Source organism: Chroicocephalus ridibundus, chromosome 11 (genome assembly GCF_963924245.1).
Source record: "Chroicocephalus ridibundus chromosome 11, bChrRid1.1, whole genome shotgun sequence".
Lineage (NCBI taxonomy): Eukaryota > Metazoa > Chordata > Aves > Charadriiformes > Laridae > Chroicocephalus > Chroicocephalus ridibundus.
This window is the reverse complement of record NC_086294.1, coordinates 13,715,910-13,775,812: the sequence shown is the minus strand read 5'-3', so window position 1 is coordinate 13,775,812 and position 59,903 is coordinate 13,715,910. Positions and strand designations below refer to the sequence as shown.

At 44.4% G+C, this 59,903-nt stretch overlaps 1 protein-coding gene across 5 annotated transcripts; it reads right to left on the bottom strand.

The window, feature by feature from the left end:
* Positions 1–14,833: 14,833 nt before the first annotated feature.
* Positions 14,834–45,754, bottom strand: P4HA2 (prolyl 4-hydroxylase subunit alpha 2). Of its 5 annotated transcripts, XM_063349182.1 has the most exons (17): positions 45,655–45,754; positions 44,288–44,376; positions 36,991–37,090; positions 35,308–35,404; positions 33,346–33,497; positions 31,646–31,783; positions 30,156–30,395; positions 27,981–28,192; positions 27,036–27,212; positions 23,024–23,094; positions 22,690–22,789; positions 21,475–21,528; positions 18,986–19,045; positions 18,852–18,917; positions 16,645–16,713; positions 16,102–16,198; positions 14,834–15,347 (listed from the first exon to the last, which is right to left on the bottom strand). In XM_063349182.1, the coding sequence occupies exons 3-17, from the start codon at positions 37,070–37,072 to the stop codon at positions 15,277–15,279; spliced, it is 1,686 nt and encodes a 561-aa protein (XP_063205252.1). In that variant the 5' UTR covers positions 37,073–37,090; positions 44,288–44,376; positions 45,655–45,754; the 3' UTR covers positions 14,834–15,276. The 5 variants fall into 5 exon arrangements, with proteins under 5 accessions (XP_063205252.1, XP_063205248.1, XP_063205249.1 ...); XM_063349178.1 differs by lacking the exon at positions 18,986–19,045; XM_063349180.1 differs by lacking the exon at positions 18,852–18,917 and having other exon boundaries at positions 14,835–15,347.
* Between the last annotated feature and the right edge of the window lie 14,149 nt (positions 45,755–59,903).

Here is a 59,903-nt window from a genome sequence, read left to right as displayed (position 1 = left end):
AGCTACAGTGACCAGAAAAGCTCCACCACATTGGACAGGAAAATGGTGACATCCCAGCTCATTACACAAGGCTTATGGAAAAAACACTCAATAATTTAACCTCAGCTTGCAAAAAAGATACTTGTCAGAAGTGCAAAGGAAAAATGCGATCTTGCTGCTTATTTGCAAACAGTTTGACATTCAGTTTCATCACCACCTTCTTCACAGAGGTTTCCAGATCATAGGCGAGAAGTTCCTGATATCCATGTGGAAGCCCCGCCGACATCCCCTCTTCTCCCTGGTTTGGCACACTGTGGATATACAGGTTTGGGGTCCTGGGGGAGCGGGACAAAATGTCACACAGGGAATGTCACTGTCACACAGGGCTGGCCCCAGCGCGCAGCAGGGCATTAGCCCGGCCTGTGCCTCCATGGCCACGAGCAAAGACCAGCCACCTCCTGCCTGGTGTTACCAACCCACACGACCACGAGCAACAGCAGCTCAAACACGGGTGGAATATCACAGTCAGAAAACATCGCAGGAGGTTTTAGCTGGAAACCAGCAACATCAGGAGTTTCTGTTCTGATTGATGAATCAGAATTTGGGTGCAAATTATACGCCAACCTTCAGTTCCCGCACTTCCAGCGCTTGCTGGATGAACATCCCAAAACACAGCAATTAGCAGGACAAATGGGCCTTCCTTTACTTTCAGCTTTCTCATGTCACCTCAAAAAATCAGGTAAATGATAACCACGTAAGACTTTCACTGAACCTGCCCGTAGCTTGCACCAGTTGAACTTCAGCATGGCTGTGGGGAGAGGGAAAGTCTGCACCACGTTCCCTACTCCCGCTGGTGGGTCTGAGATGGCCATGCCCTACACGGCGCAAGTCATCCACAGGCTCCTCAAGATCAAAACCGTACTCGGCTACTCCTCGTACTTCCACAGGGTGAAACAACCAAGCAAAACTTAGCAAACAAGCAAAAAATCAGTACCGCCCCAGCATCTTTTGAGATATCAGAGCATGTACCATGATAAAACAACAAAAGCTGGGCAACCGTTTCAAAATAAAGACTCTGATGCAGGTTATATTTAGTACCAATGCTTCTATGGAGAAAGGAAGAGGCATAATTTAGGATGATTACTGATACCACCCAGCAATGTGAAATTGCTTGTCGAAGGCCTCCTGCTCTCAGTTACATCAGAGAGAAGACTCACACAAGTCTAGCCCACGGGATTTGGCCCAAAGGAAACACAGTCAGATAACTTCAGCATGTACATTATCTCTTCCCATGACTTTATCAGAGCGGGGAAATACAACAGGCACTGCGGTTACAGTACCTGTTTATCATAGCTGAAATATTTTAAATTTTTTTTCTCTTTTGAAGATACACCGAGCTGTTAGCCACATCCTTGAGTCACAAACGCCGTGAGCTGTAGTGGGCAAAGAATATATTCTTATTAAAAGAAGCCACACCTTTCTCTAATAATTATAGAGCTGACTACGGGACAGAATGGAAAAATCATTTAAAAATACCTTATTAAAAAAAAAGTCAATAGAAGAAATGGCAAGTATTAAACCATTCATTTGAGCAAACGGCCCATCGGGAATCCACAGACCAGCAGTACGGTCACCATTGACAGTAGCCTTATGTAAAAAGTATAAAAGAATTTCTTTCCCAAAGACATAAGATCCACAGAAACCCAATCTAATTCTGCTCGGAAACAATCCTGAACCAACCCCAGGTCTCCATATCCAATTTCCTAAGTTATTTGAATCTTCATCCAGACTTTGAAGCTTTTTAAGTACAATGCTCTGAGTATTCTCAAAGGCAATGGAAAAAAAAAAAAAAAGAAATCTGGACCTAATATGCTTGGCAGCAGCACAATCTTCAGTCTAATAACTTCCATAAGTACTGGGCTCTCACGTCTTGAAGCATATTTTATCTGTGATACACTTCACATGCAAGTTTTTTACATTTTTATTACTTGCAATTAAATGTTCCTACTCCGTCCTCATGACAGGGTCTAAACTTTCAGTGGGGGACAGACCTCAGTGGGAACCTCCTCCACCAAGTGCAGCTTTAACCAGCCACCACGAGCAAACAAATACCACCAAAATAACGGGAAAGTCCCGTCCCTGCCTCCCTCCCCCTCTGCTATCTGTAAAAGCATCACCTGCGTTATCTCTGACCTAGGCTACCAGCAACACCCCTCCTAGGCAAGCGCGAGGCCCACCCCACCCAACTCCCTGCCAAGTCAGCAATAACCCATGGCGTCGGACGCATCCATTCTCCATAAATCCACACGCTTTATCCTTGAAAAGCCACAGTCCCCCCAGAACCTGCTTGCAATTTCCAACAGACCAAAACAACAGTTGCTCTTGCTCAGCTTAAAGATTACCTTCAAAAATGGCATATTTCCAATAAATTGTGAAAAAATTCAATGGCTAAATCACCAGCAGATCACTTTCCTGGTGGCCAGAAGGCTACTGGGTGTGTCTAGCAACCTCCAAATTACATCATGGAAATAAGCTTACCTTTTTGCTTCGTTTTTGTTGACAAGACGCTACACAGAAGGGAGTCACTTGTGATCATTTACCGAAAGACACAGCCTATGATGGGAGAGGTTTAAAAAGTATTTTAGCTTTTGAGAAGTTATAAAGGAAGGCTTATTTAGCTGGAAAATAAAAGAAGAAAGAGGTGCGATACGCTGAGAGAGCCCTCCCTCAGATGGAGGCGGGAGATAAGGCTGCGGTTGTAGAGCAGCAGGAGCTGAGAGCGCGGGTGGTGGTCACTGCTCTGCCTTGGCTTCCTGTGCCGGCCAGTCTGCAGTCCCAGAAAAGTGACATAAAATGAAATTAAAATGAACTTACTTCAGTTTTGGAGATGAATGTGGTGCTGCTGAAAGGCTGGGGGTTGATAACCCTGCGTGAGGAATTCTGCGTGATGGGATGGGACCTCCCTTCCCAAACTGCACCGCCGTGACCGGAGGGTCTTGCTACATTGCCCGACCTGGTCCTCGTCCTGATGCCAAGGAGGGGTCGGTCCTGTAGTATCAGGGCTGGGCTGCAGACTGGCAATCCAGCAGAACGTATAATGCCATTTCCAGAAGTTCAAATGACTTTCTAGTTCTGTGATCTCACCAGGATTCAAATCAATCATCAGAAACATCCTTTATCCAGTTGTTACTCAGTGAACTTCTCGGTTCTGCAGAACTCATCCTTGCTCGGCAGCTCTTCTGCGGCTTTCCGATTACAATAGCATCTCTTTATTTGAGTTAAAATGCATTAAAATGCAATGTTAGGTACTAACTATTTGCAATACAGCCAGTATTATTCATTTGCAAAGCTGTTTAAGTTGATCATTTCAATAATGCAGCAAACCAGATGATTACACATCTAGAAGCGATCCACCCCAGGTGAACAGCTTTGCTCATGACCGACACTTGCAGAAGCAAGGGCTGCTCTACCATAAAACATCACTACGATAAGACACAGTTTTAACAAGCCTTGTAGCTGCTCACAAAGATTTCTACGAGCCCTGTTTCACAGCTGGCACAGATCTCTGTTATCCTAACAAAACAATAGCTCTCCATAGTGAAATTCCATTTTAATTTCCACCCCATTTTAATGGAATTTTAGTACCAGTTTCTACAGGCTTAGAAATTCAGCATCAAGCCTGCAGCAAAACGCAGGATCGCAGCTGCTGGGACAGGACATGACTAAGCCCTTGGAGAAGAGCAGAAGTTTCCTCTGCCCCACTGCACCCTCTGCTTCCACTTCGCCTCTTAATGGTTTATTTTTGTCAGAAGAGCTAAACAGCATTTTGTTGGTAAGAAGCCAACGCAACTGCAAGGTCCTTGTTGCCCCCATATTCCAGGAACACTGAGACAAGGCAGGTGAGCAATGGTCTCAGGGGAAAACAGTGTTAAAAGTCAGGCTGTGGTCTCTCTCGCTTTGATGAGCTGAATGACACAGGTTTCAGGTGTGCTTCCTCCACAGGACGACTCAGATCACGCCCCACAAGCTTTTCAGCTCAGAGCAACCCTACTGTGAGTTATAAAAGCTGCTAAAAGTGCAGAAAATGTTTTATACGTACTACAAGGAGGCAAGGTCACTTCTATTCCCTTCCCCCTCTCCAAAAGCACAGAATCATAGAATGATTAGAGTTGGAAGGAACCTTAAAGATCATCTTGTTCCTACCCCCCCACCATGGTATCACTTACGTGCAGACAATTATTGGATTGTCTGGAATCCTATGGAAAATATTATTTCTGTTGTGCAAATCACATCGGTGACCATGTCCTTTCACCTTGGCCGTGGCTCGGGGCCACCACGGCATGCTGACCTCCTGCTCCCACTCTCCAGTGCTGCACTGGCTCCTCAAAGGCAGCTAAGGCATGAGCATCAGTCACAGGTGAGAAGTCAGGATTTTATTAACTATGAGTTTGTGTTTAATAGCACTTGGCATATTTTAAAGATTTATTTTTTATTTTTTCAATAAAAGTACTTTAAATAAAAGAACGCTGGTTTCTAGGAAACAACTCAGCCCTGCAGTGGTCAGGCAGTTGGACTAGATGATCACTGCAGGTCCCTTCCAACTGAACTGTTCTGTTAATTCCTCCCTCCCAAGTTCTGGAAGCTCTTTCTCACACGATTGGAGCTGCAATCTGCAGCTGATGCTCTGGCCGACAGCTCGCCCAGCTGGATGCGATCAGCCTCGCCACTCCCCACAAGGTTTGTGTTCACGTGGCACCCCGAGGACGGGTTGGTGGCACTTGTGCTTACATAGGGCCCTGAGCAGGGACATCCCACAGGCAAGGGTCACTTTGAAGACAGCTGCGGGCAAGCCTGGGCGAGGGGAAGCATTTGACAGTGCTGGCTTTGAAGAATTTCCCAAATAAAAATTTCCCAAAGAATTAAACCCAAATTGCAAACTCATTGAGACTTTACATACAGAAAATAGGTCACAGAATGGTTTGGGTTGGAAGGGACCTTAAAGATCATCCAGTGCCAGCCCCTGCCCTGGGCAGGGACACCTCCCACCACACCAGGTTGCTCCAAGCCCCGTCCAACCTGGCCTTGAACCCCTCCAGGGATGGGGCAGCCACAGCTCCTCTGGGCAACCTGGGCCAGGGGCTCACCACCCTCACAGCAAACAATTTCTTCCTGAGATCTCATCTAAATCTCCCCTCTTCCAGTTTAAAACCGTTCCGCTTCATCCTATCACTACACTCCCTATGACACTAGCGTGGTTGAGTAAATCTTTATTTTGAGCAAAGAAATTTCTTGGCCATCTATTTGGCCTGAGACACATGAAGGATTTGATCTGGCAAATATCCAGAGGAAAAGTGGAATTAGCACAGCACTGCTGGGGTAACTCCGGGTGCATTTACAGGACTGAGCCTCTAACTTCTTCCAAAGCTGTGGTGAAGCTGCTCGGCCCCTCTGGGCCCAGTCACAGGAATTATCTAACTCCCGAATCGCTCCGTTTGCACACTTGGTCAACACATTCGGATCTTTATACTGAGAAACACTGAGTTTTCCGATCTTTAACTGATCCAGGTGTGAGATGTGGTTGCCTTTATCTGCCTATCTAACCCAAGAGCCATGCAGGGGCTTTTCTTAGAGAACATTTAGTACCTGTTGGTGGTTGCTTTGAACAACAACATCTCACATTGAGCTGCCTTTAGGCAACATTTCTTAAAGACAAAAAGCTTCCTCACCCGTTTTATCTATTTTCAGCTCAGATAATTTTGTGCTAGTTCAGTGAGAGCCAGAGAGCTGTGGCTGAATAGCCATGGAAACGGAGGGAATGATTTCTTCACAGGTTAGGTAGGATTGTCACGCACTTGCTCACTCCAGCCTGACGGTATCAATTCTGATCTAAAGAGAGGGAAGGGCATTTTACAAGTTATTTGCTGTTCCCTACAGGTTCTGTATCAAAAGAAAGGGTCAGATTCAGCCCATCCTGTGGTGCTGACTCCAGCAAGAGCTGAGAGTTCTCTCTTCTGCTGGAATCATAGAATCGTCTTGGTTGGAAGGGGCCTTTAAGATCATTGAGTCCAACCATCAACCTAACACTGACAAAACCCCCACTAACCCATGTCCCTCAGCACCACGTCTGCCCGGATTTTAAATACCTCCAGGGATGGTGATTCCACCACTCCCCTGGGCAGCCTGTTCCAATGTTTGACAACCCTTTCAGTGAAGAAATTTTTCCTAATATCCAATCTAAACTTCCCCTGGCGCAACTTGAGGCCGTTTCCTCTTGTCCCATTGCCTGCTCCTTGGAAGCAGAGACCGACGCCCCCCTGGCTACACCCTCCTTTCAGGGAGTTGTAGAGAGCGAAAAGGTCTCCCCTCAGCCTCCTTTTCTGCAGGCTGAACACCCCCAGCTCCCTCAGCTGCTCCTCAGAAGGAGCTGCTGTAGCTGGGTCACAAGTGAATGATGCCAGAGCTGATGACAGGGATGCCCCATCGTTCCCAGGAACATGGCGGGTGCAGGCCCTGCCATGCACGTCAGGAGCTCTGCCCCCACCTCAGCCTTGAATCTGTGCCTTGACTCTGCACTGGCTCCGGGACTCGTTGCCCAGACTCCTCTATAGCCAAGAGCGAGGCAGACACTGCCAGGAGGTGGGGAGACACGCACCCCCATGCCCACCCCTTCCTCCTCTGGCTGCAAGGAGGCACTGGGCAGTAGGTGATATGAGTCCCCCCAGCAGCATCCCACCAGGCTGGCAGGAGCTGGGCAGTGCTGGAAAGGGAAGCCATTCCTTGTACTAAACCCACCAGGAGAGCTGGGGGGAGAGGGGCACTCCCAGGAGCCCCAGCCCCGCTCCGGGCTCGGATTTGTAAAATCCAACCTCCCAGACGGGTACAGGACACACTTCTGACTTTCTGAACTTGGAGCTGCTGTTTCTGAAAGAAATGAAAGTGCAACCACAGACAGAGCAGAGCCTTGGCAGGAGCCAAATGCCAAGTGTTAAAAAAAAAAAGAGGCACTGATTGCAAGATGGTTAGTAAGCAGCTTCTGATCTATGTGAAGCTTCAACTTTGTGGTTTCCCAGGTATGAGCTAAAAATGGCTTTTAATTGTGAAGTCATTTCCTCCTAACTGCTCTCCAGTTCTTTTATTGACCAACATTTCAGAACAAAGGCAAAACTGCACCATGAAAACACCCTGCAAATCTGTGCATTGGTTTGGCAGGTTCACGAGGATTCGCAGGGGAAGGACTAAAGAGGACAAAAATGACAGGAGATTCCCAAGAAGAGAAATCCCACCGCTGGAGGCGCTGGTGTGGGCAATGACCCTTGGTGGTTCAGAGAGTGTCTGGTCAAGTTTGATTCCTGATGCTGAGGCACTCCAAAGGCCAGCATCGTTCCACTTGAATGGCCTGGCCATGTATTTCAGGTAAACTGGGCATGTAAATGCCCTGAACGCCCCCTCTGCTTGCCAGGGCTGTATCTCACAGCTCTCCCCTCCTACATTCCATCTGAGGAGGGAAACGCTGCTGTCAGGCCCTGGATTTCACACAGCCTTGGTCTTATTCACAGAATTGATGTTGTAATTTAAATGCTTTCTCTCCCCCTGCTTTTGCAAGAGGCTGACAAACTGCTGGAAACAAAATGGGCTGTAGCAGCTCAGAGCCCGAGAGGAGACAAGCGCTACCGGCACCGGCAGCAGCAGCCGAGGCCATCAGAAGCAATGGGAGGGTCAGGAGAGGAGGTGCCGAGTTATTCTCCTAAGTGAATTATGCAGAAACTTGCTTTTGGAAGGTATAACAGCTATTCAGCTATGAACATCTTTACTTATCTTACTTGTAAAAAAAATAGTAGATTTAACAGTAAGATAATGGCATGAGGCAGAAATCTACCTCACAGGAGCAGAGCATCCCGATATTGTCAGTTAATGCTGCGCTCGCATTCCTGGAGTATCCCAGCGATCAGTGGCACAGCAGTGGTTAATGATTAACCACAAGAGCACACAGCTGGTACCGCTCCTGCCATCACCCCATCACTGCTTACAGCCAGCTGGGGCCCAGCACAGCACCCTGCCCCAGCCTTTGCTGCCTGTAGCCACTGGGGTCAAATCCCAGCTAACAAGGATGAGAACATTAGTCTGAACACACATAAAAGAACCCACTGGCACCAGCGTGGTCCCTGGGCGCGTTGGCCAGGCATGACAGGTCAGTCCCCAGCAGCTCAGGGACCACACACGTCATGCGGCTGCTATCTCCCTCCGTGCTACAAGATTGGATGCGACACGGTTCTGCCTTGACCGCCAAGGAGGCAGGTGGAGCGGGCGCAGCCTGCGGCATTTGGCTGCTCTCCTCTACCTCTAAGTGTCCCAAAATTGTACAAATGTTTCGTGTGTACCACTTCAAAACCAGCTGCAGCTCACCGTTTCCTCTTTCCTGTGAGTAAAACCATGCTAGCTATCTAGAAAATCCAAGTTATCATTTATGCAGAGCAAAACGCCCTGATGAAAAACCACAGCAATGCAGCCTGTGCAAAACTTCTGACTGAAAGTGCTGGCGGGGGCGGCTGTATTTCTGCCACTGGCAATGCGATCACAACCAAGCTCTTCTGGGAAGGAATATTCAAATATGGGAGCAGGTAACAATTCATACGCTCAAGTTTTGCTCAAGTACAATTCTGAGTCACTGAGCAATCTTAATTTCTATGCAACATTCTAATACAAAATAGTTCATTTTTAATGATCTACAAAATGTACAACCTCTTTCTTGCTTGAACATGACATAGTAGGACGGTCCCACCTACCGACAGTGTCCAAAAGTGTATCAGACCAAGCTGCCAGACCTGGATGGACGCCCAGCGACAGGACAAGGGGCAACGGGCACAAAAACTGGAACACGAGAAATTCCATTTCAATACAAGGAAAAACTTCTTTACTTTGAGGGTGCCAGAGCCCTCGCACAGGCTGCTCAGAAAGATTGGGGAATCTCCTTCTCTGGAGATATTCAAATCCTGCCGGGACATGTTCTTGTGCACCCTGCTCTGGCAGAGGGTTGGAGTGGATGATCTCCAGAGGTCCCTGCCAACCCCGGCCATTCAGTGATTCTGTGATTCAGCAGCAACATTGCTCCTGCCAACTTGCTGTTCTGCTCAGCTGCACCCTGGGCTATAGGAGACCAGTTCCCTAAGCATCTGCATCCTCCACGCGGAGCACCAGCCCTCCCAGACCTACTAGTGCCCACCCCTGGCTCCTGCTATCCCAGTGCTGTCACCAAGGGGCTGCTCTGAACCAGGAGCGCCCAGCAGGCACTTGTCCCCCACCATGGGCACAAGCCAGGGTGCTCCCCACCACGAAGGCACGAGCAGGATCCAGCCACGTAGGAGAGTGCAGATTCTTGCAAGCAGAGCTCATGGGGGAGGTTGGTCAGTGAGCACAGCCTGGGCTGACGGGCTCACTAAGAGATTTCCATAATTTATTTTGGCAAGGGTAAAACTACATGAATAAGATCTCAATGACCTCAGCTGCTTTGTCTGCTAATTAGAAACAGCTCCCTCCCAACCCAGAGCAGCCCCCATGAGAGGCTGGGCTGAGGAGAAAGTGGGATCCAACTGCGACCAGCTCAGCCAGAGAAAGAACATGTGTCCCCAGCTGCTAGAGAAACTGGGGAAAGCCATGCTGGAGGCAGATGAAATTTTTGCATGAAGGAGCACACCTGCAAGAGTCAGACTTGGCTCTTTATTGACAGGGTCACACACACCCAGCCCCCGCAGATGAGCATGTTGCACATTTTGCAGTATTTTCCCCACCAAAATACATGTGCGGATGCAAAGCTAGACCAGAAGGTGTGAATAAATTAACACTTTTTACAAAGTGACAGCCTAAGGCCACATGTAGTATTAGGGCTTACAAATTCATATTCCTCACTGAGTCAGAAACGTTTCATTTGTTTACCCTCATTCAAAAAGATAAAAGTGGAGGAAATCAATGCAGAGCCAAGCAAAAACACTATATTGCAGAGGACCTGGGAGAATCATACTGCTGGCACATATGAGGTGTGGCAGCCGTGGCCACGCGCTCTGCAGAGGGCTCAGCAATGCCATGGGGGCTGTCATGCACCTGGACCACAGGTGGGTGATGCTCACCAGCTGAGTGCAGTGCCATGCTCAACCGAAATCACATACAAGTGCTCCACGGCCAAAGGAACAAGCAGTCCCAAGGGGCACAACTCATCTTCTTCAGAAGATGGGGTAAGTGCCAGGATCAGCCACTACTCCAGCTCCTCTTCCAGGCAATGAGTCACTTGGAGACTCTCCGTCCTGGTCTAGGACTGGAGGTGGATAGAGGATTGCAGAACCTCGGGAGACCACAGTGGGGTGAGTCACTCCACCCCGTCCCAGACAAGCAGAGAAGATTCAGAAAGTTCACCAGGTCCTGTCAGGTCTGTTCTCTGTTAGTCTTGATGTGCAACATGATACATCCAATATTCCACGATCTTTGCAGATACAGGCTACGGCCACCAACAGCAATATCCTCTGCAGCTATAAAGAATGATAAAGGGCCCTGAGGCTCTAAAAGATCAGCAAGCACACAAGGGGCTGTTGGTGTTTGCTCAGCTCGCTCCCATGTAATTTTACATCATCATCAGCCTTCAGATGTTGCAGGGCTCACACTTCCACACTGAGTACAGGGCTAAAAGGGCAGCTTTGAATCCAGGCCCTGTTTTGCAGGTGGGGGCCCGACACAGCTAGTGTTGAAGTAGAAACCACATCTGAGTCTGTGGTCAAAAAGGTGACACCCTCCTAGATTCAGCTATCCTATTTTTCAACAAAAGCGCACCCTGAGTTGCAGGGTACACGTGGGTTAACCATAGCTTGGCATGACTTTTATTTTATATGGACTTCATACTCTTGTCCAAAGACACCAGAACAACGTGCTTCCTTTCTGGGCAACATGTCCCATGACAGTCCCTAGAAAGATCCTGACCTGTGCTCTATGTATCACTGCAAAGTATCCGGAAGATTAGGTATCCACATTTAATCCTGGGCTGTTGGCAGTACAAGGCTGACAAAGCCACAACAATGGGTTAACTCAGAGTGCAGGTGATGCTGTAGACAAGAGGGAGATGGGAGGAGGCCAAGACAGGAGTCAGGGAAACTGGAATTGGATCAAACATATGGGGCTCCTGGGGCTGCACCCATCTGGAGGCACTTAACTGGAACTATCCTCCTTTTCTGGTTCACCTCCACCTCAGAGGGAGAGGAGGCAACCATCCCCTAAGGGCAGCACAGAGGCAGAAACCAACATGAGCATTTAGGCAGGGATTATCTCAGTCACTGCACAGGACAAGTGCTGACCTCTGGTTAAATAAACACTTCCTCAACACACAGAGGGTAGGTAGGGTTTTCCCTACAGGATGAGACAGATTCAGGACTAAACATGTGAAATTGGTCTCTTTAAATTCCCATCACCTAGAGCTCACATGTGTTGGGTTTTGGCCCTTTTCAGTGTCCCTGACAGGGATTCCTCTTATTTGGGCCAAAGGAGCACACACTATGCTCAACTGTACCCCAGCATCATCACTGCCTTCAGGAAGACCAGAAGGAAGAGGCTTCGGGGACAGCTATATCCTAGGCTACCTTTTATACACACACACACACACACACCCCCATCCTTACCTCAAATAAAACATGTCATCATTGAAAAAAAGACCCTTCTTCCTACATTAGGGGTTTCACAGCTTAGCTGAGGTACACAACTCTATTGTATACTACAAACACAGTCCCCTCCCAGCAGAACACCCCAATTGCTCTCTGCCACAGCTTGCACGCCTCCCCTTGCCTGTCACAGCCAAACCCTTTCTCCACTCACACTACACATTTTAGCCTGGATGCCAGTTTTCCCCTCCAAGGTGATTAGAGAGATGATTTTCACAGGCTTTTCCACTCTAACAGGAAAGAGATGTAACTTTAAGGCAGAAAAGAAGACAAGTTCTTCACTGAACCTACACAGCTGAACACCAATGCTTTAGGTGATTTCCTAACCCAGCTGGAGGGCAGCATAACTGCTCAGTGACACAGCGGGTGTCCACACAGTGGCATTCAGGCCACTGGTTAAGAAACCACATGCTTAAACTGGATGCGGATTACTGGCATGGGCTGGGGGTGGTTGTTGTTCTTATGACTACATAAGCCACAATAAGAGACCATCTTTCCATTAGAGTTCACCCAGCACCTGTTTTCATCAGTACCTGTTATGCAGAGCAGCGTCTTAAAGATGTGACCTGAATATCTCTCTGAAAGGTCCCAAAGCACTTCAAAGTGTCTGGCAGCCACTTGTCCATAGTAAGCCTTTGTAGTGCGTATAAATATCTGGACTAAGTACTTAAACCCTGTGAAATAAAGAAGAGTCAGCAGTCAGGACCAGTGATACGCTGGCAGAAGCTCCCTGTGCCTAGATGGAGGAAGGCTTATTTCCTCCAGCATATGCATCTTCTCTCATTTAGGTCTAGAAACTATCACTTAGGCTTAGTTTTAGGCTAATTGCCATATTCTGTTCATCTTCCAGAATGACAGGAGACAGAATAGGGAATATAATCTGCCAGGCTACACAAACATGCCTGTGAGGTTACTGAACGCCCAGGAGTCACATATGCTGTTTTCTCAAAAATAGGTATTATTCTTCAGAACAGATTAGCAGTAAGCAAATCCTGCACACATCACAAAAGGAAGCTTCGCATTCAAGCAGTTCTGCATCCACACTCATCACATCCTCCTTCAGGGACAGACTGAAGCACAGTGGAAGACAACTCAGAAAATAGGATAAGAGTTTTTCACAGAGAAAACAAGGAAGTAAAATTAGCTTGAAAAGTTCAGTACAACAGAGTTAACAACGCTATTTCCCAGACAACTACACTATTTCAGAAGTGGGACGTGCAGATTTTTGGCCAGAGTCCTGATATGAACTTTATCTGTCAACATACCACGTTGACAGAAAGTCTAAGTAGATTCCTCTTGCTCCCCCCAAACTGCAAAGTGTTCCAACCAGAGATTGCAGCTTTGGCTCATCATCAGTTCTTCTTCACATCTGTGAGGCTGTCATCTGTCAAATGCTTTGTTTTAAAGCAAAACTCCTTATTTCCTAAGTTTATGTTGTGCTGAGAGATTTTACTAAGAAAACTAGAGGTCAACAATGAAATATTCTGAACGGCCAGCCAACAACCACAACATTCATGGCAAGCAAAGGAGCACTGTGAGAGATTAGAGAGCAACTATCGAGCTATGCTGTGCTAGTGTAGCTTTTTGGAAAAAACCTTGCAATTCCTTTAGCTACCTGCTATAACTGTTCCCACAAAGCTTATTTACAAGACTAGATTCTCCTCGCATTTCAGTAACATGAGCAACTGGAACTCAACAAGTCTCTGCCTGGACAATCCAAAACCTCTCTCTTCAACCAGTTGTTTAACAGAAAAATTAAACTTAAGTGAACACATGTACTTACACACTGCATCTAAATAACTATGCAAAGCAGTAGCCATTAAGTTCACAAATTCCTCACATGTAAAATTCAGGAGAACATGATCATATATTGCTAAATCACATTGCTTTATTACCAATACGACAAATTGATGACATCTGTTATACCTAACATGTAAACCCCTTCTCTTCTGTAAACCTTTCCTAGGAGGACACAGGTGCAGCACTTCTCATCCTGCCTGACACTTTTTTTAAGCATTACCTCATTCAGGCCCATGCAGCCTTTGCACAACACAGGGCAATGGAGAAGTGCAAAGGAAACCAGTGTTTGTCATACAACAATCGTGTCTGCAAGTGGATGTTTCAGTGTAATTGAAGTTTTTTTTCCACTTTCTCAAGCCAGTTTCATATGTTGATATAGTAAAAATTGCCCAAGCTAGTTTTAAGCAATAACTTATGGTTGTAAAACCACTACCATTTTTCGCTTTAATTTCACTTGCAGTCATCCATATTCCCACAAAGTCACCAGACTTGGCCAGAAGTCAATGCCAGAAATGTTGAAGCCACCAGAAATGGCCCGAAGTCAATGCCCCTTCACAGTGGCACCGATACAACAGTCTGGTACCAACAGCATGGTTCTACACTTCTGAAACATTTGCCTATTTATCCATAGCTTTACTCTTTTTATTTTTTAGCAATTAACTGTTATTTCTTCTGAATTGTAACTCAGAAATGGGATTTCCTTTCTATTGTGGACAACACTGTCCTACATGTGATGGCTTGTGGCCATTACACACACGCTAACAAAGCACAAAGGCAAAGGAGAATCTGAATCCTTGTGTTCAAAGGGCATGATTATACCCAGCCTGTCTGAAGGGCACGACAAAACCCTGCTCCAGTCTACAAAAGAAGATTAAGACCTCTGCCACACCAGGTGTTCCTGTGGTATGAATGCCATGTTTCATCAGAGATGCCTACTTTTAGAATCAACAATTGTCAAGACTGTTGGAAGTCTTGAAAGGCTTCAGATTTTTTTAACTGCTTGCATCAAAAATAGGTAGTACCCCACAAAAGTTACCACCAGAGGGAAAGCTTCTCATAAGTGTAATAATACTGAGCTCACAGTTGCCATTGGCCCAAGACGTGCTGCCTGCCTGCTCACAGGATACAGTTTCACTACACAAATTAAACTTTCCAGCTTCAGTAGAAGGGGCAACAGTTCTGTGCCACATGATGGATCCCTAAATAAAGCCTTGCCCAAAGCCATGATGCTTTTTCTACAAAAAGAAGGTAACAAAGCAACAGGTGCTCGTTAAAGGAAAAAGTAAAGGCCCACTGCTCCCTAAACCCAAGCACTGATATACCTATTAAGGACACAAAATAGAGAATCACTTTACAGAAAGAACATTTATTTTTGTTTCAAAATTTGTGATCTGTAGAAATACAATAAAATCCACATGTACACAAAACTTAAAAAACCCAACCCTTTGGTTCAAAGAAATATTTAACATCTAAATCTTCTGAGGTACAAAAGGCACAAGACCAGGCACCCAAACATACCGAATCGCCCACAGCACTGTTTGGACCACTAGTACATAGAAAGTTGGGAGGGTGGAAGACAGGTCAAATGATGATGGCAGGGGGAACATGGAAATAACAGCAACCAAAACATAAGTATGTGTATAATGCCATTTACTTTCTTTCACAGGTGTTACATATTTTGTTGTCCTTTTTGGGTAAAGTGCCAGGACTCGGAGAAAAAGATGGATCATTTCTTAGAAATGAACTGGAAGAACAAACAGTAGAAAAGGACACAGAGAAGAAAAGGCTTGCAGCAGGTTGGGTTTCAGTCAACCTCTGTTCTCCCACAAGGTCTTAAGAATTCATTTCCTCTTTCGTGAAACCATTTGTTTGAAACTGTGGAACAAGGACATGAAATTAGTTACCACCACACACCCAGTGTATGTATCAGCGCAACACAGACTGTTACATCACCTAAAATCTCATCTCTCAGTCCGAGGATCCCTGCTTATCCTTCTCTACCCATCCGATGGGAAAGACACGGGAAGATTCAAAGGGCTGGGGAAGAAAGGATCTTTCCAATTGCACAATTCTGGGACCAATAGTAACTGAGCAGCGTACTCTGGGTCTGGTATCATTTATAGATCAGTATGCTCTGGCACTCCAGGGGAATACCTTGGAGGCTGGCGGAGGTGGGTATGGGAATGGATGACATGAAGCGCTGAGAAGCTTTCAGCAGTTAGCAGAAATTCCCAGTCTCCAGACACTCACATTTACCTTACAAGGAGCTCTCCTCCCTTTACAGTTAAAACTATGCACAAGTCTTTGTAGGAACAGACCTGATTCTAGTCAAATGATAATTCAAGTCATCCTGCTGCTGACACGGTACACAAGCCCAGTGACATTCTTACACACTTTATGCTATCATTGACACAAAACAAACTCAGTAGAAAAGCTAGAGCTGAACAATGCAGCTGCTTAATACTACATAATACTGATACTGGGAGTTTTCATTATGGCCAAATGACCCCAGTAGTTAAAAGGCCAACACCCAGGTTATTAAGTGCTGTTATAAGGGTTCGGTATATCGTCAGCTTTGCATAGACACCAGCCTGCCTTCAGGTTTTGTTCCTAAAGGAGTATTACTTACCCCATTTACACCCTACTAGTACCGGGCAAGCTGCGTGCCTTGTTCTATAATCACCCTCGCCACTTCTGAAAAGATTGTACCAGAACACTGCTGTTCCCTGAAAAGTGAAATCAGACCTGGATTAGTCAGAACCCAGTCAATATAATTATTCAGGCTACAGTAAGGGGGGGAAATGCCTATGAATTCAGCCACAGGTTTTTATGAAACACTTAACATAGGCCACCGACAGCACATAAAAACCCCTTAGTCCCAGTCTATTAATTCATCCATGTTCAGAGTAGAGAGGAGTTCTACCTGAACACAAATTTTTTGTTAATAACAGCTCTACACAGAAACTGTTTGCATTATACACTGTAAAACAAAGTAAGCAGCCCTGCAGTCCACAAGATCAGCTACAGCTGCCTTGATACACAGCAGCCTGTCCATCAAATTGCCACAAACAGCACTTTGTCACATTAGCTGACTTCTAAATGGATGCAGGACTGCATTGAGGAAGAGACAGTAACAAGGAGAAATCAAGCAAAACATGTAAACAGACTTTACCTTCTTGGGCCATATTGCTGCCCCAAAATCTGGGAAAACTGTAGCTCCTCCAGCTTCTACATCACTCATCTGAGAAAACAAAGTCCGCAAACTGTCATTTACAATGCTTTTTGTACATGCAGTCCCACAAACCAAAGTGCCCCAAGCCCTAACAGAGAGAGATTTCCACATGCACCTCTATGAGAGGCACTCACGAGGAACGGATGCACTTCAACCAGCATGAACTGCACAAGTAACAGTACCTGCTATCGAAGGCTTTTATTTCAGCTGAGGGCTTTTGTTCAGCACTTCATTTAGATACATATATAATCTATTGCACAAACAGATAGCCGTAAGAAGTTGTGTACCTGCAGCGTTAATAAGCTAGTACTCTAGAACAAGGGAGAGGACTTCAGAGTAAGTCAGTTTCAAGAATTTCATTCCAGTTTATGATCCAATTAGGAAAACAAGCGTCTGTTAAACCACATGTTTCCTCATAAATTGAGACCACATCTTTGGAACTGATTTCCATAATTTAGTTTATGCATCTTGGTCAACCACTTCAAAAACTATACAGACTATTAGAAAACCTCACTTTCTGCACTGCTTCTATGCTGTTCACCAGTGATGTCATGCCACTTTGAGTGCTTTATGCATCTCAAGTTTTAATATAAACAGTTATGCGACTCTAAAGAAATGCATGTATCTTTATGCTTTGCCCTTTTACACTGGAATGAATTTAACCGTACTGAATTCACCAGTAATGATGGATTCATTGTGAATTCTAGGCTTGATCCAAAACCCACCGAAGTTCCTGGAAACACTCCCGTTAAAAACAGAAAGCCTTTCCACTCATTTCAGTGAGTTTTTGATCAGATTCTAATTAAAAGAAACAAATGGGTCAGATCCAGCTCCCACCAAATTTAAACAGCAGAACTACTATAAATACACTCCCCAAGTCCCCACATTCTTTATCGTAACTTGGATTTCTGTTTAAAGCAGATGTTATTACCACTCTGGTGTCCTCCTGCTTGGTACCTACAATAAAAGGGCATAAGATGCCATAGGTGCACAGGTTTTTGCCCCTTCCAACTAGAAAGCACGTGCATGCAACTTCGCAAGTTAATACCTACGTCTCAGCAACACAACCACACTTTTTAGTAAGGGTGTTGGTACACGTATTGTATATTCTAGATGGGACATACAAGGGTAAATCACCTTTGACCATGTACAACTGGCAGTGAATAAGGTGCATATCATAAACTCTAAATCAAGACTTGTCCAAAAGTCTGAGGCAAACAAAATACAGATAGAATTTAAAATTCAAGCCTCTTAGCAGCAGACTATTTCACAGCTACTCATTTTATTTCAATTCTTGTTTCGGAGATTATTTCCTCCCCTGCCATATCAAGTTGAAAGTATTTCTGGTTCTGCTTTGAGATGCATTTCACACTCAAAATATCAGCTCAGCCATAAAGGTTTTATCACACAATTTTAATTTTGAAGTTGTACCACTCAAAAGTTAAACGCAGTGGATTAGGCAATCTAATTACTGATATAGTAAGCATAGGCTGATAGACAAAATATTGTCATAAGGTACTGTGAAAGCATTAGGCCACTAGTATGAGTGGCAGTTACATTTATGATTCCAGTGTACATGGTCTGTAGGCTGTATAATGCATGCAACTAACGAATCTTTTCAATTCTGCATTTGTAACCCAGTTGCACCGAGTTTATTAGCTATGTCTCCTCCATCTGCTGAAGCGACAGCTATGCCAGAGTTAACTCTAGCCTTGACAATCAGCTAAGATGGAGGCTGACAGACCACAACATCAAGTGCTGTCAAAGAGTGGTGGAAGAACATGACTGTCTCACAGTAAATGGCTCATAGTCAGGTTCTCCAACAGCGAACCACACGGAGAGTCCCCAGGCACTCCTCTTTGAGAAATAAGTCAAATTCTCCTCTCCCACCAACAGGAATCCAATGAAGTCCAAGATTTCATAGTAGAGTAGGCAAAAGGGGAAGCCAGACCCAACATTCAAATTTGCTGCTCTGAGGTTAAATACCACCAGAATTCTATCAACTCAGATGGGACAGCACCTGATGCTGCAAGAATAATGAAATCCCTACTTCCGGATGCCAGGGAATCTCTACAAATAACCAACTGCACAAGCTGTAAACAAGATGCTGCTAAAGTTACACTCAATGCAAGGATCATCATACTTACATAGTTTAAAAAAGTGGCCACACGATTTCCAGTCCCTAACCGCTTGAAAGCATCTGGCTCATCTTTCTATAAAATTAAATGAGAATAACTGCAAACTTCAAGCTCAGAGACAGCAGACAAACAGAGGTACTTACATAGTTAAGAAACGTCGCTAGCCTATTTCCTTCCGATTTGAGTGTGCTGTCAAAGGGTCGCTGTAACAGACAACAACTTTAACCCAAGTTCCAAATGGGCTCACACCAGAGATACATACGTGTAGCCCTGCAGAGAGATCCTTAAGCCCAGTTTAAAGAGTTGGAATAGAAAGGGGACAATTGATACAGAGCAATATTAAAGTCATGACAAATTGCAGCCAGGGTGCATAACTGCATGCACATAGCACTTGGATGCTGTAAGGAGAAGTAGCACTGAAGCAATTCTTATGGCAGAGTAGAAGCGATGTTATCAGGGCCTGTGGCACAGATATAATCCAAGCAAAGCTAACAGGCCATTACTGTACTCAACACTGATCCAAAGCCAACAACTGAGATTAACATGAAAAACTCATCTTCAGTGGGCTTTAGGTAACACACTAAATTCTCATAAATGTAGTAGTGACTCAAAGAAATTCTGTCACAAGAAGGGAAAATGCATTTTTTGCCAGGAGGCAAAATTGCAGAATAACAATAACGAACTTTCAGGCAGTTGCCTGTTTAGGACTAAGGACCACATCAAAAAGATCAAGTTGTCTTTACTGTGTAAGAAACATTTTGAGTTTTGTTTGCTGAAGTAGGAGATCACGTTGGTGCCGGTTTAGAAGCAGAAAGAACATCTAGAATACCAATGTGTCTCTCCTCCCTTCAAAAAAATGCCATTAAAAGTTTATTTACATTACTAATAGTCAGGAAGTAATTTCAGCCAGGAGACATTAAGATGCACTCTTCTACACAAAACCAATAATCTTTAATATTTAAAGAAAAGAAGAAATCAGTATTAGAGAAGACAAACAGCAAAGAAAACCACAGACACCATCTCTAAGATGTTACAGTACAATCTACTTGAAGTATATTTCAAGAAATAAAATGGTCTTTCCTGAAATGGGTTCATGAAAAAAAAAAAAAAAAAACAAACCACAAGACACTTACATCTGCATATGCAAATGCAATCCAAAAGAGCCAACATAAGAGCACTGAGATACAGGGGATTCCCTGTTTTCTGACACTGCTGTCAAACACAGGTCCAGCCATGCATTTCTGAACTTCAATAGCAAAAGACTTCTCTAACTTTTGAACAACCAATAAAATCTCAAAGTTGTAATATGCAACTATTGAAGCCTCCCTATTTAAGAGCTGCAAGGGAATAATAAGCTGCAAGGCTGATCGGGAGCTGGGGAGAGAAAGCAGTACCTCTATTTCAATACTGAAATCTGTGATGCACAGAGAGCCTGGAGGACCAGTCCAGAACTATGGCAAATTCTGCAATTGCCTTGCCTCAACTGATGACTGCAGCCAAGGTTATGTTCCAAGTGGAGCTCTGCCCCTGCTGCCTAATCCAAAAGTAAAGTCCACACTGGCCAATTTGATGGCTGAGGTCCTTGAGTTCAAAGGCTTTGAAGAGAATTTAAGAGCATCTGCTTGACTCAGGAAACGAAGCAGCCTTAAAGTTAACAGGAAAATTCTCTCTACAGGCCAAAGCTAATGAATATGAGGTTCCACTGTGCTGAAGTTGAGGATTTTTTTATTTTTATTTTTTTAAACAGTACTAAGTACAGTGGCTTCAATTCTGCACGTAATTATTGGGTTGTGCTCTGGCTGCAGCAATCCCTTCTACCAGGTAAAACCACTGTGACAGCCTGGATTAGGTGAGACTCCATTGAAATGTCATGGTTCTACTGAAAACCAAGGCATCACATGGATTTTATAGTTGAAATTACTGGTTGCTATAGTTCTTCAGTATGCTCAGCATGTTCATAAACTGTTCTAGGGTAACAATTAAGAACCTGTTCCTCCTTTCTTCCCATTTGCAGCAAACCAGAGCTGTCATCTGCCAGGTAGAGCCCTCTAGTGCCTAGTGCAGACTCAGCATCCACCAGCTGCAAGTTCTGCTCACTGTAGCACTGCCCTCCTGAGCATCATTTCAGACCCTATAGCTGCAGCCACACTAAGGGCTTTGCGGGCTGTATGATCCGTGATATTTTCCATAATGGCTACTTTTGTGGAGGGAGGCAAAGGGACATTGCTTAGCCAGCTCCTGCAAAGTTCATTTAAAATACCCAGCAAAGGAGGACTCAATCTTGCTGAATTCAGAAGCCTAATGGAACAATGCAGGCTCACAACGCAGGGCTTGCAGACTTGAGTTTCCTAATAAAGTAATGTAAAGAGCGTACTCAAGTGCTGCATGACTACCTTTTACTGTCTCTATACTGTGCAAGGAACCAAGGTGACAAAGATAAGCAGTCAGTCAGATTTGTTCATTGTTCTCTTGAACTTTTAGCATCAGAGAAGGCAGTGCAAAAGCTTTTCACAAGTCATAATCCATCCATGCAACAGGGCTATACATTAAGTGTTTTAACAGAAAACAGTTTTCTCTCAAAACAAACCATTCCCCTCTCCCTACCAAGAAACAACTGAAAGTGTGTTCTTACCCTGGAAAAATCGAAGTGTGGCTCATACTGTCCCCCCATTCCATAGTTGGCAACCTACAGCATGGAAGAAGGAAGCATAAACATCCACTGAGCTGCACGTGACTGATGCAGAAGATAGCATTTGCTCTCAGAGACCTAAAACATGCTTTGCGAAATAGCACTTTGTGGCAAGATTGTTATCTATAGCACACTAAACTTCTCTTTAGATTGCCAGAAATGAGATATGTGGATGAGAAACAACTTAAGTGCTCTTTCCCTTTCCTAGTTTAAAGGTTTCACTGAGAGTATTTCTTGGTACCAAACACTTCTCAATGGCAGCACTCTACTTATCACTAGAAGAGCCTGTTTAACATGAATTAACAGCAATAGTTTTAGTACACTCTTGCTCCATCCTCCGAAAAGGAGGGAGCTGAGCACGTGTATTTCTCTAGTATGCATGTCCAAACTAGGAGATACACAGCCTAGAATTAGATTGTGTCACACATGTATGACCTGTTACATACATACGCCCATCCAGGAACACAGACAGCTCAAAGTAGCTTAAAAGCACCACTTTGCTTACTTCATCTGAAGATCACATAACTTTATGATTTAATTATTCTGGGGCTGAGTCTCCAAGACCACTACACAGTTACCTGGTTTCTGTGGATAGCCAGTAATCAACAGCACTTCAATCAGGCTGTAAAACATGAATTCAAGGAGTATGGGAGGAAGAGAAGCAGTAAACACGCTAAGGTACAGCTATTCTGGCAGTGCTGTACCACTCCTACTCTCCTTCCTCCCCCCAGCAGACAAAGATTAAACTTCATACAAGAATATAGCAGGACTATAAAAATATTTCTGTCTTTGAAAGGTTCAACTAGGAACAAGGTTCAACTTTTGCAGACTTGAATAAGTGGCAGGCATTGCCCTCAAAACAAATTGGTAAGTTACAGATTCCAAAGTTATCTTCTGTTCCTTGATATCTTCACCCTCCTCTGCCTGGCACACAAGGGAAAACATAGATCTGCCAGGTCCTTACAGCCAGCTGCAGCAGCTGGGAACACCCCGCACCCTTCATAAACACCTTACCTCCTCCACGTGCTTAGGCAGCAGACAAGAGAACCCCTAAGAGGGGTAAGAGCCAGCCTATGTTTGTATCTGCATAAGCACCAGCCCATCCTGACCAGCATCTAATTTTACCAGGACGCAATCTGTCAAGACAAGTGTACCAACCTGCAATAGTTCGGCTGTTTTCACTGTTAACCCTGTGATCTGCTGCATTCGTTGATTCACCTTGGCCACAACAGGATCATCATCTTCCTCCAACCATGAGCTGGGATAAGGGAAGGATTGAGACATGTTATTTTGGAATACCAACATAAACAGCCCATTTTGCAAGGCAGAAGGATTCTTCTGCCCTCAGTCAGATGGCTAAGAGAGACATTTACCATGCATTTGTTGTGCAAGCTTTTGCTACATGCAAAACAGTTTAAGTTTTCAGCTGCAGGTAGCAGATAGCAGCTGTTAAGCACAAAAACCTTAAAGCTAAACTCTTCTCTATGCTTACCTTTTTGATACCCTGTAGCTAGCCACTGTAAGGACACCGGTTTTGGGATCACGTACTGTGGCTCTTGCCAGCTGTGTCAAAAAAAATCCCAAGGGGAAAGAAACACATCAACTACAGGTTAGAAAAAAATTTCTCTCATCTTAACCAAAATCAACACCTGATTTGTCCAACTTCAATATATCATTGGATGAAAGTTATAGCACCAACCTAGAGTTTGTTCCGATTTCATGCTGAACAGTACATGCAGAAACCCAAGTGCAATCCATCACCTGCATTTGATCCTGGAAAAATAATTTGACTGACTGCACAAGCTATGATATTCATCAAATCCACAAGTACTGCTTGCTGAACAGGTTTTGAAGGTACTTTTTAAACAGCTGGAGTCAACATTAGCAAGAGGGAACAGGAACAAAAGTTAACAACATCTGAAGCCCAAGTTCTTGGCAAAGACAAAAATCATTGGACACTCCATAAATTCCATCAGCCTGTTCCTCGTGTGGACTGAAAAAACCCAACCTCATTCTTAGATGAAAAATAGCAAGTGAAAACTTTCACAGAATGAGTTACAAATTATGGAGCAGGCAAATCCACAACGGTAGAAAACTCCTGAAGGCAACTCTCAACATCACTGTGTTCAGATTTTCCAGTTGGAAAATGCCTGGAACATCTAATTCACAGAGACAGTTCGAGATAATGTTACTACATTGTGAAGGTTAATTCTGCAAAAGTACAGTTCGCCTATACATTTTAAACAGTGAGTAATGTATTATCACCATTAGGCCACATCCCTATATTTGTAGGGAAAATTTGGAACTTGGCAAAACTGGTCAGATTCGCTGTGTGTCAAAGTGATAGGCTCCTGCTAACATAACACAGTGGGTCACTTTGGTTTTATACTTGCAGCTGGGAACAAGAACTGGGACACTCCTTTCTTTGACTGTGAACTCAGACCACATTTAAATTTAACTCCTGCAAACCACAAACACTTTAAATCATGCCTCCTTCCTTCCACTTAATTATAGGTCACAGAAGCCTTTTTTATTTGCATTTTCTTCAGAGCATGCAGTGATGATTTCCTTCATTTTTCCTCAAATAAGTCTCCAGCCAGTTTTACAATCCATGTCAGCTGTCTTGTCCCTATACAAGAGTTCTTGGCATAGCTGTTCCTGTAATTCTGACTCACTGTTATTTTGTTCCAGATTTCTCCTGCATAAATCACAAGAGAAGAGCCAGGCTGACTGAATTTTGTTCTTCACTTGTACAATGAAGCATAGCTTTTGGGATATAATTTAGCTTCCCAAAGGTTTTATTCTTCTGCCATCTTCAAGCTTATATATGCTTGCTTGATTTCGGCACCTAGCATTTAATCTAAATAAATCAGAACTAAAATAAGCTTGACTACATTCATGTTATTCCACATCTCCTCTTCTCTTTCCAATAGGCAGGCTTCTTCATTCACGACATATAATCTGTACTTCACTTGGTACAACCAACTGATAAACATGAGGCTTCCTCCTTCAGAGTGGAGAAAGCAGCCTTATAACAGGCATTTTCTAGGCTTTGAAGAATCATTATAGCATACTGGATCAATCAGAAGCTTCATCCAGTCTTCCTCTTAGAATATGTGTTTAGTTTAAAATATGCGTTTAGTTAGCATGCGCTCCATTGGCTTTTCCTCTGAAATTCTGTCTTGCTGAATTCCTACAGCACTGAGTTCAAAGATACTCAGGTGTCCCCCTCCGTGCCCTATTTTCGTGTGTTCAGGCATGCCTGGATTGCAGGTAACATCCAGAATTTTAGGAATAAGGTTCTTATGCTTTCATGGCAGACCATTTCCAACACTATCCACACTAATAAAGTTAAGAATTTTCTTGACCCTCCCCAGTCAGCTCTGATATATTGCCTGAAAAGTTGGAACTACTTTTTGGAACTGGAGTAATAGCAATTGCATTTTGCAAAACAAGCACGAAAACCAACTTGAATACAGCTACGCTCAAACACGTACAGATGTTGTTTCTCTACAAAACAAAAAATATTGGCAAGTGTAATCTGCAGATAATGTTAAAGTGCTTGGACCCAAAAGCAGAAATTTCTTGCAAATGCATTTTAGAACAAAGGAAGTGCTCATCTTTCTGAGCCCAAAACTAACATACTACTTCAGAGTCCTGTCTGAAAGCTTCCATGATTACGAACTAAAATTTCCTGGCTGAAATTAAGCAATATTTCTTCCGGACCATTTCATCACAGGACTTGCATTTTCCATTCTTTCTGCAGTACTGCAGAATTTAAAGCTAGTCCTACAGCTGAGTTATAGACAGATTTAGAAAAAATAAGTTATAAGAAAATGGTTGATTGTTTATTTTTTTAATTGAAAACTTTCATCTGAATCTTAAGACTACAATATTTACCTACTCTTACAGGGATTGATCCCAGTTCTACACTACATAGATTATATGAAGAATTCCTCTGACGTTAGTAATATAAACAAAATTCAGCAAGCAAGACTTCAGACTTTCCATAAAACTTTGAACAAAAAGGGGAAACCAAACAAAAAAAATTAACAGGAGCCTTATTTAGAATGTACTTAATTTGATAAAATAGGTTAGAGTGATATGCTCTATTTGAGCATTTCCATTTTATCTGAAGCTCTTGAAGTTTTATAGTATGATGTAATAGGAAAAGTCTCCATTTATGGAGAGTCCTCACTGAGACAGGAGTGTTCTGCCAACACTCCATAGCTGACTGGTAGTCATAGAAGTCCAGCTCCACAAACATCCCGTTATTCATGTTCTTAGGAAGCATCAGTTTCTTAATCTGTTTCTAACTGTTTACATTTAGAAACACATACAAGAAGGGTAATTCTTGACTAGAATTTTAGTACCACATTTCATAGCAGTAGCTAGAAGAGTGCTAAAATGAACCATTCATCTATAAAAATAGAAGTGTTTAGTTTTACATGCTTGTCAGACCTGACAGAAAAATAAGGAGTAGCATCTACTACTGACCTCACGCTGCCATACGTTTTCTTTTTTTGCCAGAAAGGAAACAGTTAGACAGGAAATTCCACCTCCAGAAAATCAGACAAGATAATAACTAGCTTTGCATTAGGTAGCTGCTTTTCTACTGTGTGCAGAGTCACCAGAATTCACACCATGGGTAATGGGTATTGCATCAAATCTAGGGTTCTCACTCAAAGCTGCTGCCTTTGAGTTGGATCTACACCTAGCATACTGAAGCTGTCACAACTGTATCTCTGTTGCCCAACGGACAGCTATCTAGGTGGAAAAGTCAGACCTAAAGTGCTCTGGGAGAATAACTGTATTGTGCATTCTACCTTACAAGTACTCTGTCCTTCCCAAGTCCTAAATGGGGAATTACTTAAGAGCACAAATGATTTCTCCAGTCTGTGTTAACTGTATCACATTATTCCCAATGAATTGTGCATGGCTTCAGAAGAACACCATGGTTCCACTTGTGGATGCACCATGACATCTAAAGTGCCTGCCTCTGTGCAGGTCTTGACTATGGTTTCAAACAGAAGCAGTGGATTCCAGGTTACCAGAGGCAAAACCCCCAAATATCTAGATATTCTTCTAGCACAACTTAAAACCCCATTGTTCCTTCCTACTTCTGTTGGGATTTGGGCTTTAATTTTGTTTTGAAGTTCGTTTCCGTTTCAAAAGGAGACTTAAGGTATACTGGACACCTTCAGTGTAAGCCAGACAGTCATCTAACTTTTCAGGTCTAGTCCCTAGTTTCCTAAAAGATTGCTAAGCCATTTACTGAGAACTTTGCATAACTAAGTGCAACGATGCATAAATACCTTCAGCAGCCTGGGCTTTATGGTCCTACATCACCAGGCAGTTTTGAAATCATTCCCCTTAGGCTCACAGCTGCAGCGCATCATCTGTAGCATGAAACCAGATCTTTCAAATTCTTTGCCTAGTCTTTGCTAATGGAGCTTAAATCACGGAATTAGCAGTCATCAGTGAAATGAAGAGGGGAAACTTACCCTTGGCTTAGCTAGTTGTTTAATTTTCTCAATTTCTTCATCAGACATAACATCATAGTATCGTACAATATGAGGGCTATCCCATTCATCTTCTTCCTTAAAGGGAGCTATGAGCAGGTGAGGGTTTCTGTTTCCATCATGGTACCTACAAAACAGCCTCTTCTGTCTTCGAGGTGTCTGCAACAAAACGCCAAACAAAACATTGTTTGCTCAACCGCTTTTCACGAACTTAAAACAGGCAAGACAAAAACCAAAATGGGCTTCATTCCACAAACACTGGAAAAGTCATCAGCTGGCCAGCAAATTTAAGAGGTAAGCATGAGTGATTCTACAGTTTACTGCAAATAAAAAAACCTCAACATATGCCACTCAAGATGCCACTGAGCAACGTCTGAAACACTAACCTTTAGCAGAGTTAAACCGTAATAGGTTACAGATTAAACAAATAACTACACAAACAGCCAGCTGTAAAAAAAAGTCTGGTTCTTATAATTAAGACTATGCAGATGGAATAAATTCCTTTCCCTGCACTAAGAATTAAAGCCATGTTTGTTGAGAGGTACTGGAGACTGGCTGGTCAAAATAGTCACCCCAGAAGGGCACATCTTTAAGATGCAAAAGGGGAAGAAAAGCAGAACCAGCTCTCAGTGGAAGAAGCCTCCTAATATATCGGTACAGCCAGCAATTGAAATGACTGAGTAAAGTAAATTTTCAACAGCCTTTAAGAGGTACAGTTGAGAGTTTTTCTCTGTCCAGGATTAATAGCTAAAGATAGAAAGGCCAAGACATAAGCTACAAATCGCAGTCTGGTCAGAACTACACTTAATTTTTTCTTAAAAAAACCCAAACAGCTTCACAGAATGCAAAAAACTTAACACCTCCCAGCAAACCTGATCACCCTTATGCAAAGGCAGCATAGTCAGGGAAGTCTTGCCTTTCTCTTACCATTTTTACCCCTTCACCTCTGCAAAGGGCCTCATAGATGTCACGCTCTGGCAAGTAGTCAAGAGGCCTCTCATAGGCACCACTTTGTACCACTGGTTCTGTCGTTGTCATGGTCTTGTTCACTGAGTTCTCTTTCTCCTTCTCCTCTCTCTCCTTCTCCAGCAATTTCTCAAAGTACCGCAGATTACTGCCTGCTCTCTCATGAGTACTGTCTTCATTGGGAGAAAAACAGACAGAATCATTCATGCAACCTTAGAAACTGTTAATACAAACAAGTCTTTGTATCAAGACACAGCAATAATTCTCCCCTTCCTAAAGCTTTATCAGGTAACCAAAGGCATTGGCTCCAGTCTGCACTGAAAACCACCACTGGGAAGCTTTTGTCTTTGCGGAGGGAAGACAGGCATAGTCTGTGAAAGAATCATTTCTGGAAGGACCTATCGCAAAACTTGTATTTCAGGAAAAAAAGAGTAGGAGTTTTTGCTCTTCACATCCCTCCTTTTCTTTCAACTTTTCTGCCCAGTTCTACCCAAGATGAGCATATCATAGAGCTCATCAGCAGAGACCAAGCTAGTCTACTTATTGCACTCCTCCTCTCCACCGTGCTTTTCATCTGCACTGCATAAGCATGCTTTAACCAAGGGCTGCGCTGGAGTCCCAGACACAGACTTTAGTCCCAAAGATCGTCTCCAAAGTCAGGAAGCTCATAGCTATGCGTTACCACTGAACAATCCACCTACAGCATCCATCTCTAGATGTTTGTAATGGGTTTATATAGGAGATATTCTGGATCACCAGCATCATTGGACCTACCATTAGGAGCCTTCAGATACGTGACATACATAGCTCTTCCCTTGTCTACTGATGTAGTCACTCCATCATAGAAGGCCACTAGGTTGGTCAGGCAGGACTTGCCCCTGGTAAAGCCACGCTGGCTGTCTCAAATCACTTCCCTGTCCTCCACATGCCTTAGCATAGGACAGAGGTGAAGCTGACAGGTCAGTAGTTCCCAGGGTCCTCCTTTCTACCCTTTTTGAAAATGGGTGCCATATCTAGTAACATCATCAATAGATCTTTACACAGCATAACTAAGAAGGAACAATTCCTTGTTCACCATGAAGTGTTTCTGGACAGTAGTACCTAGAACAGCTTCTTTCCCTTCTGACCCTCCCAAGCTTATTGTGTTTATCTTAGTTAACTAACCCAGAAGGCCATAGAAGTAAATGCTCATTAAAGCATGGGCTAATAGTGGCCAGATAAGGAAGTTCAGCCCAGGGCAGAGGAAGCTGCTGCTCCCAGAAGGGACTGCCAAGTCTGTTCCACTGTTTGGTGCTGATAAGGATTTGCATTCTGCTATCAGTGCTAAACTCTATTATTGCAGATGGAGCTAGATTCAATACATATTCATCTTCTTGTAAATTTTAATCTATGAATTCCTGTGTCTGCAGAAATTAGACTGATACATATTCTTCAATAGAGAGGCTTCACCCACTCCCAGGATGCAGCTAACATCTAAATTAAGAACAGCTGATTGAAAAACATACAAATACGTAACACAGTAGATGTTAATTTTAATTGGAGAGGACAAACCTTTCCAATGCAGGAAGTAGGCAAAGTTGTATAGGAAGCAATGCTTATTTGCTTACTCAAGTGAAAGATAGAAACAGACCAGAGATAAAAGGAGGTTTGAAGAAACTCAATCTGTTCTGAATATTCAGAAATAAATACTTTAAGATCTCAGGCAAAGTATTCTTCTGGCATCAAAGAGTACCTGTGTTGAAGAGTGAAGGGGAATATGTGTAGTCAGTAGAACCTTACAGAAGATACAGCACCCTGCCTAAGTCTGTGGTAGCCTTGATCTCCAGCTGAGACAACCCAGGCTTTAACCATTACCAAACACAACACCTCAGTACACTGAAGCAAATCACACAGATGCAGTGGGACACACATTTGGTCTTTGAGTAATAACAGCATGTTATAAGATAGCTTGTTAAAGATACTTTATGTATAAGTAGACTGGGGCAGGTTTTTTTTTCCAGGACCTACATTTATTACAAGTCATCTGGCAGGATTATCCTTCCAGTCAGCTCACCAATATGTATGGGCCACGGCTGTTCTTGGTTCTGTCACTGGCAACACTCCCCAGCACTAGAATAGCGGGTTTTTTGTTCTTACCAAGGGATATCAGACGTCTGGTAAGCTCCATGGCTCTGTGCAAATCCCCAAACTGGAAAACAGCATAGCTGAGATAATCTAGGATCTCTACTTTGCTGACTGTTGTATCCTCCCCCTCATCATGTTGTTTTAAGGCTTGTTCCATCCAAAGTACTGTGTGATAGTAGTCTCCGTCATTGTATGCAGTTTTCCCCATACCAAAGCAGTCACCTACTGTCAAAGAAGATGTGTATTTTGTTCCTTAAAAAAAAAAACACAAAAGCTTTAAGCAATCCACACAGAAGCATCTTTGCCTTCAAATACACAAGGCACACTGAGGAATGTGTGTAAATACATGATACATGCTTTTATCAACCAAAAAGGATTCTAAAAGACAACGCTTTGACAATATTTCAGGTTCGGTGCCAAACTGATCACCTTCAGAATTAAAGATTACATTCTAAAGATTACACCGTGTGGCATTAGTTCCTTTGGAAACCAATAGAAGCTTAAGATACAGTGTTAAGCTATTGTGCTTCCTGTTGTAGACAAAGGCAGAGCAGATTAACAGCTTAACACATTTTATTGAACCTAAACGTTGACACTGTTAGATGATCAGAGAAGCCCGACTATGTGCAGAATTAGCTTCTTTGCACTTTACTGGGGATGTATATTTGTGCATAAGTATGCTGATTGTTGTTTAGACACACTGGGTATCCATTTGACTGTAACCGTGCACTGATTTCCGGTTGCTCCAGCTCAGCAGATGCACAGATAAGACTTAAAATTAAGTTTACTGTTAATAACCTACATATAATAACTAAGCCTGTTTTGTCAACTCATCTACCCACACTCTAATGAAACCTATTCAGTTTGTAAATACTGTGTTGCTAGCAACCGTAACCTCTTTCAGTAAGCCTCTCATAAGCAGCAGCAACAAACATTTATCAGGACTCAGCTGCCAAAACACTGAAACATCTCAATATATCTATGTACTTTTCAAAACATCTCTCTGTGGCAAAAACTGTTCCCATCTCACAAGAAGAACAGGAGCAAAGTGATTCAACCAAAGCCTCACTGGAAGACCACAGCAAAGAAGAACAGAGCCAAGCTTTCTAAGAGCCACCAGAGCAATGAATTACGGAGCAGCTCCTTCCCTTGGTTTGTACGTTATTGGGGACAGGAAGTACCCACAGTATTTGCTCACCCACAGCACACGGAAGTATGTCATCCTTTGTTGTTTTGGTATAGCTATTATAAAACCCAGCATTTTCTTTTAAAGTAATTAGAATTAAAAAAATGCTACTGCAGACCATAGTGCCTTGGCTCAGGTGGGAATAATCTCAAGGCTGTTCTCAAAGTGCTGAAGTAGGTATGTCCTCAAGCATCTAACCCGTGTGGACTTTCAACACCATGGTTCTTCCTCACTACAGAAAAAGGACTTTCGGAGAGAGTTTAAGGATGTTACCACTTCCTTCCTTTTGAAGTAGAGGAGACCTTTGTGCACTTACCTGGTAAGTTTCCTCGGGAAAGAGTTTCAGGATCCAGCTTATATGTATCCTGCAGGCGCATCAGAGCCTTCGCAGCTCCAGTCTCATCTTCTTCAGTTGGAAAAAACTGACGCTGAATTGTGAGATTCGCAATAAAGCCTTCGCAGTAAAAGAGAAAGATGTTACTTCCAGAGTCTGAATAAATATCAGTACCAGACTAACACAGAAGAGGAAACATCTGCTTTGTTTTGGGAATTCAGGTTCAAATTATCCAGGTTTAAAGTCCCTTATTAGGCTCTTAAGTTACAAAAACATTGTTTTCTGTCTCATTTTAAGAAATACGGCTCATGAGTAAGAGATTAAAGGATAAATAACTAACACACACCCCGTTTTCTTGTGCCATGCAATTACTAAAGTACAATGTGAACCTAATGATCTTCATTCTCCCGCAACGTCTCCTTCTAGCACGAAAACTTAATAGCTTTCATCATTTCTCTTGCAATATCCAGAGAAAACTGCAGATCACAGTACCAGACAACGATTTCAGACTGCGTACTCCAACCTGTAAAGCCGTGAGAGCTTTTCAAATCTCAGGTCAAGGGACAGAGACCCTGAGACAGGATCCCCTAAGCAGCAGTAGTACTTTACTCAATAAGAGGCATTTAAACTTGACATGTAAAAACAGGTGACATTTAGAAATAAAATTAAATGCACTGCATAAATATATCAAGGCTGTATAGCAGGTTGGTTGGGCAGAAGTGAGGGCAATCAACTGAAGGAAAACCACCCAGCCATTTCCAATCATGCAACAAGCAGAACTGGAAAAGGAAGCCTGTATAGAAAGAATTAATGACAGAAGTACTCAATAGAATAGAGTATTTTATTTCCATCTAGGATGGCTATTCCAAAACAATAAAAATCTTGGCTGGAAAAAAACTTCCAAGTACCTAAAATTTAGCATATGCAGAGTAGAAATGGAAAACATGCAATGTTCTGCTTGAAAAACATAGCCTCGTTGCCCTTACTTTCAAGAAGTCCAGTAAAAATAAACCTGCATTTTGAAAAAAACAAGTTATGGAAGCAAATTCAGGCAGACACTCTGACAATATAATGCAAAAGCAAAGATTATTACTGGAAACATTTGACTTAGGATAGGTTTACAGATATCAATTGTATATTATCCTGTTATCAACAGACTGAGTACAACATCTGCCAACTGCTAATGCTGGGGCTCATATGAATTCCTTCACCAATTCAATATGGGTTTCATGTCTTGATTCTTAAATCTTACCTACTGATCAACACGGTCAAAAAACAATGATCGCCAAGAGAAGCAGCAGACTGGGAAAGCAGATGAGTAACTTTTTATATAAGAGGAACACAAAGCTCAATATTAGGTGTACAACAGTTGCCAACACAACTGACCACTTTAGTATATCCCATTCTCCCCTTTGCCCCAAACAGCACAAGCCAAACAAAATGCAACAGGCCTAAAACAGGTGACAGTTTCTTTGAGTCTTGATAGACGTGTTTCAGTAGCAAGTTTCACCCACTTGGGTAACCAGTAAACAAGAGCCCAGTTGTTAGTTTAAATTCCAAACAAACTTGGCAATAATATTAAAATCACAGCTGAGTTTGCAGCTTTCCAGAATACAAGGAGGACAAACAACTGTGTTGTAAGGCTACCTCCTACTGATATCTTCTCCCCTGGAACTCCTTACCATTTGTTGTATCCTGAAGAACCAGGTTTTCCAATTCCAGCCAGTCAGTATTTAAACGCTTCACCAGCTTATATGCATTCACAGGATGTGCCAGATACCCTTCTGGATCAGAGGTTGATTTGCTAGTCAGTACATCCATTTTTTCAGCCCAGCTGGAACAAGAAGCATACTCCTCAGTCTGAGAACAATTTATGAATGCACGTCTTCCTTCTTAAGTCATCCTAATTGCACAGTTTGAAGCAATTTATTGCTGCTTTTGCCATCATAACCAGCTTTCAAGCTTTCAACTTCACAAGGATAAAGTGAAGTACAACTGATTTTTTAATTAGAACAGTCTTTTTCTTTTAAAGAAAATTTGTTTCCCTGCTTACTATTTTAAATCTTACTACAGTGTGCATGCATTTCACTTGCAATGAGTCTTAGCCATCAATTTTCAGCATGCTGCCCTCCAGAAAATGAGATGGAGCACACAATCACTGTGAGTGTCACTTATCTATCTTAGTAAAAATACAAGTATAAATAAAAACCCAAGAGCTTTTTAGCTTTATGGAAACTAGACCATAAGCTTTGATTTTGAGACTGGAAACCCTAAGACAGTACAGTGGCAGTGCTGTCAAGTCACCTGGATTGCACTGTTGGTCAGCTTCAAAGCAGTAGTGGGAAACTTCACCCTCTGTGTTACAGTACATTTGAACTGCCAACTACGTTGCTGATGCTGTAGTGAGAATTTCTTCTGTTGCCCTTCATGTTATCCCTTAACACAAACATCTGGACCAGCTGTGTGCTCCTCTCTCAGTACTCAATAAGAAGAAAACACGGCTGAGATAAGAGCGTAACAGAACATAAGAAATCCCCTTTGAATCTGTTACAAAGCACACGCCCCATACACTAGCAGGGTGCAAGGGCTCAAATATTGGCACAGTAGCAGAATACTTGTGCTTACCAATACAAAAAAAATACAGGTCAACTGAAAGTTTAGCATATTAAAAAAGCACTTGCATATGTCAATGCATGAAAAAGAAACGACTACTTTTTTGAAAAAAGACCGGTTTATACATAGATGGAACTGACGTTCTCTTTAACAATACCTGAAGAGGAGATTGCTTTTCCTCAGAAGGGCAGCTTTTCAAGAAATGAACATTTGTGTATGCGAGTGACAAGGAATTCTTATAATTTCACTTACTCCATAGCTCCCAAAAGGGACATCAAACTGCCACATACAGCCTGGAGTTTAGAAATTCTTTGGAAAGCATGGCTCCAATTAGAAGCACTCAGCTCTTCTGAACCTGGACCTCATTTAGACTATTCTAGTGTCACACCCTATTAGATATTACTTTCAGCTAGATAAGTATTAACGGTCTGCCTAAGGGACACAGAAAATACCGGTTGTCAGCAAGAGCCCTTCAAGTGAGCTACGCAAACAATAATGTCCAAGATATTCTGTAGCCAGGTTGGCGACTGAAGATAACATGGCAGGAGAGCTGTCCTGGAGAGCAAAGCCAGCACAGGAAGGAAGGCAAGGATTCGGTGTGTGCTCCCGTAAACAACACAACTGGCACACTTTGTAGCTGTAAGCAGTGCTGATGCTGTGAAACAACAAGTAGCACAGAACACTGGACCTAGAGGCACTTAACTCACATGGACAAGGCTCCTCCGACAGGAGTAGTGTCTTCTCCACAGGAGCACTGTGATGGTACAAGGACAGGGAAAAGTGGGAAGAGCCCAGCAAACAGTTTCTAAACAAGCAGACAAAGTCTAAATGATATCTGAAGCAGGGGCCCCTCTCTGCAGATTTATGAGAATAAATTACAACCAAGTTAGTATCTACAGTCTCCCTGTGATTATCTACTGGGGAAACACTAACAAGATGTAGAAACGAAGAGTGGTGATAGAAAGGTATGGTGTAACTGAATACAGATGACCCATTTTGTCATCCTTCATTATGCAAACCTCTCCCCCTACCTTTTAATCTGAGAGAGCTTGTTCTCTTCTGCTCTGATATATTCCTTTAAAGACTGTACCAAGTCTTTCTCTGCGTAAATCAGGTCTGTCATTTGACCTAAAAACAGAGTATGAGCAAATGTTAATCAGCCCTAAAAAAGTAACAATTTCCAACAGCGCAGAAGACAGACCTTATATGCTCCAGGACAATTAAAACCACCACAAAGAACAGACAAATTAAGCGTATGCACTTCAATGCCTATAAACCACAAAAGCATACATACAGGTCTGTCATTTAAATGCTTCAAGGGGCTTTTAAAATCCTGCCTCATGTAGCTTTGCTGTGACCCTTCCACTGCCTCCGAATTACTTTTAGTTTTACAATTGTATGCAAGACAATGAGAAGAAAGGTTTGACATTAATACAGTTATTGAGTTAAAGCAACAAAAGATCCAAGTAGTTGCCAAAGCATCTGTTCTACATATGGATACAGATTAGGGCACACTAATAAATTATTAGCTTAACTATTGGCATCACTTAAAATTACAGCTTTTCAATACAGGTAACTGTGGAAACACAACCTAACGATAAGCGCAGAGGAATTTCAGAATAATGTTTACAGACTGACACACACACACACTGTCTCCTGATTAACATTAGTGGAAATTGCTAGCACATCAACCCTAATTGCTATGACAAACTGCTTTTCAAAGACCAAACACTGAAAGACCAGATGAGATTTATAAATGCACCACAGCTTTAGCTTCAGCATTCCAAAGTAACTATTAATGAGGCATGATTAAGCAGATGGAAGTCAGCAGGCTGTGCTATTTTCAGAGTTAGGAAAGATTCAGGAATAGAAGTGTAAAGAAAAGGTGGCCCTTCAGAGTAACTTTGTACAAAAAGCTACTTAACTTCGGAAAAGAGAGAATCAAATAACGTGCATGTAGTGAAATGCTGTTTAGCCAGCACCGGAGCATAGGCTGGAGGTTGGTAGTAAAACACCGCTCTGCCTTGCTCTCCCTGAGCGGTTCCACACAGCGGTGCAAAATAAGCCACAGGGAGTTTTGAGTTTTACCATTCCGGAACACAGCTCCACTGAGTTCTAAGCATATTCTGGAGAACAGCCAGCTGTAGTTAATCAGTCTCTATTATCCTTATGGGGGTAAATTCCCCACACTATTCCACAGGAAAACAGTAGATCAAGTCACAGCAAAAAAATCAGTCTGTGCTTATTTTTAGGTTCTACCACAGCCATACATGGTTGTATCACAGCTTGAACACAAGAACTAAATTGTCATAAAAATCAACCTATTTTCAGGATTCGGAACAATGTGAATTCTTCAAGATTTACTCAGCTCTTACAAAACACGCATAAGGTAAAGGGGATATTAATTTTTTCTTCCAACATCTAACTCCAGCTTTTTGAGAAGACAGGAGATTTCAGATTCTGTGAAAGAAAATATTTCACACATTTATCACTTAAATTCTTTTCATAAATCATAAACGCAAGGCTAATCATTTTAGCATAACGTTTGTGCCGTTTTCAAGACAACAACAGGTGCACAATTCTTAATAAAATGTAGGAACTGTCTTATTTTACTGATACTCCCCAGAGAAGCCACATGCTTCAACTGCAAACTTTAACAATTTTGGGAATCACATTAACTACATCATAACATCATACATTAGTTCTTCCCATACCTATGGAGGTGAAGAACTCCGCATCTGTGTGCCAGATCAAGGAAATACAGGTAAAGAACACCAACTGCAGCCAGGGCTTCATCTTCCAGACAGCTCAAACCTGTAATGAATTAAAAGGAAAAGGAAGAATAAAAATGATTAACTTATTTGTGAGAAAAAAAACCCAAGGCATTAATTTTCATCTTCAATCATTTCACCCTCATGAAAATTATTTACGTCCTTGAAAGACTGAATTCTAATCAATAAAGCTTGAAAAAAAAAATGTCTTCTTTAACCACAGGAGCTGTTACTTAACAGACTCAAATGCTATCTGGTATATTCTTTGGGAATTACACAGAAGATGCTGCAGTCCACAGAAGGCTCGCATGACAGAAGTAATGGAAGCAATATATTTATCCACAGAGACAGTGAGAACAAGATCTGCTGCAAGGGCAGCTGAATGCCTTCCACATCATGCAAAATTATGGCTGGAAAATAGGAGAGTATACAAAGTTGCATTATGTTCCAATAATAATAAAAGGCTAAATTAAATGGTCAGACTTGTAGCATGCTGTGAAACTCAGTTATATAAAAGCTGTCTAGAAAGACAAATAGCAAGAAAGCCAAATAGTGAAATATAGCATTTAGTAGTGTGGAAGTGGCAGCAATGGTTGGAAAAGTTGAAAGTGAAATTTCCAACCCCGATTACTTAAGATGCATCATCCCAGCATACTGGCCTCTGGGCACAACCCTTATGACTTCTGTATTTCAAAGGCTGTGCCAGCTTAGAAACCCAGCCCCTCGAGATGGAGGCTGAAAGCAGACTACTCCATTTCTAAGAGCGCAGCCCACCAAGCACATGGAAGGAAAAGCCAGTCTGAGCAGACAGGCAGACAAGGCAATAGACAAGTGAAATAAGGGATGCAAGGTCCATATAGAAGAGCCTCCTGGGAGGTGTAATTCTTTTGGTAGATCTGATGCCTCTTCCAGGGAATTTCAGCAGTCTGCACTGCGCTTGGATCAGCCCACAGCTCAATCCAGAGCTGCCTGTTCACCAAGCAGGAACAGCCACCACAGCCAGCCCTCACGTATGAGCACTGCTGCTCAGCAAACACTGAGCTCTCCCAACAGCCAGGCACGGTGTCAAAAGTAAGATGACAACTGTTCACCTTAATCCAAGATGCAATTATTCTTGTTTTCCTACCCATTGTAACTGGATAAACTGGCAGCTGGAAACGACCACTTGCAACCTGCTCCTACTCCAAACACAGTAAACAACATGCAGCTATTTGGAGCAAAATGGAATCACTTGCATCTGATGAGAAAGGGGGATGGAGGCGAGAAGGGAAGGAAAAATATATGGGATATCCTAAAATTTCAATCAATGCAGCAAGTGGGAAGGTATTAAAATAAGATAATTCTGGAACAACTCTAGCTCATTGTTCCCTTGGGCTCCATGTATTTGCTGGCACAACACAAGACGGAAGGTAAAAGGTGGATACTGCCCTTTCCTGCTGGGTTTTTCAAGCCCACAGCATGATAGCAGCTCTCACCCTCAGCTCAGCTCACCAGTGCCATGGACATAAACACCAGGCACACCGTCAGTGATACTACCATCACTAAGAACATTAGAAATAGCTCCGTTCTCTGCTATGTATTATTATCACATGGCAAGATGATTGTATTTATTCATTTGATTGCTTTAAAAGACTACATGAGGAATCAGAAACATTTACCACAACAATTTGCAAGCATGAGTAAGCAGGAAAATGTCTCACAGCATCATAATAAGTCTTCTCCTTTTCCTTTTCTGTTTCTCACCCCCATGCAAACCACATATTCCCAAACTGCTTGTTTAAGTTAGTTCAGAACTAGTACATGGGTAATCTGAGAACTGAGTAAAGCTGAATGAATAGTACCATGCAGAGGTCTGCCAATACTAAAAGCCACAATAAGTGATGTAGCAGAATGCACAGCAAGTCAAGAGCACTTGGGAAGTACATTAATTTGGATATATTAAGCCACAACTGTCCATCTGCATAGTCTGTCGGCGCTTCATGAAGTGGTTTTTTGGATGCACTACACAAAGCCTGGCAAAACAATTACAAGGGAATTTTCCAGTTAAAACAACACAACTACATTCTCCGCCCTGCACCTCCCCACCATGTTTTCTCATGGCTGAGAATATCTGCCAAGAAGAACACTTACTACAGCTAGCAGCTTGTCTTTATAGCAGATCTTTAACAGCTTTGCCATCCTACTCAGACTTACTTGAGTCAATAAACAGAAACCCCAGTAAACAGAGAAATCAGCTCTTGCTTGAACAAGCAGGACACCTGGCTGCAGGGTTTTCAAATTGTTTGTACACGTTCTTTTCACAGCTGTTACTTGGCAAACCAGCACAAATAATGAATTACAGGAGGCTGAGGATAATGTTATAACCACATTCTTGGACAGCACAAGCATGTGTGCATACACACACGTATGCATGCCCACCCCACCACAGCTAAACCATCTGCTGACAAAGAGGGTAAGAGAGGCAGAAGGGACATTAGCACTTCCTACCTCAATAACTAAATTCAGACAAATGTTTATAATGAGTTTTATTCAAATAGAGAATGGAAGAACTTAGTTGCATAGAAATGCCAGATAATAAGTCTGTGTAGGACAAATACTGCCTACTTTCCTGGCTTTTTTTCAACAGCATCTTGAAAAGGAGCAGGCATCATGCTGGACAGGTGAATTTAGGATCTCCTTTTATTTAAGTGAGAACAATGACATTCCTCTGCAACCGACTGAGAAGGCTTGAGCAGAGCCACCAGGCAGGCTCAGTTCAGCCTTGGGCTAGCAGAACCCCCCCCATGCAGGAACTGAGCAGGCAGCTCACGCTGCCCTGAGCCAGGGCTCTAAGACAGCCCAGGAGAACAAGCGCAGTGCCCTGGCTCGTCAGGCTACATCGAGTCCTGTCAGCACAGAGACCCTAAGGCCACATGTTCCTCACAGATGAGCATTTACACAACTGCCTCGCTTGAGGGATTGTTCTCACTGTAGCGAGAAGCTGCTCCAGCAACATCGATAGAGCTAAAACTCCTCCGCATACAATAACAGATACTTAATGCTTTGCTCTTCTCCTTCTCTTAAATGTGCCCAGCCAGCCAACCAAATGGATATTCTACAAACACTTCTTTAGGAGTGTAAGACCTCAGTGAATCATTGCTCCCACTGGAAAGAGTGCTGTCAGACTTCAGAGAGCACTGGCAGAAGGAAAAGGTTCTTCTAGACCAAATAGACCAGGATGGAAATTTTTCTCCATAAGTTAGACTGAATTTTTTATTTAATAAGCTTTCTAAAAATTCTTAATCAAAAGATATAAAAAACATGGACCTGACATAAATGAAAAGTTACTTGCACATCTACCAGGGTTATCAGTTTCTCACCCACTCTGAATTTTATATCCAGTCATGGGGGGATTCAAGACAGCTCCAACACAAGCAAAAGGAAGGACTTTTTTCAGGTCAGAAGATGAAACAAATACCTATTACTTATCCAGTCCCTTTAGGGTTCCCACTTCTGATCAAACTGAGAGGCAGCAGTCTCCTTTGTACACCACAGGACAAGAGCATGATCCTCACAGAGCCTTCCTTTGACAGAAGGCAACACACCTACCCACATATGCTGAAGCTAGAGACCCTAAAAACATAAACCCCTTACTCCCCTTTTACCCCACAAAAGAGCATCAGCAGGTACCATTCAGTTGGCACAATGGTGTATAAGGGAACTTGATTTGCATTCCACAGCTTTTTTTAAAAATGTAATAGTAATAGCACACAGGATAGAGCAACTCACATCTTCAATTACCTATCTTGTGGCTGATCATCCACTCCAGATGTCAGTTTTCATTCCCAGACAAGGGTGCCCTCAGAAGAACAAAACAAGTCAGAAGAAAACCTCCAGTTGCCTGACAGCCTAACTGAAAACAGGGACTAACAAAAGCGAGTCCTTCATCCAGGCTCCAAATTTGCACAGACTTCTCATGCAGAAGAATTAAACTAAGTGGAACCGACATAAGACCAGTCTGTGTAATTTAAAGAATAGAAGTCATACCCCTTATTGTGGCAAATCAGGCCAGCATGTGACTCTTGTGAACTCTCATCTTGATCACATGAACTCCATAAAAAACACCCACACTATTCTTACACTCCGTCACTTAGATGTGATAGCACTCCCTTTGCTATTGGGCTTCTCCAGGGGAGGCATGGAACTGGCACGTGATTTAGCTGCTCAAAACTGCTACCAGCAAAGTCACCTCTCTTTCCAAAGGCTAGGTGGGGGAGAAAAGTTTCACAGGGCTAATTTCAGCCCCTGCAAAAGCATTTCTTTCTAAGTCTATATTTCTGTCTCCAATCCACAAAACTCAGAGGACATTACCTCACAGCCACTCTAATATAGCTCACATTCAAGACAGCAATGCAGTTGGATAACAGCTAGAACAGGTATAACAGATCAAAAGTGAAAAGAGAGCACCAAGTGTGCGATACTTCATTGATCCATACAAAATTACAGTCAAAAACCTGCGTACCATCACTAGTCAGCAGACTGCCAACTCACTGCTTCAGAATGCTACCAATACTGAGCATAGATCACAGCAAAAGTCACTGCTCTGTCAGTATCTTAGGTCATCAGACACTCTCTGCAATATGTTTCTTTCATGATAAAGTTTAAATTACTCCTAACAGATCTAGTTTTCTATTTTTTCCATGTTTTTGGTTTGTTTGATGGTTGGTTTTTTGGTTTTGGTTTTGTTTTTTTGTTTGTTTTTTTTTTTTTTTTTTTTTTTAAGAAAATACAGCAATGGTTCCTTCCAAGCAATTAAGGTAGACTATTGTTCCCTAATTTGTTACCATTCTTACAGACCCACACTTTGCTACAAAGGAATACAGTTTGTGAGACAAAGTATCATAACTACTGTCAAAATCTGATTAATATACCATTTTCCTGAACCATCACAATGCAACAACTTACAAGCCGATGACACAAATAAGGGTTACAGCCTGTTTCCTCTTCTGTGCTTGCCTATTCTATTAAAGACACCTGGAAAATCACTGCTGAAATAGCTGCTTCCACATGTATCTAAATTTAAAATACCATGGCGAAATCCAACAAGCAAATCACTACTTCAAAGTCACCTCAGGCCACAGATGGGTTCTTGGCACATACACAGTTGAGGCCCACATGCCAGGCTCTGAAGAATGGTCCATCCTGAAACAGCAATTTGAGGTTGGACTCTTGGATTAGACAGGTTTGCTTGGGGCTTCTCCAAACGCCAGTGCCTTCCACCCACTGTCTTATTGCTTGCAGACACAAAAGCTGGCTGCATCCCCCTTCTCCTCCTCAAACAATGGAGCTTTCAAAAGTAGGCTGCAATTTGCCATCAGTGTTGATGGCTGTAGATAAGGCTAATTATATTAAAGTGGAAAATACTACAAAAAAACCCAACACAACGGCAAGATTGCTTACATACTTTAGAGCCAAAAGATGGACTGAATTGTAAACAGATTTTCAGGATGTTGTCAAGGAAGAGCTTCTCTCAACACTTCTATAAGAAAAGCAGACATAAAAAATATCCATCACGTAGCAGTACTTGATGTCTTGCAGATTAGCCTGACACATTAGCCAGGAGATGCCTGGCACATGATGGCTCCTATAAAACTATTTTAAAATTATTAAATATTAAGGAAACATTAATTTTATGCTAAGAAAGCAAGCCTTCACCACTGGCTGAAGACTTTGAAACAAGTAATTCAGGGCCAAAACTCATTATCCACATGAACTCAGATGCTCCAGCATTCAACCACTCCTCTGACCAAAAGAACTTTGGATTTAAACGCTTGTCAGCGCCCCACCCAGACCGCACTGTCATATCTTGAACCTCACGTCAGGATTCACGATGCTGCCAGTGCAGCATACAGTTAGTTACCTTGCTACAAATAGCTAGCTCTCAATCATACCCAGGGAGACACAAAAGGCACTGCTCCCTTTCAATATTTGGTGTCTTCTCCCCAAGTGAGTTCTCTCCATCATCAAATAACTGCTTCACAGCTCCTTCCTCCAGTACACGTTGGATTTACTGCTCAAAGCAGCTTATGCCAGCATCACTACCTTTCTTGCCAAAGGGTTTAATGTGCATCTGAAAACAATTATAATTGCCTAGCAAATAATACAACATGATTGCCTTGTATTTTTCAAGGCACGCCAAAAGAAAGAGGAAAAGCTGTTTGTTTGCATGCATTAACAAGGATACAGTACATGCATGCAAAAGTGCATGCATTTCTGCTAATATAGAATGGTTTGTTATCCTTTGTTATAATAACCTTAGAAACTATAAGCATTTTGATTAACTCTCAACAGGTGTTTTGGTTCTTTTTTAAAACCATAGCAAAGAATATTTCTTCTGCGCTCCAGCAGGGAAGAAAATTCACACTAGTCTAAGGCACAGCAAATCTGCCTGCATCTTACTTTGCAGCACCTGCAAGCTTAATTCATATGAAACAGACCGGTCAAATCCCACACTGTTAGTGAAGACAGAACAGCAAAACTGCACGCTCTTTTCCACTAGAGCTTATTTCTCAGGATTAGAATTTAGATTGCATTTTACTGTGCAAAGCCCATAATTTTAGTACATCATGATACTTAACCTTCCATATGCTGTACAGCATTAAAAAAAATATCTTCCTGTTCAGAAAGAACGGGTTTTTTTATATATAAAAATGGTCTACCATCAGTGAACTGTTTCTTTCAATTAATATCAGCAATTTAATTAAAATCAGACATTATCTCAGAGGTGTGGGGGTTGACTCTATTCTAAGGTCACCCTAGAACGTGCCTCCTACCATACTCCACATTCTCATTTCTCAGACATATAGAAAATCATACACAAAAATCAGAACTAGTCATAGGAAAAATATCTGTGTTTACAGCTTGCTTCCCTGGAAGTTTGCCAATATGCACAGCGTGGAAATTATAAACAGACTGGATTCTTGACTTAAACCTGGAATGAAAAACTTCTTATACTAAAATGGCAAATCATGCTCCCTCTGCTGTTACTGTCTTGAAATACATAATTGTACTCTGGGCTTGTACTTCCTGCACCGGGACGAACCACATTAAAAAAATTAATCTCAAGAAATTATGGCATAAGCAAGAAGCAAAATTCTTGTCTGTTAATGTCATAGCAATGCCATTTTACAATTGTAGAATAGTGTTCTGCCTGTAAAATACAACCAGCAGTTATTGGTTAATATACAGATTTACAACATACCTGTGGGATTATTTCCTAGGTCCGCAATGCCAGAAAGCTGAAGTATTACCCTGGTGATTGTGGTGACCTTTCAGCTGAGCACAAAGCACCTAGAAAATTAAGCGGCAAGAGGTTTTGTTACAAAAACATCTAGGAAAGCCTACCTTCACTACTGAGGAACAGGGAAGATTACTGGCTAGGAATACCAAACATCACAAAGCCAGACAGCTCCAAACATAGTCTATATTTACACATCCTCTTTCCTCCTTGCTTCCAGGTTATAAGGACATTCTTTGCTGCTTGAAATAAAATTGTTCCTGTCTGGTCAAAAGCATGTTTTGCATTACTATGACACAGCAAGCTATTCTGCCCCAGCTGAGCCGCGATAACACCCCAGGTAGCGCCTTTAGCTTTCACGCCAGCCTCCCCTCCACTGCCTTTGCACAACCCTTTTCCACCAAGGCTTCGGTTACTGCATCGCACCAGTCACGCACGACTCCCTGTGCTCTCCTGGCTTACCCACAGCTCAGCTGCACATCTGTGGGCTTTGACAGAAATAAGGACCGGTGTTTTTCAGAAAACAAATCTCAGGTTTAACCAAAATGAGACAAGAGTAGAACAAGTGGGTTTTGAACACCTTTATGAAGCTCAAGGCATCGTTTCCTCTATCTCGGGGCTATGGCAGGCTGGAAGTGCACACACAGGCAGTCAGTGCAGCTGACACACTGCAATATTTCTAGGTTCTGCCCTAATATCAGTCATATCTAAATTCAGAGGGCAACGAAAAGGGGAAATCAGTCCTTCCACTTTTTTATTTTTTGGAATTATGATACTTCTAACACGTTTACAAAAGCCCAATGATTTTTCTGAAGTGTCATTTTCGGCTGTTTTCCCCCCAGCTAAGCCGCCGGTCCCCGGCAGAGGCCAGCAGCAGGACCGCGGCCGCCCCTCGCTGACCCGAACGGCGGCGGCTGCTGCTCCCAGAACGCGCCCTTTGCCGGGCTGGGGGGGGAAGGTCGAGCATTTCACAGCGGCACCTCGGAGCCGGACCCCCCCTTTCCAGTAAGCTCGGACCCGGCTGCCCAAACGCGCACCCGGCCTGACCCCCCTCAGTCCAGCCCCGGCCCCGCCGCTGGGCTGGGGGTCGCCGCGCTCCTCACAGGCGAGCTCCGCTGATGGGGGAACCGCCAGCCCTGAAGCGGGGACCCCCGCCGGCCCTGAGGAGAGACCGCCGGCCCTGAGGGGGGAAACCCCCGCTGGCCCTGAGGGGGGACCGCGGCCCGCCGAGGGTGAGCTGCCACCCCGCAGCCCCTCAGCACTGGCGGAGCGGCTTCACCTGCGGCTGGCACCGCCGCCCCCTGCCCGCCCGATCCCCCGGCCCGGCTCACCCAGCGGCAGCAGCCCCTCTCGCCGCGCTTCTAGAACCGCCCCGGCCCTTCCAGCCGCGCCGCCGCCCGCCCGGCCCCGCCGGCCGGCCCGCCCCCGGCCCCTCTCCCGCTGAGCCCCGCCCCCGAGCCCGCCCCTCCTGCCGTAATGCCGCGAGTGGCGGCGCACACGCCTTCAGGCAACTCCCGCCCCGCCTGGAATCGCCTCAGGCTCTCATCGGGCCGGGCCTGGCCTGTACGCGGGGTGTTACCCGGTTAAAAGCGGGTTCCACAGAGAAATTAAACACCACCTGTAAATCCTGCTTGCTTTCTAAAAACCACCCGCCCACCTCTGAAAGCCTTCCCCATGTTTGGCTGTTCCTGTGGCTCTGGCACCGAGCTGCCGCCCAGCCAGCCTGAGTCAGGCTGTCACCATCACCTGACATCTCATAAGCCTTGGGCAGCTGGGGGTCTCATAAGAAGGAGGAAAATTATGTTTAAAAAGGGAATGAGAAGATGATCTCTGTGGTGGAAGGTGACTGGGACGTGCAGGCAGGGTGTGACAGGCTGAGGAAGGCACGGCTGGTCTCCATGTGGGCGGCCTGGGCTCGGCCTGGGCTCGGCCATGGAGCGGCCCAAGCCCCCGCCACAGTTGGTGTGTGACGGCACACCGTGGGCAAGGACGGACCCAGCGGACAGGCATGGGCAGAGCTGAGACAAAGACAGAGAAGATCGTTTCCCCAGCTCACCAGGAACATCTAATTTGCTTTCTTTCCCCCCATACAAGCCAGTATTCACACCAATTCAGATCAACTATAGATTCATAGAATCCTAGAATGGTTTGGGTTGGAAGGGACCTTAAAGCCCACCCAGTGCCACCCCCTGCCCTGGGCAGGGACACCTCCCACCACACCAGGTTGCTCCAAGCCCCGTCCAACCTGGCCTTGAACCCCTCCAGGGATGGGGCAGCCACAGCTTCTCTGGGCAACCTGGGCCAGGGTCTTGCCACCCTCACAAGGAAGAATTTCTTCCTCATATCTCATCTAAATGTCCCCTCTTCCAGTTTGAAACGTTACTGCTTGACCTATCACTACATGCCCTTGTAAAAAGTCCCTCTCCAGTGTTTACCTTAGCCAAAAATAATATCTTATTAATATTAAATAGAGTCAGAAACTGAATCAGACCATACAAAACACCAAGAACAAGCTACCTCTTGCTTTCCAGATTCACTCCACCATCACAAGTCCATTCGCTGAACGGAGCTCTAGTGAAATGTGACTGAAAAAAATGAGGTTTTGGGAGATGACTCACTGTATCAGAATCCATAAAGAAAGTGGGAAATGGGAAAATAGATATCTAACATAAGGGTGCAATTTCACTGGAGCTTTTAGGAACTGCTAGTATTGTAAACCGTAATAAAAGGGTCTGGCTGTCTAGTCACCAGAACATGCTAGCAGAGTTCCATATGTGGCACGTAGATACACTTTGTACATTAACATTTATTTAGGTGAAGTTAATTTCTGTCGTGTATTTAGAAAAGATTGCTTTACTGTCAATGAAAGAAGCAATCTGTAACCTGTGATGGCACTAAAGATATTTGTACATTTTAGAGACTGTAAAAACTGCATTAGTCTTCAGAGACAATGATGTGACCCAGATTTCTTACTCAGTTCCAAGCTTCGTTTTCAACATATTTTTATGATAGACTTTTTGCTCTTATGTTATGGAGAAATAGATTTTTTTTTTCTCTATTTTAGTGGAAAGGACTAAAAGTGTTTTTGTAGGGTGAACAAAAGAACACGTGAATCTGTCTTTGCACATGTGAATGACCAGCTGTGCAGTCCTTTTGTCTGTATACACAGACCATGTGATGTAGTGTTAGCACAAGGAGCCTTGATTAGTTAACGTTTCTAAATACTATATTAAGTGTGATCTCTATAAAGTACCAGTTTTCCTGCATTTAGCTATGTTAGCTTTGAAGTTCTTCTTTTACGTGAAGGTGCTGGGCTTTCAGAGTGGCCCTGGCTGGCACCAGGGGCATGTCTCTGCTTAAAACCAGCTCCTTTGCTTCTGCCCCTGGAAGGAGGGTGAGAGATTTCTGGTAGAAGAAGGAGGAGGAGGCCATGCTAAATAAGCCACGGGCCAGGGAGAGGAGGGGGAAATGGCTGGAGGTGGTTTTTTACCATCTGATTCTACCGATCCAGCTTGATGTCCCTTCAGCACAACCCCAGCGGGCACCTAAAGAGCCATGACATGGAGATCTGGTATAAAAACAGGAGAATCAAGCATCCTGTGAGTGTTTCAAGCCTTTACCTTCCTTAAAAGTGGAGTCAAAATCCTTCTGCAGAGAGCAAAATTTGGCTGCCAAATGCACACACAAGTATTCTTGGATGCCCCCTTGTCTCTCATATTACAAGGCTTTTGTCAGACCTTAGCAGAGGAAATGTTAAAACTATCTAAGAGTACTAACATAGTGCAGTATAGTATTTCCCATAAAACAATGCATTGAGTCAGAACGGAGGAGGCAGGGATACATCTGGATAACAGAACTTGTTCTGACCTCAGTGTAGCTCAGGTTTCTCCCTGACACTGTGGCTAAAAAGTCCATGTGTAAAAAGACCTCGTACATGAACAAATTCTAAATTTAGCTGTGTGACTGTTGCTCTTCCTTTGTTTTTTATGAATGAAAAAATAATTACACCAGATCCTAGAAGAGCAAGAGTGGAAGCCAAAAACCAAGGCATGCCAACATCCGATCTGTGCTGTTCAAAGACTCAGACAAAAGTCTGACCACTGTCTTTCCACCTACCATAGCTAGAAGATCGTGCTACGCTAGGGAAATCATGTCTGCTGAAGTATCTTGTAATTATTAGTCTTCCTTTAGTGTGCGTGCAGATGGATCTTACAAGCTGAGGATTCGGCACACCAAAGGAAATACAAACTCCATTGTCGTTGACGGGCAGAAGCAGGGGGACTTCTGCCGTGAGGGAGAGGGTGGGTGCAGGACTCGGATGAGTCTCCTGCACTGTGGGCTCAGCGCTGGCGTTACTCAGTCACTGTCTGGTACCCAGCTGACAGCAATATCAGGGAGCAATTGCTGATAGCAATATTCCTGGGCATTTGTCAGGAAGCCATCCCGAATCAAAACCCCTGAGCATTAGAGAAACATGGTCCATCAGCAGGAAAAGGTGTTAGTAAGATGCAAAGTTGGCCAAACACAGGAAAAAGGTTACGTGGATGGTCAGACCCACCTCACTGTGAACAGACTTGGGTACAATTTCCTCTTTGAATGATACACTGTGCACAGAAGCAACGGAAAGCTACGCCAGGTTACTGCACGTCTGCAGTGCAGTGCCACAGCCCACACATCCCGCCGCTCCACACACTGACGCTGCTCCTCCATTCAGCATCTGCTCTTGGGATTGCAAGTACATTTGTCCAGCAGCCAGTTCAGGCCGAGCCCGGGTGTCTCTGTACAGGGCTGCCCTGCACAGTGTGCGAAACACAGAGGTGCCAGCTATATCAAGTTTTGTACTCTGATAAAACTCAGAGACTTTGGCTGCAACCAACCTCCTGCTCTGATCGTCTCCCGAGCAGTCAGACCTGCACCGGAGTCCTTCTGGGGTGGGCAAAAGGCCCTTTGCGCTTACACCAGTTTAGGAGCTCAGTCCTGCGAGGTCCCAAGGCACCCTGATGCTGGAGCTGAGCGGACTGGGGAGGCTGCAGGCAGCAGGCAGTGTTATTCAAGATTGCACCCCTTGAGGACACCAAAGTGCAACCAAGAGAAAGGAAAGGATGGGATTTATGTGTTAAATTCTGCTGCAGATAAACTAGACGAGAGCTAACGTGAGATAAACACCCAGCGTGCGGATGGAAAAGGTCTGTCATACAGAGCGGTAGCTCCAGCTGTCTCCGTGCCAGGTTTGGAAAACTAAAGCTGGATTCGCCGGGAGCGTTGGGAAGATGAGCTCAGGGAGGAATCGACAGCTCGTGTTCCTATTTAACGTAATTATGGTAGAGCCGAGGCTGCGCTGGCAGCACTCCGAACCGTGCCCAGCTGCACGTTCACGAGGTCATTTAAACTTCTGCAAACATAGAAATAGCTAGTAATTGCCTGACTAGCTTATTTTAAACTGCCTAAGTGCACCCATGCAGAATTAGAGGGGTCTGAGTACAGGGAGGAAAAAAGACACATATTCTCCCCTTCTTACCTTATTTAAAATGATACTGCTCATATTTTAATGAGATTTTCCAAATTGTCTGGGGATGCCCCAAAAAAATGGGGGATGTAGTGATGCAAATCGTAGCCTTTGCAAAGCATTGGAGCGGCTTGCAGGGAGTGAGGCAGCTTTTATAAATGGTGTTCTGATATTCTGCTCCCAAGTCTGCCCGTGGGCATTTAATCATGGAATTGTAGAATGGTTTGGGTTGGAAGGGACCTTTAAAGCCCACCCAGTGCCACCCCCTGCCCTGGGCAGGAACACCTCCCACCACACCAGGGTGCTCCAAGCCCCGTCCAACCTGGCCTTGAACCCCTCCAGGGATGGGGCAGCCACAGCTTCTCTGGGCAACCTGGGCCAGGGGCTCACCACCCTCACAGCAAAGAATTTCTTCCTCACATCTATAAATTTCCCCTCTTTCTTAAGGCGGGCAGCTCTGCAAAAGCACTGAGTAATTGCAGCCCCGATCGTTGACATGCATAGGAGGCACTGTCCAAGCTGAAACATTTTTAAAATCATATCCACGTTTTGTGCTTTTTAATCAAAGTTTGGGCCCCTCCTCAGCAAATGACTAAGCTCTTTTGTAAACTTGGCTAGCAGGAGCGATGAATCACCCTGTTTGAATGCTCCCTCTTTGAACTAAGGGGAAAATATTGCACGTTGTTGGAGCCCAAGGGAAGGTGCCGATAGCTGCGGCAAAGTTCATCAGCAGCCCCAGCTGTGGCAGGAGGACACATTCCCATCTCACCGTGTCTCCGCAGCCTGGGGTGTAAGCAATGGGGAATGTACCTGGGCGGCTGGCAAGCATGCAGCTGCTGAGCCTTGCCCGTCCGACCTCTATGTTCACCACAGAGCAGTAATTTTCACTGTTAAAGAAACAAAGGATTTGACGTAAGGCAGCCAGACCACCCTAGCTGAAGCTCAGAAAGCAACCTTGCAAGGGATTTAGCTTTGCAACAGATTTGACAGAGAGGTTTGTGGAGGAGGAGAAGTGCATTTTGATGCAGAATAGAGAAAGTCCAAGAGGGAGCGTGGAAGAAGACGTGGGTCATCCCACGCTGTACTGCACAGACCTTCCTCCCTGCACACCCTGGATTTTAACACAGATTTTGTACGAGACTGAGCGGCCAAAGTGAAGCAGGGTCTATGAGTCATCCTCTCGCAGACTCCAGCATAAATCAAATCCAGAAATAGGAAAGGCCAGACAGTCACATTATTCCTTTTAGGTTCAGGGAAAGATGTAGTTAAGAAATGTGGGTAAAAGACATTACAAGACCATGGGAAAAAAAAAAAAAAACAAAACCAACCAAAACCAAAGTCTTAACCTGTATTTTATTTAGGCTACTAATTAGTGGATGAAAAGCCAGACCTTAAAAAAACACATATTGAACCAGGCTGAAGTCAGATCAGTATGAAACCTTTCTCTCCAGAGGGAGGATAATTTGCAGTGACCGTGCTTTAGGCAGCTATCATCTTCAGGGCATAGCTCCTTCTATGTGTGTGGGTTTCCTACATGGAACTGAGATATCTGTCTCCAGAAGAGATTCCATAAATGAGGAAAGGGTCACCGCATCCCTTTTTTTGTAGTGAAGAGAGCAGCCCAGGCAAACGCTGCTAGCAGGCTCTGCATTTTCACTGCTGACTAGCTCCAGCGCTATCAGCTCCGTATCCTTGCTCATTCTGCATCAGCCTCTGCTGGTTTGTCACATCCCTTCTTCTCACACAACATATTTTACAGACACCTCAGAAGGGAAAACGCGGCTGATGAAAAATGCTCATGCAGAGGACTCGCTAGCTTTGTGCTGAGATTCTGAAATCTCAGCTCTCAGAATTAAAATCCTAGGGAGGATGACAGCATCCTTCCTACATTTGATTGATCACAGGTGTCAGTTCCACTCTGGCAGACTGATGTTCATGCCCGACCTCCAGGCCTGCCAGCGATGAGCAAGCAAAAGGGAACGTATCTTGCCTCCATCTGCAGAGCACTTAGTCCTTCAGCCTCCCATCATTCTCACACATGACATCCCTTCATGTGTGTTCCATATCATTCATGGCTCATTCGCAGCCTCCCAGGCCAGAAAGTGCCAGGGACAGTCATCTCCCCAGAGGTCTCTGCCCTTCTGTCTAACCAGGAGATGCTCCTGTCACAGATCTCTTCTGAATTCCCGTTTCAGTGTTGAAGCAGGACAACCCTGGCAGCCTGAGTCCTGATCCTGCAGCAACATCTGCACAGCAAAATGCAGCGGTGGAATTGTTAACTTCTGGAGTTCCAGAAATCCTTTCTGGCACATCACTGGATTTTAAAAATATTTGGCTGAGTTGAACAGTAGATCTTTATTCCTTCCCAGGCAGAAGAAGGAGTACAGTGTGTGCACTGTATACTCAGCATAAGTAAACAGTGAATGCCTGAGCATGGACATTCACGTGGAGGTATTAAATAAGGCAGTGAACTCCTTTCACTTCAGCTGCTGGAAGGGAAAAGCCCGTCTGCTACATATCTCCATGCTCAGGTTCCATATGGGAATTCACACCGTGCACTTGCTCGGATTAGTTCAGAGCAAATGCTTCTCCCTGCTCTGCCTGTGGTGGGACACACAAGGCGGCTGCTCTCTGGTGGGATCCAAGGGAAGAACAGGAGTCGGAGACCTCTCCCACAATGACCGGTGACACGGTGAGGAGCGTGTGCTGGGGACACCATTCAGCTCCTCATTTTCTAAGTGCATTTGAATAAACCAAAGAGCTTAAATCAGGATGGGGTGTGTTCTTCCCTTATAGTATAAAATCACCCACAAAAAGAGAAAGAAAGAAGGAGACAGGCAAAGGATTTAAAGTGCAACTGCAAGAAATGTAATTCCGCATCTGTAAAGAGTATATAAATTTAACGATTTCTGACATTTGGGCAGATTCAAGCATTTTTTATAGGCATTTTCATAATTCCTGATATAATTGCGATGATATAACTGTGTGTTTTTATTTCCTACTCTGCTCTTTGTTATATATGTCTTTACTTCAGCTCTATTTAGCAATTACTGAGCTGAGGCATTGTAGTTAATGAAGATTTAAAGCTCCATGGTTAATGCAGAAAAATATTATGTTTGGAAAGTGTGTATTAATACAACCAAGAGGCTAAATAACAATATCTGCTGTAAACATAAAAAATGTCCCTTGGCTTTTTTACTTTCTCTAGAGCTGGGTGGAAATTCAAAAGAAAATTAAATTCTGTTTTCTCATTTCTAATTCAAGAGACACATGAAAATACCACAGAATAAATCTTCGTTCACCTTTCCGGTCTGATGAATCTGGTTTATATTGCATGTATGGGTGTGACAGTGGAAACTTATCTCAAGAAAAATAATTTTGGTTCTACAGACAAATCTTCCGCTAGTACAAACCGTAAAACCCTAATAATTTTGGGAGAATAACTCTTCTTTAATTAGCGAAGTTTCAAGCCCCAGGAGATGAAGCTATTTTTAATTAGCTGCGGATCAGACCCTGGTATTGGGCCCTAAGATGCTGTCCCTGTAATGATTTTCAGGAGCCAAAAATTAAATTAATCACCCCGGGCAAAACTAGTATTTGTATTAGGCTGTCTTTAAGGACGCGGCTTGCGGCGCAGCTTTGCTGCTGTAGTTTTACACGCTGGTGCTGACACTGCCGGATGGGCAGCAGCAGCGAAGGGCAGCCCAGGAACCCTAGGAGCCCAGCTCCCGGCTCCCGCATCGCTTTCCGGGGTCATTTTGATGAAGGAAATTAAAAGATGTTCTTGGGCTATTGGAAAGTTCCGGTAGAGCCATTTGGCTGGGCAAAGCGACTTTTCGTGCCTCACTGTGGCAGTGTGACCTGTTTATTTCATGGAGCCATCTCAAGGCAATGCTGTGGTTTCTAAGACCAGCGCAGTGTAGTGTGGCCCCTGCTGCCACCCAGGTCTCCGCAGGACCCCTGGGAAATGGCCTTAAAATGTCGTTACTCATGAGGGCTCCAGCTGGATTTCCTCCTGTAAAGGAAGGTGTTAGAGCCGTGCTCCCCCCAGGCCCTGGCCTCTGGCCAAGGCAGCCAACCAACCCTCTCCCCAGGGGCAAAACACCTCTTGTGTCATGGTGCAGAATTAAATGTGGTTCCTAATACTTTATTAGCTCTTCGTTAGTTGTGCCTCACTGAACTGCATCTCAGTAAAAGCTGGCACTAATCTTCACCCCCAGGGCCACAAACAGCTCAGCTTCTGGGGACCCATTAGCTCTCACCGTAGCCAGAGTTACCGAAAAATACACCCATGCTGGTACAGGACACTACACGTGCTGAAGAACCACCCTACCTCCCACTGGTCCCAATTGCCCTCCCTTTCCCCTCCGGCAGGCCACGTCCTGTGACTGATTCACTAAATCCCAAGTAAGGTTTGTTCTCCGTTACAATTAATGACCTCAGATGAGCCACAGAGCACCCTGTGAGCACCCGCCCTTGGGGAGCTGTGATGCCAGAGCATGCCATTCCCAGGAGCTGGGAGAGGATAGAATCATAGAATCATGGAATTGTCTTGGTTGGAAAGGACCTTTCAGATCATCAAGTCCAACCATCAACCTAACTCTGACAAAACCCCCACTAACCCACGTCCCTCAGCACCACGTCTGCTCGGCTTTTAAGTACCTCCAGGGATGGTGCCTCAACCCCTTCCCTGGGCAGCCTGTTCCAATGTTTGATAACCTTTTCAGGGAAGAAACTTTTCCTAATATCCGTCCTAAACCTCCCCTGGCTCACCTTGAGGCCGTTTCCTCTTGTCCCATTGCCTGTTCCTTGGGAGAAGAGACTGACCCCCCCTGGCTACACCCTCCTTTCAGGGAGTTGTAGAGAGCGAGAAGGTCTCCCCTCGGCCTCCTTTTCTCCAGGCTGAACACCCCCAGCTCCCTCAGTCGCTCCTCACAAGACTTGAGGGTGCCCCAGACCCCTCACCAGCTCCGTTGCCCTTCTCTGGACACGCTCCAGCACCTCAAGGTCTTTCCTGTTGTGAGGGGCCCAAACCTGGACACAGCACTCGAGGTGGGGCCTCCCCAGTGCCCAGTACAGGGGGACGGTCACTGCCCCGGTCCTGCTGGCCACACTGTTGCTGACACAGGCCGGGATGCTGGTGGCCGCCTTGGCCGGGCTGTGATTCCCGCAGCGGCCGGGAGGGAGCACGCCGAGCCCGGGACGCGGCGACGGCGCTCCCGGAGGCGCGGGCAGGGGGAGCTCGGGTGGCCTTGTGGAGCAGCGACACAACTGGGTACAGGAGGGGAGCGAAGGGGCTGGGGGCTCCCCCCGCAAGGCTGGGTGGGGATGAAGAGCATCAGGTTTAATTTACGGCGGAAAAGAATTAAGCTTGAAATTATTTTACTATCAAGCTGCAGGGGGTGCAACTCCTGCAAACAGCTCTGCAGGCGGGACGAGTAATCGGCCAGGCAGCTCTCCAAGGAGTCTGGGCTGATGTCTTCAGGACAGAGAGGGATCAACCACATCCTTCCTTGATCGACCAGATCCCTATCAACCAGATCTCTCACCCTCTGGAGCAGGGTGAGGGACTGGATGCCTTCTCTGTCCCTACATTCCCATGCATCCGTTTCCAGCCTAAAAACTCACACAGCTGAAACTGAACATTGAAATAGTGAACATTTTTTCTTGCTGTAGGTGCTCAGAACAAACCCGTTCCCCCCCAGCAGTTGTGCTGGCTCTGCATGGCCATAGTAAAACAGTTATTATCCCCAAAGGGAAGAGTCTCGGCTAGCCAGGGAAGCAGAACTGGATAATATGCAAGTACTTGTTACCTCACATCACACTTAAGTATAAATTCACTTTTTGCCAACATGTCGTGGCTGCACATGTAAGCAATATATTTCACTATCATCACACAAACAATTTTTAACATGATACCAGCTTCTACTGTACATAGTTTGGGTACTAATAAAGTAATTCTGGCACAAAATTCAGAAAGTAGATTTAATGCTTTTGTTATAACTCAAGTGAAAAATGATGGGTATTTCTGTATTTAGGATGTGTGCCAAGCTTCTTTTAAAGTACAAGAATGGAAGTATGTCCTCCAAAACCCGAGGATCCTGACCTTGTCCTTAAAAACATTAAATACCCCCAAATACAGACCAGTGATTGACTCAGCAAATTGATGGTGAAACACAGAATTAGTGGGATCAATAGGCGCTCAGTCACCCGGGATGGGTAACGCCATGGTTACTCTCCTCATCTTGACAGAATTATTTTGTATTAATCTGATGACGAATCCCTGGCACCAGCAGAGCAATGTCCGGGTGGCACCAGCCGCTGCCATGGCTCCTGCTAAATGCAGCCTTTGTCACCAGCAAAGAATGAGCAGGAAAGAATGAGCTCCCCTTTGGCACTGGCTCCCCAGGGACCTACAGAAACTTTGTGGACTGAAAGAGCCTGTTTCCAAAGTAATTTACTTAAATTTACACAGTGGCTTGCTGGGTGGGAAATCAGGTGATGGGGAAGCCCATGTTAGCTGCTCTGCAGCTGACCCCGTGTCGGATGGCCAGGAGTTGCATCACAGACTCTGCTGTCTGGAAAAGCAACGGAGACGCAGCAGGACCGTTTCTGTGCATGATCTTAGAGACACTTTCTCAAGGAAGGCGAAGTGAATTGACACTAAAGTTCATCATATTTCTGCCTGGACTTTACCCTGCATCCCCGCCCCTCTTTTGACCGTGAGATGAGCACCAACTCCTCTCCCTGCGGCCGCTGGTCCCAGCTCTGCACAGCCCTACACTGTGGGCTGCGTGTATGGGGGGCCTGATGGAGCCATCACCGGCCAAGGGCTCAGAGCCACCACGGCAGCAACCTGTGCCCTCCTGGCCTTGCTTTTGGGGTGGCTGTGTGTCATGGTTTGAAGAACTTACAACAATTTATTATCGTTTAGACAATTATTCTGTCAGCTGATGGCCCCTCCCCACCTGGGAAGGGGAATCGGGGGAAAAAAAAGGAAACACAAGGGTTGAAATATAAACAGATTTAATAGAGTAAGACTAAATAATCAACATTAATAATACTAGAGAACCAATATTGATCCTGATACCAACATAAAATATACAAGGATTACACTCAGCCCATTCCATCAGCAGGAAGCCATGCACTCCCAGCAGGGACAGCCAATGATGTGGGACACTGGCGAGCGCTGCAGCTTCAAGAGGAAGGGAAAAGCTCAGGGCTCCGGCACCGGAGCAAGGAGTGCTCAGGATCACAGCCATCAAGGGAGAGAGAGAACTCCTCAGTAAACTTTCTAATTTATATTGAATATGACATTCGTGGTATGAAATAACCCTGTGTCAGCTTGGGTCAAGTGCTTGGGTCTTGCTCCTCCTCATCCCTGCACCTGGCGAGATCGAAATCACTGAGACCTTGAAACCCACATCCCCGAGCTGGCTATAAAGTAAATATTTTCACCAATTCAGACACTAGAGTCTTCTAAAAGTGCAGTTTTCCCAAGCATTAGAAAAGGTCTTACTGAAAAGTAAGATTACTGAAAGAGAAATTAATCCTCAATGTGTGGCTCGAACCAGGGCGCTGTGGGAGGAGGGTGTGAAGGAAGCAGATAGGAATCATGCAGAACGAGAAGGGATGGAGCTGCCCGTGCATCCCAGGGCACGGCCGAGCCAGGGGCACCCACTGCCCTGAATCAGACCTTCCCTCCCCTCCCGCAGTGCCTGGAGCCTGGCTGCCCTCGGCCGCTCGCTCAGCACAAGCAGAGCCCAACACACATACACACACTCCGCATGTAACATCCACCCCTTGGGAGAGCGCAGAGGAGGCAGGGCAGAAATCCTTCCCGAGAGAGAGAAAGTGAAAAAGAAATGTAACACAACTCCTGAAAGCTAACACAGGCACATAGTGCAAAGGGCGATGAATATGTTAAAAACACAGCAGGAATTTAGCCAGTCCTGAGCAGACACTCCTGTCAGCTGGGTCTGTTTCTCACCGCAGTACGGGACGTTTAATACACCCTCCCTGTAAGATTTTTTTTTTTTTAAAGCACTTTTAAAACTCCTGTGGAAAGTGGCCAGCAGCTGTGATGCTGCCTAATAAAGGCAGGCCGGGTGGGGAGGGCCTGACAGCCCATCCATAACCCCGCTCCTCCTGCGCAGCAGCGGCCGATAAGGCTGACTCAGCCGGCCCAGGTCTCGCTCAGCGCTGCCGTCACGGGCCTGCGGCTCAAAGCTGACATCGCCCCACCCTGCCTTGGGAAAATCTCTCCTCCGTGCTCGCTTGGGCTCTTTATTCCTCCTTCTCTATTGATACCTTTGGCTCTGCGTTTCGGTGATGCATCACAGATGTGGATGTCGTAAGCCAGCAGAAGACCAAATTCCCCCCAGCTTTGAAGAAACAGTAATTTTTGAGTGTTCACCGTGCGAGCCCACTTCTCACCGAGTGTTTTCTGTGCCTTGACGTGGCTGGGGCGGCAGCCAACGTGGAGCATCACTGCCTCGCACTCGCCTGCCTTCCGTTTGTGCAGGTGAAAATGCCCCAACAAAGAAATGATGGGAGGTGGCTCCTGGCCATGGCCTCACTGCAAAGCTGCACAAGTCCATAGTTTGGTTCTAATCGCATCAGACCAGGGTGGATCCTGGTGGATGCTGGTGGAAAAGGACTTTGGGGACAGAGGAAGCTGGAGCTGGAGCTGGGTGTGATGCTGAGCATCAGTGGGAACCAACCCTGGCTGTTTAAATTGCCTCCATCAGCACACAGCAACATCCATGGGGGCTTGGCAGAGCCCTGCTGTCTGCAGGACACATGTGGAGCAGTTTGACCTTCCTGCTCCTCCATGGCCTGGCGGTTTTATAGCTGCAGATGTGCTCACCAACCACAGAAGTGTTTGGCTCCTCTTTGAATCTTGCTCATTCCTAAATAAAAGCAACCTAGTGATAAGCCTGAAAGATGAAAAGCCATTACATCTAACATCTGGGTACAGCCTGCAGAAGGTCTCGTGCATTCATACATTGACATAAGAAATTTAATGGGCTGAAGGTGAATAGCGTCTTTCATTTCTTGGTGAAGTATTTTACTCACAGACTGTCACAGAAAGAGAGAAAGGAGGGAATACACAGTCCCATTTATTTGATGCAAGTGCATGAAAAATCATGTACAATATAAGATTACATTATAAGACAGTCATAAGAGGGACAATTTATAGTTAAAGGTCAAAAGAAATGGAAGACTAACCCACAGAGCAGCAGCCCTTGGCCTTTCGTGTCTCATTCTTTTGCTATGTCATTGTTTAAAGACAGAACTCTGGGCATCCTCCACAACAGGCAGCCTTTCGCCAGCTGATGTGCCGTATTTCTGGTTGGAGCTCCCGTTCCCACGGCAACAAAACTCAACAACTTTATTGATATTTTCCATACGATCATGCAATTTCCCCTCTGCCCGGGGATGGAGGGCCCCGTGACCGCCGAGGGGATCCAAGCACATGGGCCGGCAAGTGTTCTGCAAGTGCTGGAACAAACAGAGCCACAAATTAGAGACTCAGCTTTAGAGAAATCCAGCATGATGGGGGTAAAATCCAGACACCAAGCTGAGGCAGACTGGCAGAGCTTCTCTTGTTGATACTGCAGCCCAAAGTCACCCCGGAGTGCTAAAGCAGCTGAGAACTGCCAGACATCAGTGCAGCTCAGAGGGGGAAGAGCACTGAAATCAATGGAGTTAAAGAGTGTAAAGAAGATCTGAGTGATGGTGCTCAGCTCTTTTGTTACAGCTCCATCGCCAGTCAGTTCATTAACAGCATCAAAAGCACCGAACACCTACCTTGGGATAGTTACAGAGTTCAAGCTGCTCCCTCCACCATGGGAATCTGTGGGTGGGTTATCACATGACACATTCCCAGGACTGTCACCCACAGCATAAAACTGTTATGAGGGTGATTGTAGTAAAACTGATTTACACGCCAAGACCTGTAAATGCCACTTTTACTCCTCAAATAAAGGCAGATTTTTTTAAAACCTAAAGCACAAGGGGGAAAAGTCTGATTTCGAGCCTCAGTGACAAGCCACAGAAACTGCGAGATCA

Bases quoted from the DNA above. Each gene is read 5' to 3' on its own strand.
- P4HA2 (XM_063349182.1), bottom strand. From the start codon at position 37,072: ATGAAGCCCTGGCTGCAGTTGGTGTTCTTTACCTGTATTTCCTTGATC. The intron at 21,529-22,689 runs GTTGGTACACTT...TCCATGCTGTAG, and splicing joins AAACAGCCGAACTATTGCAG to GTTGCCAACTATGGAATGGG. The intron at 16,714-18,851 runs GTAAGTATGATG...TTGTTTTCTCAG, and splicing joins TGGCCACTTTTTTAAACTAT to ATGAGTGATGTAGAAGCTGG.